Source organism: Elgaria multicarinata, chromosome 5 (genome assembly GCF_023053635.1).
Source record: "Elgaria multicarinata webbii isolate HBS135686 ecotype San Diego chromosome 5, rElgMul1.1.pri, whole genome shotgun sequence".
Taxonomy (NCBI): domain Eukaryota; kingdom Metazoa; phylum Chordata; class Lepidosauria; order Squamata; family Anguidae; genus Elgaria; species Elgaria multicarinata.
Window position 1 is genome coordinate 89,030,521 of NC_086175.1, and position 72,089 is coordinate 89,102,609.

At 40.0% G+C, this 72,089-nt stretch overlaps 2 protein-coding genes across 3 annotated transcripts; one reads left to right on the forward strand and one right to left on the reverse strand.

The window, feature by feature from the left end:
* The first annotated feature begins 14,505 nt into the window (after positions 1-14,505).
* Positions 14,506-35,345, forward strand: CHMP2B (charged multivesicular body protein 2B). The gene is made up of 6 exons (XM_063126778.1): positions 14,506-14,656; positions 26,878-26,969; positions 28,543-28,737; positions 31,102-31,204; positions 33,446-33,552; positions 33,703-35,345. Exons 1-6 carry the CDS (start codon positions 14,623-14,625, stop codon positions 33,814-33,816), a joined length of 645 nt encoding a protein of 214 aa, XP_062982848.1. The 5' UTR covers positions 14,506-14,622; the 3' UTR covers positions 33,817-35,345.
* A 3,255-nt stretch (positions 35,346-38,600) lies between these two features.
* Positions 38,601-59,472, reverse strand: POU1F1 (POU class 1 homeobox 1). Of its 2 annotated transcripts, none has more exons than XM_063126777.1 (6): positions 59,331-59,472; positions 51,542-51,607; positions 43,839-44,081; positions 42,527-42,691; positions 40,850-40,910; positions 38,601-38,814 (listed from the first exon to the last, which is right to left on the reverse strand). In XM_063126777.1, exons 1-6 carry the CDS (start codon positions 59,470-59,472, stop codon positions 38,601-38,603), a joined length of 891 nt encoding a protein of 296 aa, XP_062982847.1. The 2 variants fall into 2 exon arrangements, with proteins under 2 accessions (XP_062982847.1, XP_062982846.1); XM_063126776.1 differs by having other exon boundaries at positions 51,542-51,691.
* Positions 59,473-72,089: the final 12,617 nt, after the last annotated feature.

A 72,089-nucleotide genomic window follows, 5' to 3' on the forward strand; every position in this document is an offset into this window, starting at 1 on the left:
TAAATAAATGTAGCATGCATAAGTCCACCTATCCACTTATTTGAATATGTAATGTGGATTCAACCCACTGTTGCTCCAACTGTAATTCAGTGTTGAAGTTTAAAACATGTGAAGTCAAACAGAGAACAAAGGAATAGCAGCTTTAATTTTTTAAGAATCGTAGCCTTTTCATGATACTACAAAAAACGAACTACACTCAAGGGCCTACTGACTAACAGTGTTGCAAGGCATGAGCAATAGATTTTCCATAAACGATTTGATTCTGCCTACATGGCCTTGTAGTGATAAAAGAAAATGAAGAGTGGGGAGGAGGAAAAGCTATTTTTTATAACACTTTAGGGTCCAATCCAGCACAAAATATGTCTGTCTTACCAGCTGCATATGCCATGGGAGCTGATATTTCGTGACTTCTGTGGCTTTACATCAAATTTTCAGGATAGACATGGAACATGTTATTCTCAGACTAGCTCTTCAGTCAGCCTTTTTGTACCTCAATAGGCTGTAAAACTGACAGACATCGACTTACTTGGGAGAACAGATATTACTTCCTATGGAATTCCCAGCCTCTGGAGCTCAGACAGGCGCCAATTTTGTATTCCTTTTGGCGTCTCCTGAAAATGTTGTTGTTCTGGGAAGCCTTCCCTTGATGACCAGACATGGTTCACTTTGCTATCTATTATAATGTGTTTTTATTCTGTTTTTATTTTATGTTGTATACCGCTCTAAAATTTTGAGTGGGGAATGGTAAATAAATAAATAAATAAAATAAAGTTCAGATATAATAAGAAAAAATTCTTTTGCTAAATTTTAAATATTAAGGCAGTTAGTAATTCTAATTCTGTAAAGTTCAAGTATCAGATTTCCAATTAGTACAGGCTTCAACTTTATTCAAATGAATAAACATTTTTATAACCATTTGATTAACTAGTTGTGGGTCTTTGACTATGCACAGTTATTTGGAAGGAAGGTCCAGTGTTTAGGATCTGGGTGGTAATTTTACTTTCCTGTAAGCCTTACATTCAGTTTCACAAACTCCACAAGAGTTTAATTACAATTTAATATGAATGTTCAGACTTCTGAAAGGTTAGTGGTAATTAAACAGTTAGGTCTTAAATAATTGTGTTATAAAGGGCAATGTATTATTTTATTTTGGCTTGGAAGTCATTTAGGAAGTTCAAATGATGAAGGACAAAGCAGGTTAAAAATATTTAGCCTTAACAGAGTTATGTAATTTAATAAAAATCACCCACCTAAAGAAAATGTGTAACATGAGATTAATAACAGTACATAAACATATGTAATGTATATTAAATATGCCAGCACATACAAATGAAGGATGATACACATATAGGAGGGGAAAAACACCAATATGTTTGAAAGGAATTATCCTTTGTTGAAGTGTAAGGTTGGAATTGTAGATCATTTGCCAACACTCTACAAAGAAAATATTCATTCAAATAGCATCAACTATAAAATACAAGATCCTCTAACTATCAAGGGTAATAACTTTTGCATAATATTGCTGGGAATTCCTCCAATGCCCAAACCATTTTTAGTTTGCAGGCCTTTATAATTTATTTGACATGGTTGGAAAGAATCTGCTGTATGAAAAAAATCTGTATTTTTATCCCCCATTATCTCTGCACATAAAAAGTCAAGGAGCTTCAGGCTAGAATTAACACAAGATTGGCTATTATGAGAGTAAGAGCATTTAGCAGCAATCCCAGTTGACTGTGCAGTTCGTAATAATAAATACCCTCATCTAATCTATCTATCTCATTTTTTAAACTCTATGCCTTAAGGAAATCTTTACGCTCAAGATAAAACACCATACACACTTGCTTTCGGAGGTGATACCCCCGATATCTGTCCTACCTTGGGCAAAGTCATTTAAGATATAGAGTTTGCAAGTTAAATGGCTTCACAATATAAGCTGTAGTTTTATGAACAGCCTTAAGAAACACATTTACCTACTGTACTTGGTTGATGAAGCTAGACTTTGCATGACAGCCCCAAAGTACCTCACCCTGGTGGGCACCATTTATTTCAGTGGAGCTTGCAGCAGCATAGTACAGTGAGACTTAGGAAAATCTCACTCAGACTAATAGTGGTGCCTTTAAAAATGTGCCTTTTAGTACCAAAGAAAGTTGCACTTAGCTTAAAGGTTACAGCAACTACACTTTTCATAGCTCACTGTTTCACTTTGCCATAAATATTAAATGAGACATATATTAAAGTTTTTTTGTGCATGATGGACTAAGGTGCTTTATAAAGTACATAAAAATAAACAATTTATCTCCCCAGTTACATTTGTCTTCTTCAGTACATATTCTGTCATTGTAGAAAACCAGGAAAGAGCACACTTGATATACTTTATTTTCCCCCTAGCTAATTACTCCAGAATAAAGTTTGTACTGCATAGCACTCTAGACAAAATGCCCACCTCTCCCAAGGTTTAATTTGTAACTGAGAAATATTTTATATATGCCCTATCTTTCTGACTTTACATATAATATATTCTAGGAAGACTTTACAAATAATATATTCTAGGAAGACCTGTAGAAAGCAATTTCTCTGCCCTCCATGGCTTTTAAAGATTAAAAAAATATAACTACATGGGAAAGAGCTCTATCACATCTTTTCAGTCTCTGTGATAGAATTCAATTGTATATTTCTTTGGCATGTGTATGTTTTGTTTCAAGTTATCAGTCACAGTATAAGATTACCCAGGAGTGCCATGCAGCATTGCAAATAAAAAAAAGATGTCAAGGAACACTTCTAGCAGTTACTGGAGCCAAGGCGGACATCCCACAACCAAGACAGATAGTCTCCTTCATATTATCTAGACTGTCAAGAAGAAATGTTTTGTGGACTAAATTGTGTATTGTTTTTTTTAAAGTATTGTTTCTAACATGCCTTCCACAATTTTGTACCTTGTGTACTTTAATCCTAGTGCTAGTGAGTAAATGTTCCTCTAAGGCCCAACCTAGACATCACATGAATTACACAAATGCAATTAAAGTGCAGGTTTTGTTACGGATATGGCATGAACAGCCTCCCAACCATTGGGGGTAGGAATGGGGAAGGGAAATTTAACTCTTTCTCTCTTGGCCGCAATCCCCTCAAAAACTGCCTGTTCACATATACTGTTTACATTTCAAGGAAAGCCTATATTAGCACCAATCTAAGAACATAAGTGGATCAGACCAAGGGTCCATCTAGTCCAGCACTCTGTTCACAGTGGCTAACAAGCCATCAGCCAGGGATGAACAAGCAGGACATGGTGGAACACCACCCTTCCACCCATGTTCCCCAGCAACTGGTGCACACAGGCTTCTGCCTCAAATACTGGAGATAGCACGCAACCATCAGGGCTAGTAGCCATTGATAGCCTTCTCCTCCAGGAATTTATTCAACCCCCTTTTATGTGTGGATTATTACAATTTATTGTAAGGAAGCTTGAAAATCGTTTGACCCAAAGGCAAGATATATATCTTCTAAAAGGTATGGGAGGTTGTTTGAAAGGCTGAAAGCAGGATCCCTGTTATATCTCAGTTAAACTCACCTGACAAAATACAATGAAGTGATACACTGGTTCTAATATTTTGGATGTCAAAGAACTGTCTAACCTATTGTCAAAATGGTTCTTCTTCAGTTAGTCTCATAGTTCTTCTGTTAGTCCTTCTGTTCTTTGTCAGTTCATGTTCCACAACTACATTTAATTTATTTTATTGCATTTATATACCGCCCCATAGCTGAAGCACTCTAGGCAGTTTACAAAAGTTAAGAACAGTAAACATTAAAAACAAATATACAAAGTTTAAAAACATAAAAACAACAGCTATACTGGGTCCATTAAAAAAAACAATGTTTGCAGCAACAATGTTTTGCTTACAATTATAGTGCATAGTAGCTCATTATTTTGGGGTTCCTCCAAGAGGGAGCTCCAGAAGATGCTGAACTGACAATTTCAGAAGTCCTCCTGGGAGGTAAACAGTAAATATAGGCTTCCTCAATCTGGAGACATAGGGCCAAACTAAATACTCATCTGCTTGCTTGTGACATCCAATAATGTGATGCCTCTTTTGCAATGAATAACATTTGTGTGCGCTTGACTTGAAGTTCAAGCATTTGATTCCCCCCACCTTTTTGGTATTTATTTCTATTTTATTTATTTATTTATTTATTTATTTATTACATTTTTATACCGCCCAATAGCTGAAGCTTTCTGGGCGGTTCACAAAAATTAAAACCATAATAAAACAACCAACAGTTTAAAAACACAAATACAAATACAGTATAAAAAGCACAACCAGGATAAAATCACGCAGCAAAATTTATATAAGATTAAAATACAGAGTTAGAACAGTAAAATTTAAATTTAAGTTAAAATTAAGTGTTAAAATACTGAGAGAATAAAAAGGTCTTCAGCTGGCGACGAAAAGAGTAGTGTAGGCGCCAGGCGGACCTCTCTGGGATGCTCATTCCACAGCAGGGTTGCCACAGCGGAGAAAGTCCTCATCCTAGTAGCCACCTGCCTCACTTCCTTTGGCAGGGGCTCATGGAGGCAGGCCCCTGTAGATGATCTTAAGGTCCAGGCAGGTACATATGGGAGGAGGCGTTCCTTCAAATAACCTGGCCCCAAACTGTTTAGGGCTTTGAATGTCAATACCAGCACTTTGAAACTGGCCCAGACCTGGACTGGCAGCCAATGAAGTTGTAAAAGGACTGGCGTAATGTGATCTCGCCAGCCAGTCCCTGTTAGTAAACGGGCTGCCCTGTTTTGTACCAGCTGAAGTTTCTGGACCATTTTCAAAGGCAGCCCCACGTATAACGCATTGCAGTAATCCAAACAAGAGGTTATCAGAGCATGGATAACTGAAGCTAGATAAGGGCGTAGTTGGTATATCAACCTAAGCTGATAAAAGGTGCTCTTTGCCACTGAGTTCACCTGTGCCTCAAGTGACAGTTCTGGATCCAAGAGCACCCCCAAACTACGGACCCGATCCTTTAGGGAGAGTGCAACCCCATCCAGGACAGGGCAAACATCACCTCGCCTGACAGATGAACCACCCACTAACAGTAATTCCATCTTGTCTGGATTGAGTCTGTTTATTAGCCCTCATCCAGTCCATTACAGTGCCCAGGCACTGGTTCAGAACAGCCACTGCCTCAGCTGGGTTTGATGAAAAGGAAAAGTAGAGCTGGGTATCATCCGCATATTGATGACACCTCAGTCCACATCTCCGGATAACCTCCCCCCGCAGCTTCATGTATATGTTAAACAGCATAGGGGATAAAATAGAGCCCTGTGGAACCCCATGGCTTAGGAGCCATGGCACAGAGCAATAATCCCCCAGCACCACCTTCTGGAATCGGACATACAAGTAGGAGTGGAACCACTGCAATGCAGTACCTCCAACTCCCAGCTCAGACAACCTATCCAGAAGGACACCATGGTCGATGGTAAAGAAAGCCGCTGAGAGATCCAGGAGAACCAACAGGGTCACACTCCCCGTCTCTCTCCCAGCAAAGGTCATCCCACAGGGCGACCAAGGCAGTTTCCGTTCCAAAACCAGGCCTGAAACCCGATTGAAATGGATCTAGATAATCTGTTTCATTCAAAGTTCCTGGAGTTGTCCTGCAACCACCCGCTCAAGCACCTTGCCCAGGAAGGGGATGTTCGCCACCAGCCTATAGTTTTTAACATCTTCCAGGTCCAGGTTTGGCTTTTTCAGGAGTGGTCTAATTACCACCTCTTTTAAAGAGGCCGGCACCACTCCCTCTCTCAAGGAGGCATCTACAACCTCCTGGACCCAGCCGGCTCCATGGATCACATCAACAAAGAATGTTGTACCCAGTTGACCATGTTTTATCTATCAGTGCCCAGTGAAATCACCAATCTTCATATTATGTCTGTGGATCTTGGTTAGTGTTTTTGGCTAGGAACATGCTTTAGTAGTTTTGTTCATTCCTATGAGGGACATTTCAAAAGAGGTGACATGTTTCAATTGTGTTTATTTTCTGATACTGGTCTTTCCTAAATTACTACCTTTGGTTACCTTTTGAGAATGTACAGTTCAAATTTTGTTAGTGTGATTTATTTGTGTTACCATTCTTCAGGGTCCATCTGATGATTCTTCCTTTCCTATACATGCTCAGCAGCCATTGTTAATAGGCATGTGCTCCGCTCCGATTAGAAACGTAGAATCAGAAGCGAATTGGCCTGCTCCGCCTTGCCCAGAGGCGGAGTAGAAGCGGACTGGGGACCCCTAGAAGCACGGTGAAGAGAAGCGCCCATAGGAGAAGCGCTTCTCTTTCCGCGGACCGATCCGATCGCCATTTTGAAAAATTTCACCCATAGGATTGCATTGCGGAAAAGAATAGGGGATAACTGTGTTGTTTTTTAAGCTGTCTTTCTGAAACTTCTTGTGCTTAGAGAGTTGTGGATGGGGGTCATTTTGAGCCTACTCTCAGCTCTCTGCGTGCTGTGGTTTGCTTGCTAGAATTTTTTAAAAAGTCGGGTAAACAAACAGGGACAGCGGGTAAACCGGCATTTTTTATTTTAATTTTTTTTTTTTGAAGCGATGACAGGCACATTCAACTCCCAATCATTTTGAGCCTACTCTCAGCTCTCTGCGTGCTGCGGTTCGCTTGCTAGAAATTTTTAAAAAATAGGGTAAAACCGCGGGGAAAAGGTACCTTTTTCGATTGCTGAGGGGCAGAGTCAACTCCCGGTCATGATCACATGATCCCAAAGTTGGAGGAGGGGATAGGCAAAATGAGTAACTTGGGATTCTGGGAAACTTCTGTTTCTACTCTGAACGGACTTTTCCCAGTGTTTTTTAAAACAGTAGCCCCACCAAATGCACAAACACAACCTGAAGCCAATAATAAGAGATAGAAAAACACAGCACTGCTACCCACCCTAACTTTGGGGAACAACTGAATAGATGTGGTGTAAGGGGATGAGCTCCCCTAGAGCACGTGGACGTGCCCAGTGCACTCTGCTGACCTTGGAGGATCATCAGAATCCTCCAAAGGTAAATCACTGGAGAGAAAGAGAATGCCTCTCATGAGTTGAAGTGAGAGTTTGCTTCTCAAAGACTGGTACCTAGACAGGACCAGTCAAATTGGCAGATGCTTCCCCCTCCCACTGGGCACGTCCACTCCCCCTCTTACTGGTAAAAGACAGATATAGCCTTTTAAAAAAAGTTCTTCTTGTTGTTTGTTCAACAACACTGCTGCTTTTAATTCCCCCCTCCTTTGTTTATTTATTTATTTATTTATTCCATTTTATATGCATTACTGGCTTATCCTTGGCTCACTTCCTTATGCCCCCAGAAATGTCTGCTGCCTGCCTGCCTTCCCTCCCTCCTCCCCTGCCCTCCTCGCAGGGATGTTGTGTGTGTCTGGCTTTGACTCAGGGGAGAAGTCCTTCCTGCGCTCAATTAGACTTTTGGAAGTTCCAAATCCATTTTTCAAGTGTGGAAGAAGATTCATAGGTTTATCTCTACTCCCCAATTCATGGCATCTTGGGATTTCCTTTGAAATGGCCCCATTGAGCTGTCTGCAGGTTTAAGCCCCGCCAAAAATCAGGGGATGATGGGATTGGCTTGAAACTTGTTCCTGAATGTGGATCAAGATGGCGCCTGTGAGGGTGCCGGCTTCAATTTTTTTTATCTGTCCAAATGTCAGAGCAATTCCCATGCTTGAAAACGTCCGATTTTCAATAATCCCCCCCACAATCCGGGGATTATGGGATTGGCTTGATGTGGACACATGGATAAGCTGTCATGGGACCGAATGTCGGGTTTCTGACGTGCAAATTGACGTTGTAGAATGGGACTTGATTTGGGGTGAGTTAAAAGGTTTAAGCCCTGCCAAAAATCAGGGGATGATGGGATTGGCTTGAAACTTGGCGTCCATGTGGACACATGGGTAAGCTGTCATGGGACCAAACATTGGGTTTCTGACGTGCAAATTGATGGAGTTATCGAAAGTGGTGTGAATTGGGATTATGGGAGGTTAGAGCCCCGCCAAAATCAGGGGATGATGGGATTGGCTTGAAACTTGGCATCCATGTGGACACATGGATAAGCTATCATGGTGGCAAGTTTGATGTTTCAAACGTACCAAATTGAGGGAGCTATCGAAAGGGGTGTGAATGGGGTGTCCGATTTTCATAAATTCCTCAAAAATCAGGGGATGATGGGATTGGCTTGAAACTTGGCGCCCATGTGGACACATGGATAAGCTATCATGGCAGCAAGTTTGAGGTTTCTAACGTGCAAATTGACAGAGCTATCAAAAGTGGTGTGAATGGGGTGCCCGATTTTCATAAATTCCCAAAAAATCAGGGGATGATGGGATTGGCTTGAGTCTTGGCATGCGTGTGTATACATCCATGAGGTGTCATGGTGCCAAACTTGAGGTTTCTAACTTTAACAGAAAAAAAGTTGTATACTTTTTTAGCTTTCAATGCAAGCCTATGGGGGGGGGGGGAAACGGAGCTCCGATCCGGATCCAGAGCTCCGCAGTGGAGCGGAGCGGACATAGGCGGAGCGGGGGCAGAGCGAAGTGGCCTGATCCGCAAATTGTGGATCTGGAAGAGAAGCGGAGCGGGGGGTCCGTGCACACCCCTAATTGTTAATAACATAAGGAATTATACCAGAGTGTGTGCATGTTTTAAGTAGCAAATGCAATTGGTGTAGAAGATAACTTACTCTTAATGGGAGAACAGCATATTTACCAGTTTCTTATAGCCACCCGTGTAAATAATAATAATAATAATAATAATAATAATAATAATAATAATAATAATAATGAGACTGGTCTGGATCTAGTAACCTCTGTAATGTTATGCCCTCCATATTTAAGAGACCTTTCATTATCAATAAACTACAAACAAATCAGAAACAGTTACTTTCTAAGTATTCCCTTGCTCTTTCTGATAAAAGTATAGCTTATACATCTATCGCAAATGCAATGCTAGATCATGAAAAGTGACGTAACGAAAGTGAATAAAAACTTATGATGGAAGAATATTTCACTTAAATGTTTTTGCTAACAGTGAGATAACATAATTCTGGCAAACGAAAACTATAGTCCTTCAAAGATTCCTTCAAATGATGTGTTTATCTTTTAAATGCTTTGGAATAAAGATATACAGCTGCAGGGAAACCAACTGTGCAAGGAGATTAATGTCAAGAGATAAAAGAAGGGAAGTAGTTGTCTGCCAATAGGTAATTTGGAAAGTTCATATGTTTGCGAATATGAATACTGAATATGAATAGCCCACACTTTTTAGAAAGCACACACGAATCAATCAAAATTAAGAAGCCACACATCTGGATTGTTTTCCAAAGGCAAGGATTAAATTATATTTCTTTTCAAAGTATTAAAATAATAATACTTAGAATTCGTATATCTAAGGCTGAAATTGCTGGACTCGCTTCTGAAAGGTTTTACTGCAATTTTTATCCTATCCTTCTTTCATGAAATTCCAAGTGAGGTACAATGGTGTTCCCCCCACCACACATCAACTACCCTGCGAGGTAAGTTTGCGTGAAAGATAACCACTAGTCCAAGGTCATTCAACAAGCTTCATGGCTAATAGTGAAATCCTATACATGTTTATTCAGAAGTAAATCCCAGTAATAATATTTGTTATCACAATCATCATCTTGAAAACATTAAAAAAAAAAAATCTGTACTGACCAATAGCTGAAGCTCTCCGGGTGGTTCACAACAATTATAATTTAATCATTTCACTTGAACAACCTAGTATTCAAAATGCTTCACAGTGATGATCTTGTCATAATTCTTACAATATAACATAGGTCAATAGTATCCCAGTATTGCAGATGAGGGCGGGGGAAGGTGGGATGAGGGAGAGTATCAAAGGCCATCTAATAGCAGAGACAAGTTTTGTACCAGGAATATCTTGACTGATTTGTGTTCATCTACTTAGATAATATGCTACAAAAACTATTGCCAATTTTAAAAACCAACATATATTAGGCACTAGATGCAGGAGATGTTTTAGTCTGGAATGTTCTCAGCTGTAAAGAGAAAAGAGGAAAAGGAAAAATAATAAATTACTTATGATAGTGTACGTTTGTAGACAGTTGGCTAGATACTGATGTATTTTCATCTACTGCCAGTGTACTTGACCCAATAGTAGTTCCTCTTTTGCTTCTGTAATAATAAAAAATGTAAAATATCAAATGCCAGTGTGGTGTAATGGTTAGAGTGTTGGATTGGAAGTCAGGAGATCCGGGTTCTAATCCCCACTCAGCCTTGGAAACTCACTGAGTCACATTGTGCCAGTCACAGACTCTCAGCCCAACCTACCTCACAGGGTTTTTGTTGTGAGGATTTTGTTGAAGAGGAGAATTATGTACGCCACCTTGGGTTTCTTGGAGGAAAAAAGGTGGGATATAAATGCAATAAATAATATAATATTATATATATATATATATATATATATATATATATATATATATAAAAGCAGCCAACAGCTCACTCTTGTGCATGTTTACTTGAAAGTAAGTCTCACTCTCTTCATGGGGCTTACTCCCTACTAAGAGTACTTAGGCTTGCACTCTTAGTAAGTGTTTAGAAATGGAAAACTAGATCTAGAAAATAAATGACAAGATTCAATTATCACAACATTGAAGTAATATCACAGCTTGTGATGTTGCCCTATAAAAGCCAGCACATCAGCAAGCATCAGCACTGTGTTATCACCAGGGAAGCTTCTACTGCGCCGTTCAATGTAGTGGGATCTGGTAAAACTATGAAACTGAATGGCAAGGGGGCAGAACTGGAAATGAGAAGCCCATCTATCTTATACTTCAATCTGAAGCTCACCCCATTCTGAAGATTCAGGGTGTAACAAGATGAAAATGCAGATGTAAGTCTATGAGGCATACAAGGTACTTCAGTCACCACATTGCCAGCTACAGTGGAGCACCTCTATGTGCCTTAGATATGATATCGATAAGAGTTTTAACAGTGATGCGCAGGAGGACCTTCCCCACTCGTCTCGTCATTGTAGCTACCTCAGTATATGCCACTTCATCGTGCCTGGTTACAGCTATGCAGATCTCCAAGCTGTAAGAATCAGATTCGGAAATAGGATCGTTGGATTAAAACGTCAGAAGCAAAGGTGGCTAGCTTCAGAGCTGTGGTGTCTTGTTTTGTAGATTCCTCTGAAGACATAACATTACCAAATGAAGAGCTTTCCTCCAGCTATAGACTCTCTGGCTAACTTATCAAGAATGCAGCAAGATATCAGAACGTGAAAAAGACTTAGCCACTGAAGCCTACTTAACAGAGTATCTCTAATTTCCAAGGTAATTATATTATATGCACTAATTAGTATTGATTTCTATTCTGAAGATATTTTGGATAGGCAGCTAGATGCATATTACTAAAAAGATTTGATAAAGAATAATGAAAACTTGCTGTGTGTTTGTGTGTGTATTTTTTTAAAGCAATGCTATATTGCTTCCAGGAAAATTTGATCACATTTCATTACATTTTTGGCATGTGCCTGCGTATGTCAGTGTGTACATCACTGGGGTGTGATTACAAGGTGAAATTACTACGGAAAATATTTTTGCACAAGATTGACAAGGCTATTATAGCACAAAGCACAATTCTCTTTCAGCACAGGTATATCTTGCAATGACAATTACTACTAAACTGTCATACATATTTACATTTAAAAGTGTATTATATAGAAGGCTAAGCCAAAACTACTGTTACTTTTAAAATTTCCTGCTTTTTTGGTTTATATTTGGTGACCCTTTCAAAACATTTATTTATGTTCATCAATACTGTTCATTACAAGGTTGTTTAGTAATATGCAGACATCATGTCTCCTAGCATAACATTGTTTTGTGCACATTGTATAGTGTTTTATTGGCTGTATTGACCCAGGTGGGTCAATTTGCTCAAGATATCATACCTATTGGCTTGTTGTGTAATACATTGATCGTATATGGTTGCACAGTTTTATTGATGGAAGTCAATTGAGGTGGCAGAAGGCAGTAAGCAAGAGCCTCAGTGGCCCTGGCAGCAATGATGGGGGGACAGATCCGTCTTCTCATGCACAATATACCCCCACCCTAACAACTGTCAAGTGCAAAAGGAGACACCCAACAGATTAAAATGAACGTTGATTTAAAAACAACGATGACAACAACAACAGACAACTCATTTGGTGAATAATTGTGCCGATTCAAAAGAGCACATTCAATATGAAACACCAATGTCACGAAAGAATCTGACACAACTTTACTCTTATTTCACTATTCTACTCTCTGGCATTTACGCAGCATCTGTTAACTTTATGAAGCATGTTGCACAGAAGTGTTATGCTGGAAGGTATCTGAAACTCATGGACTTCAGTTCTGGATAATCCGCATATCTAAACATTTCTAACATATTACCACATGAGATCCTTCTCTAAGCAGAATGCAAGAGAGCCTGATTTAGGGTGCAATCCTAGCGACTGCATCCTTGATTATCGTAAACCTCTGAACTTGGAGGCTTACAATCAACCTATGCAGGGTGGGAGGAGTGGTGGAAGTGATCTTAGCCTTACATGTTCCGCTAGATAGGATTTTTTTTTTGCCATCTAGCTGTGGTCCTTCGGAGGGGAGGGGAAGGAAAGGAGGCTGAGGATGCCTCATGAAAACTCATATCCTGACCTCTCCAGTTTCTTCCCCTCTCCATCCACTGGAGTGCCCCCTTTCCCCCTCGCCAAGGTTGCTTTCCCATTGGGGGGGACAGCCGGTGCAATATTTTCCAGGCCAGCTGCGAGGGGGGAAGATCTCCGACTCCTGCTTCGAAGGTTAGAGCACTGTCCCCAACCTTAGAGGTGAATCTCAGATTGCTCCCTGCTTTGTTAATTTATTACATTTCTAATACACTCAATAACCAAAGCTCTTTGGCTGGATTACAGTTAAAAGACTAAAATGCCATAGAAACAATTTAAAATATAAAACATTTAAGAGAACGCATTGCAATGCAAAACAACAAACAGCACAGGAATCAATAAATTAGCCATAAAATATAGAACTAGGTCTATAAAATGCCTAGGAGAAAAGAAAGGTCTTTGCCCGGCTCTGAAAAGATAGCAACATTCGTTCCATAACTGGGCTGCAATGGGTGGGATGGTCAACTTCTGTATGTTTCCAGTTCAATTCTCCATAGGGTCTGAGGTCTGGTGTGCTCACTTTCATAACACTGACATTATCTACCTTCACAATTCTGCAGCATGTGGTCTAAGGTAGCATCTCTCTCTCCTCAGAGGCATGTGCTAAGGGAGGGTATTTACAGATGGTATGTATTCACACATGGCATGCAAAATTCAAAATTATGTCTAACGTTTGTAAAATCATTGACTCAGTTGAATATATTTTTAGCTGTGCCACTACGGACTAGGTAGGGCTGTTTAAAGGGCCATGACCATCCTGCAGGCTCAGTTGGCTATCCTTGGATTGTGGTACCCTAATCAAGCAAGCCCATGCTTGCACTGACCCCTCCCCATCTGTCCACATAAAAATGCAGGTATTCACCCATGGTCCACTGATGATGCAGTCCACATGCATTCCTGAATTAGTCAGCCTTTAGCATAGGGCAATCTTCCCCAACCTTGTGCAGTCCACATGTTTTGGATTACAGCTCTCATTGGCCATGTTGGCTTGGGCTGATGTGAATGACAGGCCAAAAACATCTGGATTGCACCAGGCTTGGAAAGGCTGCACTAGGGCATGCCAACTTGTCAGGAAGGCTTGTAGATTGGAATTAGGTAACCCTGTGAGGTTGCCTCAAAAGTAAAAAAAATCCATCAAATCCCTCATGCCTGGCTGTTTACATTTTTTAAACGTAGCTGATTTATCCCCAAAATGCTGAAATAGATTTTTAAAAGCTTAATTCTCCACTGAAATAACCATTTCCTCCAAAATAAATAAATAAATCACCAGTTCTTAAAAAATACAACACCACCCAGTTTAAACTGGATTTTTGTGTGAACATTTCAACAACTCCTTTTCTTTAGGCTTTGGGACATCGACTATTAATAAACGTTTCTTGGCCTTTTTGTTTTCTACTACCTCCCCTCCAACATGCTGGGGAGAGCGGATTCCCGTTTCTCTCCCCCACCAACGGCATCGCAATTCGTGAGGCTCGAAATCAGCCGCGACAGGCTGGCGGTGGCGGTTACGGGGGAAAGCGCTTGCCTGCGCCAACCTTCCATGCGCTCCCCGTCACGTGTAATCGCATTGCCCACGTGAGCAGCCCCATTCACGTGTAAAACGGAGCCAGCACGCCAGAGCCGCCACGCCAAACTCTGCGCAAGACTGAAGCCGAAGCCTGTTTCTGGGCAGAGAAGTGGCGAAGGCGCGGAGGGACGGCCTCCAGCCCAGCCCCAGCTCCTCCTCTCCGCGTTCCTCCCAACCGGCGGCTGCCTCAGCCTCTCCCGAGCGCGGGAGGCGGGTTTTTCTCTCTCTCTCCGCTGAAGCAGCTTCCTGGTCACCTGAGAAGCAGGAAGGAGCCTGGTGGCCCAATTCAACCCGCCACTGGTCCGCCGCCGCCGCCGCCGCCGCCATGGCCTCGCTTTTTAAGAAGAAAACGGTGGATGGTGAGTGCGGGCAGGTCTTGATCTTGGTCTCCGCCGCTGGAACGGTGGTCACGATAGGGCCCCTTTCTCCGGTCTGGGGGTGACCCTTCTCCCCGCCCCGCCTTAGCCCCTCGCGACGCCGGGTCCCCTTCCTCTCGAGGTCGGTAGGTGCAGCTTCCTTGGCTTCACCCTGCCCGCACCGTCTCAGGTCGACCCTGGCTCTGCCAGGAGCTTTTCAGAGAGGCTGTAGTTGAGGGAGGAACCAGTATTTGCCAGTACTTAAGGGATCCCCGGTACTTCACTGTTTCCCACCCCATTCACGTCTCTGTACTTCGAGCTGAACTGAGGGCTCGCTCTCGTTATGGCGACGGGGGTCCAGCCTAGTTACGTTACTCCTGTTGAGCTGGTCTGTCCTTAGCCGATTCTATCTTCGCTTCCTCCATCGAAATATTCCTTTTCCCCCTATTTGTTTTCCCCACTCATCCGTGTTATAGGCTGTCTTGTCGCTTCCTGGGCTGGGCGGGCTACTTCAGTGCGGCACTAGACTTTTACATATCTCTGAATACAGGCTTGGTCTCTTATCTCTTTAGGTAACTCTGGTTGTTATTTGTGTTAACACAGAGAGAGCGAGAGAGAGAGAGTATGACTCATCCGATAATGTGTGGTAGAATATTATAGGGTAACACACATGCAAACCACCTTAAAGGAACTGGTGCACCAGGTTATTGACTAACTAGGGCTGTGATTCCATGCACATCTACCTGGAAATAAACCCCACTGAACACCGTGGGCTTTACTTCCCAAGTAAGCATGCAAAGGAGTGCACCCTTCAAATGGAAAAGGAATTAGTACAGAGAGTGCTTTGAGCCACTTCTTAAAAGATATGAAAAGGGTTTTAATAGGTGCCTTTTACAGTAATTCTGAGAAATGGTTAAAAATATTTCTCTAAAGAGTCTAAATCCAAGCAATTTCCAAAGTCCTGAAAAAGCAGAGAAACAAGATGCATTGTGTTGCTCAAACAAGCTTTCTTTCCAATCTGGAACTGCCAGGGCACAGTGGTATTGGTGCAGAGTTGGAAAGCTGCTTCCTAGAGAAACAAAAGCTCTTAGTGTTCTGTTCAAAAAATGATGTCCTTTATTAGTATTGCTGCATATTGGTTGATGTAAGTGTCCCTTCATTGTCTCCTAGGGGTTGTTATGTGAGAGGTGTGTGCACACCCTTTAGCCTACTATTGATGTCTAAAGCAGGAAAAAGCAAAAAAAATATAAATGCATATTTTGCTTTAGGGTTGTTTTCCTCAGTTCATAGTAAGTCACCTAAGAGGAATGCTTTGAATTTCATTGCAGCAGGTGGTTTATTTAGAGGCAAAGGGCAAATGTATTGGCTATTGCAACATTCACTTTTGTCTTTTAGCTTCTGTAAGTGGAGTCATTTAATCACAAGATATGTTCTGTGTGATCTTTGTTAAAGTTGAATTTTTGTATGTATCATGGACTACTGTTATCACTTACATCTATTTGTTTTAATGCTAGCTATGTGTTCTATGCATAAGTCAGTATATATACACTTTATTTTGGAATTGGTTATGGAGAAAAGGCAACTTGTTTATTTTGAAAACGTGTATACTGCTTTTCAGCCATAATGGATCTCAAAGCAGCTTGAAATAATAAAATCAGATCTACAAGCAGATAATATTGCTTTCACAATGAGAAATCTGAAACACCAGGTAATATTTGGTATTGTGTGGCTTCTGCATCTGCTCCCCTGAAAAGGTGGTGATGGCAAATGAGGTATTGCAGGAGATAGATTTTTTCAGCATCCTCAGCCCACCAAGTGTTCATATTATCATGACCGGTCTGAACAGATGGTATCAATGACTTTTAGCACTTAATTCCCAGAAGCTGTGACTATTTATTTATTTATTTTGTTTATTTACATTTATATACTGCCCCATAGCCGAAGCTTTCTGGGCAGTTTACAGAAGTTAAAAACAGTGAACATTAAAAACAAGTATGCAAAATTTAAAACCATCAAGAACATAAAAACAACAATATCCTTTAAAAACTATTCTGGGGTTAATTAAAAAAAAACTCAGCATATGTTGTTAACTGATGTATAAAGTCCTCTCCCCAGGCCTCCTGCTGGCATTGCTGCCTCAAAACAGTAATACTCACTAAATGCATTGTACCAAATAGGAATTAAATATTTTCCATATCTTACCTGGGAAAGAGTTTGAGTGAAGGATTTGATGATGCAGCTAGCTTTGTCAGCCTCTTGTCAAGCTGGACTCCTGTAGGGTGAATACAGGCAACCAGCTTACTGTGTGGTAGGGTTTTCTACTCTGTGATTGCTTGGTAATCAATGTTACTACTACAAATGTATATATATTTCTGCCCCTTGTTCACATGTGCAATGAATTTGGATATCAGGTGGTAAGGCTGCCCCTGTCTTTCCAGCACTAAAAGCAAAATATGTATAACAAAAGCAAAACAACAGTGAAAACAAATAAAACTAATCAGAAGAATTGAAGGAGAAATAGAAGAGTTATTTTCCACCTCTCAAAGGCGAATAAAGGGAGGGGGGAATTGTGGTTCTGATAAATAATAATAATAATAATAATAATAATAATAATAATAATAATTGTTGATGTAAAAGCCCTTGTCCTTCCTTCTGCAGTCCTGATACTGTGATAAGCTGGAACGCAGAGCAAGGCCTGAGTTCTACAGTTGGATGGTCATATATTTGAGTAATCTATAGCTGGTGATGTTGAGTGGGGAGTTGTTCCTAAAGAATACCTTGGTTTTCCCCAATCACAATTCTAAGTACTCTATATATTTAAATATTGGTGGTTTTCACAAGATATTTCACAACCTTTTTGTGAGTATTTTATCTTATTTATAACCAAGAAACTGCAGTTTCTAATAACTTTAAAATATCTTGGCACCCTTGAACCATTGCCTCAGTTTAATAATGGGCTAGATGAGGGTGACCAAGCTTAGTTTAAATCCAGAAAAGACAGAGGTGCTCTTGATCAGTAGAAAGCCTGGCTTGGGAACTGGTATTCAGCCTGTTCAAATGGGGTCAAACACTGTGTGAAAGATCAAGTTCATACTTTTGGAGTTCTCCTAGATGCTGTCCCTGGATCTTCACATGGCAGAGGTGGTGAGGAGTGTGATTACAAACTACATCTAGCGCTCCAGCTGTGACCATTCCTGAATCAGTCAGATCTGGCAACAGTGGGCAAACTAGCAGTTCCCAAAGCAATCAGAAATGAGCTGAAATGCTAGTTTCTGAAAGGGTACATATTAGCAGAGCTCACAGAATAAGTTCCGCTGACTAGTCTGGTTCTGGAAATGAGCGTTTCTGGGCTTAAATGAAGAAGTGCTACTTCCCCGTTGCATTAGCAGTGAGTCCCACTTGTACAACAGAACCAGTAGAAGCGAATCAGCCCCATTAGATACTAACCACACCTTGGTTATATCACAGTTAGAGTATTGCAGTGTGGTCTACATGGGGCTACCCTTGAAGAGTATCCAGAAGCTTCAGTAGGGGCAAAATGGTTAGGCTGCTAACCAGTGCAGAGTATCATGACCATCCCATCTCAGTGCTGAAAGATCTGTACTGGTTGCAAGTTGTTTTCTGAGCTCAATTTGAAGTGTTTAACTTTTAAAGCTCAGGTTCTAGTTATCTGAGGGGCCTCCTATCTTGCTATGAACCTGCTCAGTTACTAAGATTAGTTAAGAGAGGTCCTTGCTTACAGAGGCCTGCTTCTCAGGCACACAGCAAAGAGCTTTCTTTGTGTTGCCCCAAGACTCTGGAATATATTCCATTTGTAGCGATGTTTGTTTTCCACTCTCCGCATTCATGAAGGGGTTCATGATATATCTTTTTAATTTCATTTTTTAAAATTATATTTAAGGTGGTTGTTAATGTCTTTGTGCCTTGTTGTTGTTGTTATCTGCCTTGATTGTTTTTTCCCAAAAGGTAATAAATTGTTATAAATAAATAAATAAATAAAACGGTGCGTGTGAAGATTGGGTGTGTATTCCAATACTTGTTTTTTCAATGTGGATGGTTCAATAATGATTCTCAAAGCGCTTCACAATAATAAAATCAGATTTTCATTATTTTAAAGCTTTACATGTTGTGGTTAGTGTGCCTAGATTTATGAACAATGTATTTTAAAGTATGTACTATGGTTATAATAACGATTGAAATTTTGTATGTAAAGTTGTTTCGCTTTTATTTTGTGAGAAGAAGTTCCAGTTTCAAAGAATTGTACATTAAGAATAGCTGCTGTGTTTTTGATAAGTAGTGAAATTACTTTGCAGCACTTTGCAAATGTGTACATCTGACATTTAAGGTGAAATCATTGATGGGAGGGGAGTTCTTCAGGAATAAATCTTATTAAATGATTTTGTGTAGGTAAATTCTGCCCCTGCCTTCCTGGCGCACTGTCAAATCGCTACGATGAAAATTTGGGACTCTAATCCAACATTTCTCAGGATATAGGCATGGAGAAATCTTGCATATTGAGGTGTGTGATGTATAAGGTTTAGAAAGTTGACATTGTCACTGAATTAAGATGTAAATATAAGGGTTAAATCTAGTGTCACACTGATGGGCAACTGTAAGTGAGATGGGACTTTCTTTCTCTCCACTGTATGCGGCCAGAAAATCAGCTCTTGAGGGTTCCCCAGCTCTCATGCAGGGGACTTTAAGGGGGAGGGGAAATCAGTGCTGGAGTTGCTTCCGCCAGAATAATGACACTATTGGATACAACCCATAGTTACAAACTCTCCATGTATATGCTGGAAGAGGAAAACTGTTCTGTACAACCTGTTTCTTCTTAGCATTACCACTTGCAGGGAGCTATTCTGCGAAGAAACCCATGTTACATAGAACTGTGTGCTAATCACAATTAACTTGATGTTTTGTAAGGTCATGTGATATTGAGTGACAAAATTCTTCTGTGGTGACAAAATTCTTCTGTGGAAACAAACTGAGCTATCCTTTGCCATTTTTGCTGAATCATTCATTGGGCCTAAGTTTCTTGTGGCCCTTACCTTTCAGTTAGATTATACTTCATCACTTATTCATCATTTTGCATATAATGAAATAGCAAAATGATATTTATATTGGCCTACATACAAGTATCCTCATTCATGCATGTAGGGATCAATAGTAGCATTGCCCTGCTAGAGGAATATAAACTACTCAACTGTAAAAAAAATTTTTAAAAAAATTAATAGTATGAAGATACTTACAGTATATTAACATTTGCTCACCTAAACACTTATTTCCTAGCCTACACAAAAGATGGTTAAGCGTGCAATCCTATGGTCCATGGAGAGCATCCCAGGGACCATTGGATATTTTGTATTCTCACTATCGGGAGTATAGACACTGCTACAACTTCAGGAGGGTGGTTCTGACATCTGATCTCTCCCTTCATTCCTTTGCTGCCACTGTGGAAAGCACAATTGCAGTTGCTTTCCGAGGTCGCAAAGCCACCTCTGACAACCCTCATAGAGCTCAAAATGGGGGCATTCCAGTGGGTGAGGAGGGGGGGGGGAAGAGACCAGGATCCATGGAATCCTGGCCTTTCCCTACTCCACACTGGTAAGTGAGCTAGACCTGTTCAAAGGCTGGTCCAACTGGGAGTGGAGTTTTTTTGTGAGGAGGGGAAGGAGATGAGATCGGCTACCCCAAAGGTATGTAGGTGTGCCTTTACTGTTGTCTGATCTCCATAATTTGTTCATGTTGCTGCTCTTTTTGATAAGTGTTGTTTTTTATTTTTATTAGGTGAAAATTATTGTGACTTAAAATTTATATTATATAAAAATGGAATACTTATAAAAAATTAAAGACAATAGCATGTACTTCACTTATATTGTTTAAATTTAAGGGAGGGGGGAACAAAGGTACTAAAACGATTGGCACACTAATTAATTTTAGCAACCCCAAAAACTGTGCATGATACGCTGACAGCCACTCATCTATTTCAACAGAGTTCAACTTTCTTCTACTAAGGTTGTTGAGACAGCTTCTATTTTGCCATGGCTTGTTTGTTCCATTTCAAATGAGTTATATACTTAAGAATATAAGAAGTGCCATGCCGGATCAGACCAAGGATTCATCTAGTCCAGCACTCTGCTCACAAAGTGGCCAACCAGCTGTTGACCAGGGACCAACAAAGCAGATTGTAGTGCAACACCACCCTCCCACCCATGTTCCCCAGCAACTGGTGCACGAAGACTTACTGCCTTGAATACTGGAGGTAGCACACAACCATCAGGGCTAGTAGCTACTGATAGCCTTCTCCTGGAATTTATCCAACCTTCTTTTAAAGCTATCCAAATTAGTAGGCATCACTACATGTTGTGGCAGTGAATTCCATAATTTAACTATGCGCTGTGTGAATAAGTACTTTTATTTGTCCTGAATCTCCCACCAATGAGCTTCATGGGATGACCCTGGGTTCTAGTATTTTGAGAGAGGGAGAAAAATGTCTCCCTCTCCACATTCCCCACACCATGCATAATTTTGTACACTTCGATCATGTAGCCTCCTTTTTTCCAAGCTAAACCATCCTAGTTGTTGTAATCTTCCCTCATAGGGGAGATGCTCCAGCCCCTTAATCATTTTTGTTGCCTTTTCCTGGCTAGGGATCATCATCTGAAAAACATAAATACAGCCTTACACAGCTGGCAATCACAGTACCTGATGGAATGCCTCTCCTGGCATAAACTGACTTCTACACTACGCTCTGCATCCAAGGCCCTCCTCCTCCAGGATCCTTTTCCGAGGGAGACTTGGAGGGCGGCAACAAGGAAGAGCACCTTCTCAGTGGTGACCCTCCATTTATGCAATGATCTCCCTGACAAGGCTTGTCTGGCGCCATCATTGTCATCTTTTTGGCACCAGGTTAAACTGCCCTCTTCTCTTGGGTATTTGACAGCATATAAAAAGTCTTTTTGATCAGGTCTTGGATAGGCTTTCGATTATAGTTTAATTTTTTTTTTTTTAGATATATGTTGTTGCGTGTACTATCTGTTTTATGTCGTTACATTAATGGTTTATACTTTATATAATAATGTATTTTAATAGTTTTTAATTTTTGTGATTCACCCAGAGAGCTTTGGCTATGAGGAGATATAGAAATATAATAAATGCCTAATATTGCTTTTGCAATTGGCATACATTTATTTTTACTAGTGAACTTATGAAATTGAAAATATTTCACAGAAAAATTAAGTACAAGAAAATTTTCTGTCCCACATCACTGAGAATAACTATTCATTGGTGACTATTTCTGATTTTTAGTGCTTGGTGAAACTTCTTTGATTTTAGTTTCTGCTCTTAATGCTTTTTTCACTGAATTCAAAATTTACAACATTTATTAGTGATATTATGTTTAAATTCTAATTTCTTCTTAGAATTGTCATGAGATTAATTGGAGAGTACAGTTAAATTTTAAATCTCTCCTTTTAGCTATCGTCCTGCCTTGTCATTAAATAGATTTTAAAAGAACTTAGAATAATCACCCACAGTCAGTCCAGCAGGCTGTATGGATGGGGAGATGAGAGGGGAAAGCAGGGCCATTCCACCTACCCTGCTGGAAGACCTCCTTCAGGAAGCCCTCTCCTCCCTCAGCTGTCACCACCAGCAGTCATTCTAGCAGGCTGAGCTAAAGGAGAGCAGGGCGACTCCACAAGCCCTCCTTCCTTCCCTATTCCTTTAACCTTGTGTGTCATGTCTTTTGAGATTGTAAGCTTGTGGACAGGGACTGCCTTGTTTTAACTGATTATATCTGGAAGGCTTTTTGGCTGAGGAGAGGCATTAAAATACTCCACATAAATGAATATTGTTTAGGTATAGAGCAATCCTGGTGGGCGGAGGGAAGATGTTATATGGTAGGAGATTCGTCACATTCCAAGCCCGCCTGGCTTGCTGTAGCCAGCATAGGAGGTGGTGGTGAGCAGTTTTTGAAACCGCTGGTTCCATTTCCTTTTCTTTGTTTCTTTCTTTCTTCCCCCCTTAGAATCATAGAATCATAGAATAGCAGAGTTGGAAGGGGCCTACAAGGCCATTGAGTCCAACCCCCTGCTCAATGCAGGAATCCACCCTAAAGCATCCCTGACAGATGGTTGTCCAGCTGCCTCTTGAATGCCTCTAGTGTGGGAGAGCCCACAACCTCCCTAGGTAACTGATTCCATTGCCGTACTGCTCTAACAGTCAGGAAGTTTTTCCTGATGTCCAGCTGGAATCTGGCTTCCTTTAACTTGAGCCCGTTATTCCGTGTCCTGCACTTTGGGAGGATCGAGAAGAGATCCTGGCCCTCCTCTGTGTGACAACCTTTTAAGTATTTGAAGAGTGCTATCATGTCTCCCCTCAGTCTTCTCTTCTGCAGGCTAAACGTGCCCAGTTCTTTCAGTCTCTCTTCATAGGGCTTTGTTTCCAGACCGCTGATCATCCTGGCTGCCCTCCTCTGAACACGCTCCAGCTTGTCTGCGTCCTTCTTGAATTGTGGACAACCTTCTTTGTTGATATTTCACTTCCCACTGAAACTAACCCTTACCCGCTTCAAGCCAGCATACTTAAGGGGCCCATACAGGAGCAAGTTGGAAACAAGAGACTTTGGAGCCAAGGTCACCACCAGAACACTCCATTTTGGCCTGTACCGTCAGCAGTACCCCTATAACCCTCACCCCTAAAATCTCTAATTAGCTTTTGTGGGAGGCTAGGATTACTTGGTAGTTAACAAACCTTTGAAGCCAGCATGCTAAACCATATATCACTTAATTTGGTAAATGGAGTTTCTATTGTTTTGAGAGTAGTGCTTACCACACCCTGGAAGTCATTGCTTTTGAGAGCATGTCATTCCATGGAATATTTCTTTCATTTCATTTATTGCATTTCTATATCGCCAATAGCTGAAGCTCTCTGGTCACTTATTACCTTGGTGATAGGGTCAGGATACATTCACAAAACTATCATTCAGTTAACCTGAAGGAATAGTAGTGTGGTAGTGATGTTTTCAATATCAAATTTCATTATATGTCTGCAACTTTAACAAATTTAGGACTTCTAATTTTAAACTCTTGTGATAGGAACTTCTCTTCCCAACCCCAGCATTCTTCATTTTCAGTCCTAATTACTGGTCCCAATTCAAATCAAGCCACATGGATTTTTCTAATGACTTCATAAGTGTCTATGCTAGTTACAGCACATAGTGAATTATACTGTAATTCCTCTGAGAATGGGGTTTTGACTGTGAATGCTGAACTACTTATGGTTATTGCATGAAGACATTTGGGCAATATTTTGATTTTCCTTCAAGATAATTACTCCAACGCCTGCAAAACATCTATCAGAGAGGTTGCATATGTGTTTGTGTGAGAGAGCAAGGGCAGTATACATATCCCTTAACATGCATTAAAAAAAGAAGTGTCAGCAAATTATTGCTATAATAATTTAATTCTGTTATGACTTGGAACTGTAGCAAGAGAGGAGTCTTTCAACAAGGATTAATGTAAGCTTTAAAAATCTGTGGTTGCAGTTCATGCCTTATTCATTTTTGACAGTCTAGATTGTAGGCAGCAGCACACTATCTTTATTGTTAGTTGATTTCTTTAGATTGTGAAACCAAGATGGAAACTTACTTTTGGGAATGTTTCATTTTCAAACGAAATGGGATTTTTAATAGAATAAGACTGGTCTTCTCTGTATAAACTGGAAAAAATGTCTGTCTTCTGAACAACTCCAAATAAATTATTTTGGCTTTATTGTGTGCTACTTCAAAACTGCTTCAGGCATAAAAAAAGTCCACAAACTGTACTACTACTTTTTTTTTTTAAAAAAAAAAGGAATAGATAAATGTAATCTTTGACTGGCAGTCCTATAATTTAAAAAACTGTATTCCATCTAGAAGCCATAGTTCTGTCTCTAGTTCACAGCGATGTCACTTGCTTTTCTTTGAGTAGGAGAGGATAACTGCTGCTGCCAGTCTGCAGTGTGTAATATCTCTGTGGCCTGAAAGGACTTTTAAAAGTAATTGCAAGTATTCTCATCTGATAAGACACAACTGCTCAGTTTGTAGCTAATGAAACAGCCCTGTTATCGAAATGACAATTCCATTCCTGTTTGCCAATAGCATTTCTAAAAAAGCATATTCACATACAAAATAGACCATCGAAACCTTCCATTTTATATATTGCACTCGATCCATATGCATGCATTCTTTGTGTGGAAGAAAACAAGCCAGCCTGAATTATCTGTGAAGTGTTTGCCTGTTATTAGAGAAATGAAGACTGCTTTGTAAATAAGCCCACAGAAGTGATTGCAAAGCTTTTGCAAAAACTTTTGTTAGCCTTTTAAGAAACTAATAACTTGCTAGCCACAGAGGAGCCCCTTCCTGTGTGGCCAGCATGGAAATGCAAGATCCTAATAAACAAACAAAAAATTCTACCAAGTAGGCTGACAGAGGAGGGTTTGAGAGATCCATCCCACCTCTGCCAGCCTGCTCACACACCTGTCTCCCATGGGTACCAGAAAAACCTTTGTTCTAGTGGGACAGTAATTTGTTCATGCTTTGTTGAAATTTCTTCAGCAGAGCATCATGATAGAGAATAAATACTACTTTAAAAGGTAACCTTTTCCCAAAAGGGTTGTGATGGTGAGTGTCCTTTTTGCAGATTGACAGGAAAATCAGAACAAATGAGAGAGCTGGTATTCAGGCATAGAAAGTGGGCCATCTATACTTTGCTGTACCATTTAACTTTGTTGCAGTTGTCCAAGTCACTTGTTTGTTTATGATAAATGTAAACTGAAAATTCTGATTAACTAATGAAAAGATTATAATTCTAAGGATTGACAAAATGCAATGGAAGTTAATCCATACTAAGGAAAGAATTATTTATTGTATTTGTTTACTACAATGGAAAAAGTTATGCTCAAGCAATAACAAGAGTAAAAATAAATAGTAACATAGGTTGGATCCAAAGGTTTTTTTCTGATCCATATGTAATTAAATATAATGAGACATACTAGACATTTAAAGGAAGTCTAGCTGCAGTCTCCTGCATGCTCCACCAAATCTGCTCTGGAGGGTGGGGGGATCCTCAGTTTGCATAATCAGATTTTGTTGAAATTCTGCCAGTCTGGGCCTTGAGAATGAGTCTGAACTTTTTAAATATCCATAGAAAAGAAAATGCTACTAGGTTTCGCTTCTTCTGTCACATAGTATTATAAAGGGGAAAGCTGTACTTGACAGAATTTCTCTTTTTATTTTGGTATTTATGTGTGTCAGAGTTATGTTCATTAATCTTTTTTTTTTCATAAATATAATCCAATCCGGTCTGGCTAGATCCTCTTCAATAAAAGTTTGTGTGTATACTATAATTCTCTTACATGCTACAAGGCTAATAATTTTTTGGTTTTAGGGTGCAATTCTTTGCATGTTCAAAGTGTAAGAGTTCCGATAACTTCAAGCAACTACCAGCCAGCTGGGAGTTGTAGGAATTTTCTCTCTCTAAATATGCATAGGATTGTGGTTTTAGTATCAAAAAACCCAACATGCCAATTTTAAAATTTATTTATTATGTAGACCTGTTAAATGCGCTGGAATGGTATAGATGGCACAGTGAATTTGGGGTTGTAATGTTTTAATTCAAGATACTAGTACAATTTTAAAAAATAAAATGTATGCTTCAATAGAGTACCAAGTCTTGTTCATTATCCCAGTATTTGAAAATATTCCTGTTTTTGAAATTTCTGTAGGAAGGGAAATGCGCCTTAATCTAATAAAATGTGTATGTGTGTTCAGACAACATTTTAGGCATGTGCCTGTCCCTTGAATCACGTGGGGAGCCCCCAATTGCTCCGCCCCACCATGATCGGCGGCACCAAAGCTTTTCCCAAAATGGGATTATTTCCCATGCCGATAGAAGGTTTCTGCTGCTCTTGCCTCGTGAATCCGTAAACCTGGGAAATAATCCATGAAGCCCACTACATGACACAATAATCAACGGTTGTGCTGAGAAACAACTCTGCAAACTTTGGAAAATAACTAACAGTGGCATGGTTTTTGCCCAGCAGATGACACATTTGTCAGCAGGGGACTATTTAAACAATGGCCCACTGTTAGTCCACCGTTCACAAACGTGTTGTCCAAACTGAGCCACAATCTGTTCCACACTTTCCTTATCTGTAGTATTAACTATAAATATTTTGTGTCTCAGATATAATTAAAGAACAAAATAAGGAGCTAAGAGGTACGCAGCGGGCTATAGTAAGAGATCGAACAGCTTTGGAGAGACAGGAAAAGCAGCTGGTAAGTAGATCAAAGAATGTTAGTTTATTACGAGTGTGCACCAACTATAAAATCAGGCTTGGACCTGAATTCAGCAGTTCAGAAAACAGCCCAATTATGCTTGGAACAATATAGAGGCCATCTGCTTTGACTTGGATACTGAACCTGAGTTGAGATTTGGAAATCTGAGGCTTTATGCCTCCAATTGACAATCATGGGATTTTTTTTTTTAAAATGGCTATAACTTTTTGCCTGTCAGAAGTGGATAATACTTTCAGGAATGGTAGCCCACTATGTAGCTTACACCAACCCAGAGTCAAAATAATGGGTACAGTGTGTTTTGTGCTACACACACACACACACACACACACTTGGGATAGTTGCCCCTTCTTGAGGGGATTGAGCCTGCCAAGTTTCAGATAGGTGCAGGGATCTTGGTGAAGGAGCAGCCTTTACATTTTGAGGATATCCAAAACAGGATCTGCTTATCTCCCTATGTTGCATGTGGAGTTTTCTTTTGAAAATGGGAAACAGCATAGAGGTGGCCCTACGTAAGAAACCTGCAAAGTTACAAAAGAATAGGTGCAGTGGTTTATGTAGGAGGGGAGTCATCAAATTTGCAGGTGAGCTAAGTGATTTATTTCCCTTCCCTTTTCCCCACCCTCAAAGCATAGTGAGCCCCTTGTAAAACATTCCCTGTGGTTAGAAGATGAACTTGTCAGTCACCCAACCCCACTCACTCCTCTTCCTTCAGTAGTTTTATACAAAGAAAGCCAAAGACACACTGTTTGCCTTTCCAAAGCCAAATCACAAATGAAGCCTCATGTAGGGCAGTGGTTCGCAACCTTTTGGCACATTTGGGAATTTGGGCACCACCACAAAATGTGACGGATCAGTGAATCGCTGCATTGGCATCTACCTGTCACATCTGTGGAACTTAGGCTGTGTCGTATTCTTCAAAAACAGTTGTTTCATGTCTCTTAGATACTGCAACATCTCTTTAATAAGGGATTGTATAATTTGACTAATTGCTAGCGGTGCAATACAGGTAATGGTTCTTTTAAACACATGTTTGGGGAAAGTAGTTGCTTCTTTTTTGGAAGAGGTTATTGCAAAGATAAATTTTCTACTGGAACAGTCTTTAATCTTCACTGATGTACACGTTCTTTTAAATTATATACTTGTTTCATGGAAATTTACATTTGTTTACATTTCATACTAATCTATGTGTGTATATTTTTTTAAAATGGGGAAAATGCTCCCAAAAGGCTCAACTAGGCTTAGGTTTCAGCCAAAGCCAATGCACATCCTTACAGTTTATCTTTAATTGTAATGTGCACAAAGTAGTTGTGGTAAAAAACAGTTCATCAATCCTCAAAGCACCATTTATTGCCTGTACTCTGTAGCTTTTGATTTTGTGAGCAGTTTCTTCTTATTTTCCTCTAGATTCTTGCTTGTTTTAAATTAATTTATTTCAGGAAAAGATTGATCGTATTGGATGTGCTTCTATGAGTGTTTACTGAATAAATTATTATATTATTACTAAAACAAAAAAGCATATGCAACCTAAAGGAAGCTTTCTTTTAATAAATAGGAATTGGAAATAAAGAAAATGGCTAAGACAGGAAACAAAGAAGCTTGTAAAGTTCTAGCAAAACAGCTTGTGCAACTGAGAAAACAGAAAACTCGAACTTATGCTGTTAGTTCGAAAGTTACATCCATGTCTACTCAGACAAAACTGATGAACTCCCAGATGAAGATGGCAGGAGCAATGTCAACAACAGCAAAGGTAAGCAATTGGGCCTAAATATCTCAAATGCTGCTCATGCGGAACTGTTTTTGACACAAAAAGTACTCTGCAAAAGTTTAACAATAATGCAATAATTTGTTACATGAATCATACATAGGAACATGTCTACAATTTATTGTGGGAATTGTAACTTTTATAAAGTATGCTTGTCTAAAGCAGCTAAACTGATCTTATTTAACTAACCAGTGCATTCTCACAAAGACGTGGCAGTATGTAACCAACTGAAAGGCATTTGTACAACCTTGCAAATAAGCCTCTAAGGAGTGTTTGTCTGCTGCTCTCCATTCTAACCCAATATCTCACTGTCACTTGGTTTTACAGCTGGGTAGGCACGGTGCATTGGGCTGTGTATGCATGGGAATACCTGTGTTCTCTTCTGTCCTTGAAAGGGGTGTAGAATTGGGGGAAGTAGGGTATGGAGGCAGTTATTATAGAATCTGTGATGCTGTTTTGTTTGTGAGTGGGGTGGGGGCATTGAAATAGCAGTGTAGGTCTAGAAGGTCAGGAAATACACTGTACTTGCAGCAGTATTAGGCTTGAATGGCATGAGCCTAGACGATACTGTGTTTTGACCCTTGCTGATCCAGGATCTATTGCTATTCTCATTTCCCCATCTGAGTTGGCAGTTTTATAAATTGCATGTTGGCTTATATTTGGCTCAAAGTCTTGTGCAGCATGTTGTCATGTTTATATTCCATGGCTCCTATGATGCGTTTAGGGCAGAGTGCTTAGCTTCGCAGTAACCCTAACCCTTTGGTCATAGGGTGGGTGAGATAGGGAGAAGCTTGTATGAGTTAACACTGAAGATTCAGGGCTAAACAAGGATATGAAGATAGTTTCCCAGCATCCAAATAAACTAAAGTAAATGGGCTAGTGGGAATTCAGTATATTTGGGTCAGGATCTACATACTTCAACTGCAATATAGGGAGCAACTTTCAACATATGCAAGCACTTGCATTGAGACAGCTTGTCTTAAAAATCAACAACATCATAGCACCATACTCTGCACCAGAAATAGGGTTGCTATTAGATTCTAAGGTCCTGGAGAATACGTGAATCACAGGCTTGTTTTCTAAAACATGGAATTTTTCTTTCTGATTGTCTACTCTGAAGTATGAAAAGTATATGCTTGAAGTACTTTTCATTTAACAAAGTCGGCTCTGACCCACAAAATACATTTTTAAATAAATTAAGAACATAATCGTATACAGTTTACTCAAAAGTAAATCCAAGTGGTGCTTAAGTATACATAGGAATGTGTAGTAGTTAAAAATTACTGTGCTATTTTTTTTTATTCTGCTCAGGACCTAGCCGCTTTTACAGCTGTTCCTATGAACTAAAAGTATTAGTGAATACAATTAGTTTAAAAGCCTGGGAAAATAGAAAAATGTTACCTGGCATTTAAAAGACTAGGCTCCTATTTTATTACTTTGGGAAGGAATTCCATTACCAGGGTTCTACAGCTAAAAATGCCCTCTCCCTGATCATCACCTGTCTTATCTTTGAGAAGTCCCTCCCTAGAAAATATTAACATCTGAGCAATTTGACGTGGGAGTAGGCATTCCCAAAGGTATCTTAGTACCAAGCTATGTAAAGCGTTAAAGTCTGAAACAAGCACATTGCATTAGGCTTGAAAATGTGCTGGTGGTCAGTTGGTCAAATCTGTTCCAGGAGGATGTTCCAGTTAGAATCTTTGCATTTTGAACAAGCTGCATTTTCCATATCATCTACAGGGGCAGCCCTACATAACATGCATTGCAGCAGTCTAAATAGGACGTTACATGGATCACTCTAGTTTTTAGAAACTCATAGTTTTTAGAAATTAGTTGGAGTGGTAAATATATGAAATATATCATGCTAAAATAAAACATTCCATAATCCATTTTTTCATCAATTTTTCCAATTTTTCTGGGGAAAAAATGTCTCCGGGGGAAAAAAATGGGAAAAAACTTCTTTTCCCAATTTTTTTCTGGGTTTTTTCCAGGCCTTCACATCTCTAACTACAACTCCCATCAGATCCAGTTAGCATAACCAGTGGCCAGGCATAGTGAGAGTTACAGTCCAAAACAACTTGAAAGTACCAGGTTTGGGAAGGCTGGACTGGGTTAGACTGACTGCAAAAGGATTAATCGCTACATAATGGTGCATTCCAGAATGCTATCTAGTTCTAGATGTACAGGGGCTATGAGATCATGAATCCCATGTTACACAAGGAAATTATAGTCCTTACAAGTTAGGATTTCCCCCCTCTTGAACACCTTAAAAAGCTGTAAATGATGTTGTGCTGTTTCCAGTATTTTGTCACACTTCCATATTCACAAGACTCTCTTATATATTGCCAGACAATGCAAGCTGTTAATAAAAAGATGGATCCGCAGAAGACATTGCAAACTATGCAAAACTTCCAGAAAGAAAACATGAAAATGGAAATGACTGAAGAAATGAGTGAGTTACTTCCCCCCCAATATGTTTATCGGGTTATCAAGACCACCATGTCAAGTCACTAACATAGTGTATGGGCTTGTGTGCAAACTACTTTTTGATGAAATTATTAAATGGAGGAACATAGGGTTTTTTAGCTTAGTCTTCCTTGTTTACTCTGCTTTTAATGTTCACACCCACGAAATAGCATGTGCTACAGTGGTGTAGGCCAGGTGTAGCAAACGTTTTCGGGAAAGGGTCTCAGGGCCACATTTCCAGTAATGGGTGAAGCTATAGGCACAGGGTAAAAGACACATGTAGTTTGTACCAATTTGGACATTTTCCCACCCAAGTACACAAACCATAGCTCAAGTCTATTCATGTCTACTCTGGAGTAAGCCCCAGTGCAACAGCTTTCAGCCCTGCAAACCACAGATCAGTTCTCTGCATATCTCCTCAGGAGTAAGGCTCTGTGTTGCAACAGTTCTGTACATGGTATTTAAGATAGGGCATTTAAAATTTAAATTCCTTTAAATACCCTCTTATCTCTGATCAGTTATTGGAAATAACAGCAGAAGGAACTTTTGGGCCAGATGGGGAACCCCCAAGTAAGGATGTGCATACAAGCAAATCTTTAGCTCATTGAAATTCTCCAAATTCCATCTCAAAGTTCATTCCATCTTGTGTCCAATCTTTGTTTTTTATGATCTTTTTTGTCTTTTATGCATCTTTGTAATGTATGCATTATTCTCTCATTGATTAAAGTGGGTTTGTGGGTATTTTTCAAAAGTGCACATTTTAATGCGCATTTCTCCAGTGTACACATCCCATTGAGCACTTTTTTGGTCTGCATATCACATTACAACTTTGGAAATGTATGGACTTTAACTGCTGCTTGCATTCAAGTCCATGTTTGGTACAAAAGGAGCTAACTGTAAATCCTGATCAAAACCAAACAAACTAAGTTCTCAAGGGTTCATGATTGTGTCCCTGGCATAGTGAATAGAGAGGAGAGAAAATATTAAATAGGTAATATAGTAGGCATGGGAAAGGGCTATGCAGAACATTCAAGCCTACTCATTCAGGATTCAGAATATATAAGACACCTTATATTACCTAGCCTTTCTCTAACATTGGTACTATGTTTTCAAATGAGATTCCAACTTTTTTTTAAGTTAACCAGTAGGTGCAGAGTTTAAGACCTTATGAAGGACATTACAATTTTGTTGGTATAACTGGAGCACCCAGTTACTGCCTTTAATGTCACAGAGAGTTGTTTCCTGCAAGGTATGCCAGCATCTTGCGTGGGACAAATCTCTCCAGCTGTGCTTTGCCTGATCCTACATCATAGAATAAATATCCACCCATGTGTAAAATAGGTAGTTTTGGATTCACATTGATGATTCCATGAAGGCTGATAATGCAATGGTGAATCTTCACCATCCTAGCCATTGTGTGTTTTCACCACCCCACACCACCCCCTTCTGTGCTATGAAATTGCAGTGTTGCATTGCATCTAGCAGGGGTTCCTACTCCCAGCATGGTGAGGAAAGCATATCTCTTGTACAGTGATGGAGTCTTAGCAGGATGCATAACTCAGTACAACATGCATGGTGGTGATGGCATCATAAGTGGTAATCTGCCAGCAGAGAGATTAAAAGAGCAATAAAAGAGCCCAGTTTGGATGTAATACTAAATCATGGTTTAGCACTGTGGGAATGACCCTTCACAAGTCTCAAGCTTTCATACTTTCACTTCATCTTTTACACATCGAAGCTTTCTGCTTTCATTTTAGAACTAACCACAGTTCTCTGAAATGACGAAACTGTAATATATTCTAGATATGATTAGGTAAAACAAAAATCAATCCATGGTTGATACTCTGGATTGTTGAGTAAGGCTTCTACTGACCATGCAAAACAATTAATATTGTATTAGTTTTATATGTTTTAATCAGTTTTATGTATTTTATAATATTTTTTATATTCTGTGTTGTTCCCTGCCTCGATCTAGAGGGAGAGGCAGATATTTATTTATTTATTTGCAAGCAACCAAGGATTGTGGAGGTTTGCTAACTTCCATGATGTCTAACTGAAATGCTTTGGTTATCACTGCTGGGGACAAATGCCCAAACCCTCTGCAAATGATCTATAAGGCAAGCAAACCACAAAACTACTGTATACTAGGATATACATGTGGTTAATTTAAGACACAGCTTTATTATTACTGGATGAACAAACCTCTGGTTTTCATTTTTCTTTCAAGTCAATGATACCCTGGATGACATTTTCAATGATTCTGATGAAGAACAAGAAAGTCAGGATATTGTGAACCAAGTCCTTGATGAAATTGGAATTGAAATATCTGGAAAGGTATGAAGAAATTATCTTCCCCTATCCTTGCAAAGTAAACTCCCCTTGCCCCTAGATTTCAAACACCCTTTGTAGTAGCTCTTCTTTTGTCTATATCTGCTATCATCACAACTCCTAAATGAAGTTTTTCCTCATTTTTCTTTTTAATAGATGGCCAAGGCTCCTTCAGCTGCTAGAGGCATGCCCTCTGCATCTACATCCCAAAGTGCCACAATTTCAGATGAAGAGATTGAACGACAGCTGAAAGCCCTGGGAGTAGATTAACCTCGTAGTGACATGCAGCCTGCCTTCTGCAATAACTAGTGTCAGCATACACACGAACTTTCAACACAGGTTTCAATAAAAAACCAAATTCCTTGCAAGCCTTGCCTAAGCCATTACTGTTGACAATAAATTCCAGAGGCAGTTGGAAGAACTATAGTTGCAATCAGTTGAGAGACAACAATACAAAGTGTGTGGGGTTGCAGAACTTATATACACTTGACCAAATTGAGATCTATTGTAAGCAGGTCAGCCTGTTCCATATGGTCTAAATTTGGATTGTTTGTGTTAAGCTTTTTCTCCAAAAAGTACCTTGCTTGATGAACACTCCATTTTCCTTTAGGTTTCTAACCTCCCTTAAGTTATTGCAAGTAACTTTCCTTGTTTTCAGTTATTTATCTAATGCAAGTACATTTAAAAAACATTAATTTATAATATGACTTAAATGAAACCTTACTTTTCTTTCAATTGGAAGGTGGCAGTTGTCATCTTCAGGTGAAGGATATATAAACGTTTAGATAGCTTTTTATTAAGCGCCTTTTAAAAAAATTATTCTTGGTTTAACCATGTGCTACAGTGAGACATAGTCCAAGATTTTAGTACAATACTACTATCCTATTAATAGTCGAACCTTTCTGGAAGCAAGGTTGTGGTCTAACAGTATTTTGTGTTAGCACAATTGGTTGTAAGGAAAGTACTGAATAACTTCCATTGTACTGTAACATAGCTAACTTGAAGAGACATCTGTGCCTTTGTGTATATAGTGCTTGGTTTCTTTTAATTAAGTTTTGAATTGTGAAAAATGTAATGTTAAGCCATTATCTCAACTTACATAGCACTGAAAGTTATGTGAACTCAATATCTACTGCTGCTACAAAGTATGTAAATTACTTTAACACCTGAAAAAGTATCTTTTTCCTGAAATAGCTTTTGTACATACTACTATGCAGCATTTTTCTTTGAACAAGTGTTATCTTTGAAAATATACTTTATTGTCCAATGTAGTATGTTTGTTATATGTTACATCCAGTTCTTACTTACAGAAATGATATGTGCTTGCCTATTTGAAATGAATGGATTTACTTGGATTTAAAATTTTGCCTATTATAGTAAAATAGTGGCTATCTTGATGTATTATAGGAAATATAATTCACATTAACTGTGTAGCAATATTACAGCACGATGTGAAGAGGAGTTTCTTCTTTTGAACTGCATTGCGGAGCTGACACTAAACATGTAAATGCAAATGATCAAGAAAATTACTGCTGGTTGTCGATGAAGAATGGGATAAAGAAATTATTGTGACTATATGATATTGCATTAGAATATGGCATCAGCAGCATACAATTATGATTTTTTCTGGTTAAACATAGGGTTTAACCAGAAAACCCTACATTCTTAAGTACATATACAATTGCGGTTTGTAATTAAATAAAATAGACTTTATATGGCACTATTGAATACTTGGGGTAAGTTTTCCTATTACGGATTTTGTAAAAAAATTAAAATCAAATAAAAGCTTTTAGCTCCTACAGTGCCATTTTCATTTGATAGATTTAATTTTGTATCTTACTGAAAAATATCTTTAAAAATTCACTAGTCATTGATGCAGACTGCAATCATATACATACTAGCACCATTGAACTCAATGGGACTTACATCTGAATAGGCATGTATAGGATTGTGCTATAAAAGAGCAGAAGAAAACTAGCTGTGACCTTTTAAAATTAAGGTAAATGCATATATTTATAATATTCTAAATCTCTGCACTCCTGCATTCATATCCTTGATGTTACTCAAGAGTGCAAATCATAAATGGATTCAATGTACAAAATATCAACAAAGAAAAATAGTATAAATTATCAATGAAGTAGTTTGCAGAATTGAATAGCTAAAGTATTACAAATGTTACCTTATTTCAGATGGACTATGGGCTGAAGGGGTACATCTAAGTAAACCAGTGACATGGGGGAATGTCAGTTGGGCTAGCTCTCCAGTTTCAGATTCTTTAATTATGGTGTCACATTTAAGATGTCCATTTCTTTCCTCCCATTTCTCATTTATTACATTCTATATAACAATCTTTACTTGTGAATAGTGTTGTCAATATATTTTAGAATACTGTTCCTGTCCTCTAATATGTACTTGACAAGCAGACATTTAACAGGTAATGTTTTCATCCCCATAGCTTTACTTCCACGCCCGGAAAACCTTGTCTGCTAAAAGTAAAAGTCTGTCAGGCAACTGTTAAAAGAATAGGTGCAATGCCAGGAGGGAAAAAAGAAGCTACTGACAAATAGTATGGTTGTCTTTTAGAGACTATTTATGGCATCGTAAAATGGAAACTAGAACATCAAGTTCTGAAAGTCCTTAAAATATGAAAACTAAAGGTTGGATCCAGACTTAATTATACTTAGAGTAGTCCCAATGAAATTGGTAAATAATAAATAGTGTCCCACTGAAATCAGCAAAATTTAAGCTGGTGACTAACTTATACCCCACTGATTTCAATGGGTCTACTCGAAGTATGACTAAGTTTGGCTCCAACACAAAATCAATCTTACTAGGAAATGGTAAGTATGTATAATACAGCTGTTGTTCTTTCCCAAAATGTATATTCTCAAAGGCTTCCACACAAATAACATAAAGGTAAAATATAGAAATAAGCTACATTGAAAGTTTTAAACTGGTGGATATACTACAAGAAATCTACGTGGCACATTAACATCACACAATTTACCAAATATTACTCACTTTTTCTAACAATTCCTAGTGCTTTTTTAAACCACTGAACAGCATCCAGACAATGCATTTTTGGGGATGTTTTGGCTAACATTATAGTGTTGTTTGCAAAGTGTTTGTTTGAACCGAGCCTTCTGCTTTCTCCTTTGCTTTTGTGACCAGCTCTAAGACAGGGGTTGTATACTTTCCAGCCTGTTAGTAAGGGCCTGTTAAGGGTGTCCATAGTACATGCAATTTTCATGATCCTTTCAGCAGTTTTTGGAATGAGCTGTCTAAATTAATACACTTTGGCTTTCTTGTATAACCAGTCCAGAGGTAATTGCCATGTTTTTTTCCAAGGTATGACTCAAAGTAGGATAAGGAGCATGTCTCACTGGGCCAACTTCCGTTCGGTACAAGCAAGCTTTTAATCCTCACCATGTTTCTCTACCTTTGCATTTTGATTAATGCTTACAGTGAAGAAGCTTATATATGAATTTAAAGAATGTAGATAATGTCTTCTCTATAAGCCTTTCCCATATTAAAATTATTGGCAATATTTTAACCAGCAGGGGCCTTCACTATTCGCTGAAGTGCTGCTCATTAGGCCATAGCTATTTTAAGCAGCTTTTGAGTTAAGGGCCCTGTCAACTTAGAAGAGTGCTCATCAACCTACAGATAATCCTGGCCACAGTGGGAGCTGACGGGTTTTCCCCCCATCCCCCTCACCCCACAAGAAATCTCTTAATTCCTGCAGTCTTTCTTCCCCTCTTCTGAAATCACATTCTTGCAGGGGAAAAGACTTCATGCTGTAACGTATTTAGCTAGTTCAGTTAATGTCTGTGGCACTAACAGAGTATTTAGATTAAAAGACTACAGCAAATAGAAGTCAGCAGAGCTTACCTTTTAAATATCCCTTCTATCTTGGTATCTGTCTAGTGGATTGAAACATGGTATAAAGTAACAGGAGTGTTTGTAGTCTATGGCTATTAAAGTTCAGAGCTTACACTTCAGAATCTATGGATCTTCCAAAATGCAGATTACAAGTGAGAGAACACCTTCCCTTGTTTGCTGAGCAGAGAAGGGATTATTGCAGGTGCCAATATGGGGAGTAGTAAGTTTGGCACTGCATGCAGTCTTGGTGCTCCAGCCTTGCTGCATTGTTTGCTCATGCTGATCATTTAATGCTACTGACAGTTGCACAGTGGTGCCCTTTTACAGACTAGTTCAACATTCTCCCCCATTCCATGAGCTACTCAGCAACAGCCTATTACAACAGTTGTCCCCTTTTCTGTTACAGGCTTCCTGAGCAGTAGTGGTTTTATAGGAGTCTTTTATGGACCAGTGAATTAAAGCATCTCTGCAGCAGTTTTATCACACAAGCGAATTGAACTGAGCCTTTTGTTTGGAATAAGTGGTATCAAAATGTAGCTCTCGGGTCCTTACAGGCTTTTTTCTTTCTCTCTCTTTGTAGGAGAGTGTATGTGTGGTTCCCCCTCCCCACCCTCAGAAGCTTAGCTATGAGGGAATGTTTCCCTTTGGCTGAAAAAGGTTTCCCACCATGTTTTAGAGGTTGTAATGCCCCTTAATTAGCAATAATATAACATGTGCAAGAAATAAAGGTGCTGATGAGTTGATGCAATAAAATATCAATAAGTTCTTTATGGTGGGTATGTTTTGGAAACCTTTTTAAGCTGATTACATGCTTACCTATCCAGGCAGTTTGTACCAGGAACAAGACACCTGTCCACACAACTGATGGTAATACCAAAATGAGCCAAGAAGTCTTCAGAAGAGGAAACACACTTCTAAGTCTATAGGAAGATACCCATTTGTCCATTTTCCACATAACTGGTATTATTTTAATCATTGTGCAAAGAGCTGCCACACAAAGGCACTATATCTCTTGAGGATATGCATAATATTTACAGTGAAACCTGACAAACTTGTAATGGTGGTAAGCATTGCATGCTCAGAGTTTAGGCCTCTTTCTTTTTTGTTAGGGAAAAAGGAGTCTAGTTTCTTAAGGGGGTGTAGTGAAGAAACCCATTTATCTAGAAGAAATTCTACTGGCACTCTTGGTGATCCTTAATAATGGAATTAAAGGTGTTCTGATGTAAACTTGTCTTCACTCTCTTTTCCCTTTGTCTTCGATTGCAGAACCAAACTCTCACCACTTCCTTCTCCAGATTGAGCCCCTCTGCCATCCTCATGATCTCCTGAGATGAAGGCTTGCTTTGCTCTGCAAAATGGTTTTCTAGGGCTTCTTTAGCAGCAATGCTAGAAGAAAAATATAATATTCCAGTCATAATCCTGAAACAGTGATCCCTAGATGCATGGAAACCATGGGCCATTTCAAATGGGATGTATCTCATACAAGAGTATTTCCGTGTCTGAAAAAGCATGGAAATTGCATGTAGTTTTGTCACATGGTTGAGGATACTCCATAAAACAAGTGGCCAAAACGGGTACAGAATAGCAGCCAAAATAACCTGTCACTCATTCCTCACTGTGCTTAAGAGTCTTATTGGGAATTGGGTGGGGGGCAGAAATTACAGAATAGAGGAGAAGCGGAATCCTCCAAATTGGTATTAAAAAAATAGGAAACTTTAATAAAATGGTAAATGGCCCAGCACATTGTGGTGAAAACCACCTTCAGGAAAACACAGACTCTCATTTTCCTAACATCACACAAACATATATGAGAGACAAACATATAATATTGATTTGTTGCACTTGCCATATACAAATAGTATAGTTGTCACCTATTACTGAACCATCATCTCACAGTTCTATATCTTTATAACCCTCAAAGACTCAGCCCTGAATTATACATTCTGTTTCACTGAGAGAATAACACTGCAATCCTATACATATTAATTCTCAGGAAAGTGTGCATGATTATACCCCAAATGTCTCAGTGAAACAGTCTATGCAGCCCTAACAATATCTGCCACTATGTAGCAGTGTTCCTCTTCCTTTGGTCATATGTGTTCAGTAGAGCTACCTACATCAGACTGCAGAATGTGCTAGGATATAAACAAGAAAATCTGGTTGTCCTCAAAGAAAAAGCAATCCAGAATGGATTGAAGCAATCCGTTACGTTATCTCTAGGGCTAAATCAAATGTTTGCTTATTTTAATGCCAAGGGTGAAAGTAATTATTTCAGCGGATCAAATACTTGTCCAAAAGCCTGTAAATTATGTGAATTCTCTACCCTTTCTATTAGCAGCTGTTATTTACCTTCTCAGCCTTTGCTTTGATACAATTGTGGACATTTTTCTCTGTATTGACTTTCCGGGAATGATCGCATGAACAATCCTAGCCAATCAGGGATCACATAGCAAACCTGATGATGTCCCTGAGGGCAGATAAAGCCAACTGAGAGTGAGAGCAATGTCTCCTGAATCAGCATTTCCCTCACCTAATTGAGCAAATACCTTGAGAGCAATAATAAGGGTGATACGTTCATATTTCTGCAAAGATCGCCATCCCTTACAGATTAACCTTAGTTATCAGATGACATTATTGCTTTATTTGTTGTGAAAGTATTCAAATGTGTTGTATATTCCTTTCAAAGGCAAATAGGACTCAAAAACAAGTTTCCCTGCTCATATGTGTAACCATTACTTTTGACCACAAGAGGACAGTGTTATACTTTATGAAAGCAGCACCTTCATAGACGTCTACTTCTGATGAGGTTCTGATATGCCCTATTTCAGATTTGCTCATTTAATGGGATATAGACCAGGTTTGTAGGATCTGCTTCTTATTGTGCTGCTTTTTTTTTTTTACTGGATCCACACAAGATCCACTAACCGGAGGCAAATGTTTACATAGTGGCTCAGTGGGCAGCACACACTTAAAATTAAAATGTACCTCTGATCAGATGCTCAGCCCTAGAATCTGTTTTTATCACCAGACCTGAGCACTCTGCCTCTTCGTACAAAAATCCACTGCTGGTTCCCCATCCTACCCCCACCCCCATGTTTTCTTCATTTCAGCAGCCAGAGAGAGGCTTTTCATTGTTGTTAATGTTAAACAGCTGCAGGGAGGGGGAACACCTTGGAGGTCTACCGCAGGTCAGTCAGAGATCTACACTAGATCTACCTTGTGGCTTACCCCTGATGTAGATACCAGATAAGTATTACTTTGTTATGTATTTGTGAAACTGAGTTTAATAGTCCGGGGTGGGTGGGTCTGGGTGTCACATTTTGCTCTGAAGAACAACAATCCTACAGGTGGAAATACTCGGGGTGCTGTGCATGTGATTCCTGAAAAGCCCAAGCCAGAATCCAGCTGCATTATTGATTACCTAATGGTTGTTCTGCGCTTTCTTTTCCGTTCATTCACTCCAACCTTTTCATTGTATAAAGCTACAGAATGGAACATTTTGAGAGAAAGTTACTTCCAATGGTCAAAGAAAAGATGCACAATATTATCTAGAAACTATTGCTTCCTTGCAATTGTATACTTGGACTGTATTTAATATATGTGTTAAAGAAAGAAATCATGTTACATGCAATCCGTACTTCCATGTAAAATCAAATCTTCAACTTTACTAGAAACACAACTTAAATAGCAAACAATAAATGCAGACAATCTATACTTAAGAAGGAGGATGAATGGAAGTTGAAGCAGTTGAAATAAAAGTATGCATGTATGATGTGAAAAGACAGCTTTTTAGGCTGAAATTCAGGACAGCAGCAGAGAACCAGGACAGGGGAAGGCTTATTCCTAGTGAAGAGTAAAACTGTTTGAATTGGATTATAGGTTCTCCCTAGGAACAACAAATCAGTGTGTGATAGGAGATAATAAAGTCTGCTCACTTACTGACAGATCTATGTGCAGTTCTAAATGCAAAGAGTAGGGGCAATACGACAAGTAACATAATGCCCAGTTGGGGCAGAACAAAAATGAAAAATAAAGAATGCTCCGATTACAGACATATAGTTGAAATGAGGTTCCCAGAAGCCAACTGGCAGATTACTATAGTATTGTGGTAAAATTGTACCTGGAATATACAACATCAGGCTATAGGTAAGGAAATGCATGTTTGAAAACCTCACCCCAAAAGCTACACCTTGATCCTTACACATCTTGCACCTTTCTGTTTTGTTTTCTATAGTCCCATTGAAATGCAACTCCAGTCCAAAAGTGAACACTTTATGAACATGTGGCCCAATGTATGTATTTGAACCCTTATGTTCACCCTGGTTGCCATTATTTGTGCAATCATGGTGGCCATTCTGAGCCACTGCTGTAATGCAGATCTAGTTGGCTAATTGAGGAAATGCTAGTTCTCCTCAGGCCTTGAATACATTGTGAGGCCTTGCATATGCAGTGTTGCTGCTGCATATTGTGTTGCTGGTGCATATCTTTCAGCGTTTCATGTGGAGGGTACTCCTACATCTGAAATAATCCTTTGATTTCTCCTCCTGGGTCCTGAAGCAATGCAATTCAGGAATATTCTTACCACATCACTGTTATTTGCATAGACTGGCATTGTGCCATTTTGACAGTCTAGGCTTGAACCTGCATGGGGATGTAGTGAAGAAGAGATTTAACTCCATTTTCTGATGTTGATGTGAACCTCACCTATGTGTTTAATGATCATGGGAGGTGCAAGCACGGCCACACCTAATGCCCATACATGCCTCCCCCCCCCCCACTGCAATACTAATGCACTCACTGATCCAGGCCCAGAGTGGTCACATCTTGCGCATTAGTATGAACAGGTGTGCACATAAAGGGCTTCATATTAACGCCAGATGCACTGCCTTTGGAGCGGGGGGTTGCCAGCAGTTACATTGGCATTGGTGGGGGGCATAGCTAGAGAGATTAATCCTGCTTCCCATTCACCAAATATATCAAGGAGTTGATTGCATAGGACTTGCATTTTTGAAAATATTATTCACTGTTCCAATTCTTATTTTTAAATGCACATAACCAAAAACTCTCCATTAAAAAAGAACCATAAATTCTATTATACCTCCTACTTGTTCTGCTTCCTCCAGCCATTTTGTTAGTATTGATTTTAGTTTGCAAGCATTCTTGAAGCTCAGCTGCAAGTTTTCAAACCGGCAAATAGTCGTTTGGCTGAATTCAGAGCCATGCACAGCAGCCAGAGCTTCTCCAACATTAGTTTGTGTATAACCTGCCAACAGAAAACAAATCTACATGTTCAAACCAAGAATGCTGAGGCCGTGTGTGTGTGTGTGTGTGTGTGTGTGTGTGTGTGTGTGTGTGTGTGTGTGTATATATAAAAGGGAGGGAGGGGGATATGCTGCCCCTTGTTTCTGTACAAATCTACGATTTTAAAACTCTTCCAGGAGTTTCCTTTCATCTAATAATATGAGTCTGATTTTCATTTCACACCAGTAAGACAAAGAGAAATTGCTTCAATTGCACCTGATGAAGCTTATGTCATCATAAATCTGTTAATTTTTAAGATGCTGCGGGACTATTTGATGTTTTACTGCAATAGACTAACATGGTTACCATTCTGGAAAATGCTAAAAAGTGAAATTGAGACTTGATATCATGCCCTGTAGGCTTGAAATAAGTTTTTAAAAATGCAGTTCCTATGACTCAGAAACACTTGTTCATATTTAGATTTCTTATATATGACCCTCTTATCAGTGGTGCAACTAGGGCTGAACCTTGCAGCTTAGTGCCCCCCCCACCCCATAATGACCACCCATTTTATGACTTTTACTTTAAATATTTATTATCCTTTTCTAAACCAAAATTGTGCTTATTCTCAAGTAAATGTGTTTGACATCATGGCAGCAGAAATAATCACAATTTTATTCCTGTAGACACGATGGTGCTGTGACCTTGGTGAGTTTAAACAGTACATGCTCAGGGTATTTCTTTTTAATGAGGGTTGGCACACAGGTTTTATTTTATTTATTTATTTATTTTTGCTGTAACATCAGGAATGGAGAAGCAGTTGTGAAGCATGGAATGGGATCTGTAGGGAAGAGAAAAGCAATGTAAGTTGTGTGCTTCGTGAATCACAACTGAAGACATAAACATAGCTTTCCAAGGGGAGCGGTGGGGGGCATAAGACCTCTACGTCCAGCGTCTAACTACACCATTACACACAATGTTTATATAGTCATGTCAGGCTTATAAGCTCAATTACTAGGTACAAATTCATGAAACTCTCCATACATTATTAAAAAGGCCAATCTGGAAGGTCAACCTACTGAAAATTGGCTTTATTTCTTTGTTATTCTACAATCAGTGTACATGGTGCTTTAATGTAACCAACATCTTTGTTTAAACAATTATCATACCCAGCTTAATTCTTCTCAGCTTGAATTCATTGGCAAACTTTTCCAGCTCCCTGATTTCTGGAGAATCCATGTCTATTGGCTCTTCAATTGACTTGTTCTTCTTGCGGAATTCCTGCTTAAAGTCAGTGGTAGGGTCATCTCCAAGAATAGATGGGTGCATGGGAGTAAAACTGTGACCCAAAGCACATGAACTGGCACTCAGAGCATGGTCAGGGAACTTATAAAGACAAGGGGTAAGGCCGCCTGTCGGAAACAACACACACAGACACCAAAGTATTATCATTCCTAGCCATTGCACAGTTCAGCATCTGTTTCTAAATCACATAACCATTAGCAGAATACATAACCTGCCATATAAAGACCACTCTCTGTACAATCGGAGGATGCAGTAGAGTGATGACTTGGTCACTATGCTCAGTTATTCTGTTTTCCAACAATATTACATATTTCCAAATCAAAACCTTTTTAAGGAAACAAAATGAAATCTGGCATTGCCTTAGTTCTATTCAGATTATGTCATGAATTTGCATGAATTGCTTAGATGGAGCTTACATTTTAGCAGTTCCTACAACTTCAAACATTTTTGCTATGTAGAGCCAAGGATATATATGCAAAATCCATAGCTTTAGCTACTGGACCAGTATTTGTTTTCATATGATTAAACTTGAGAAGTTTGACAGACTGAACGTCTGCTGAAAATAATAGCTCATGTAACCCTACGTAAAACAGTGCAGGCTTACAGAGGTCCTAGCTTTAGAGATTTAGATCACTTCCCTAACTCATATGTATGATTAAAATATCCTTGTATTTTATGAGCAACACTGAAAATATTTCAGCCAGAGGAAAATTAGCAATAAGCTCAACTTCATCTTATTGGATTCTTTTGTTTATGTTATTAAAATTGTGGTTCTTCCATACATATATGACCTACAACCTGTTCTGAACAACATATAACAATGCTGGGAGAGAGAGAAAAAACCAAGGGCAAACAAATGGTAAGATTCTCATCACTATTTTATTCTGATTTCAATGGGAATTTAAATTAAATAAACCGTGAAAGATCACACAGGAAAATTATTTCGCAGTGTCTAGAATGGTATTTTTAAGCCTTCTATTTCTAGTCTCAGTTCACAGATGCATGATCCAAACAATGTTATTTTAAAGTCCTATTGATTTCAGTGGCAGAAATTTAACACATGCTTAGCTTATCTATAGAATCCAATAAAACTTAACTGTGCTTAACTGGCTGTGATTGTGCTCAAGGTAGGCTGCACCTAAAAGAAGGGTGTCAAACCTCTTTCACCCCACAAGCCGAATTCAATTTCAGAGAAGCTGTCAGGGGCCACATTCCTGTGCTGGACAGGGCTGAAAGTAAAGGGGGTGAGGCCAAAATAAAAATAAATAAATAAATAGCAGTATGGGTTAGCGTAAAGCTAAAGTGACATTTCAACATTTTAGAATGAGGGAATGTGCAAGAACCTGGGGAAACCTGGAGTGCCAAATTGGGACCCCAAGTAGGCCGGATTTGGCCAGCAGGCCTGAGGTTTAACACCTCTGACCAAAAAGGTGGTTCCACTTGTATTCCAGCTCACTAGCCCAAAATAGCTGTTCATGAGACATCTACTCACGTGAGCAGCTTAACACTGAAAGAGAAAACTCAACAAAGAGCACAGTATCTCTTCTGTGAAGATGGAAATCCCAACTTTAGAATTTCCTGTTCCTAGAAGGAAATGACTAATCTGGCATGAGTTTCCTCTTCTGATGTTACACGCTCTGGTGAACAGACATCTTGTGTGAAAACTTACTTATGCAAGGAAGCTGTTGGGAATATCTTTGGAACTGGCTCTCGGTGATACTGAAATCAAGCACATAATTACTGAATGCCTGGGCTGGCCCAAGACTTTTTGCTGCCCGAGGCAATGCATAGTACCAAAGCTGGTCAAGTTATTTGTGAACTGCCCTGAGAGCTTTGGCTATTGGGCAGTATAGAAATGCAATAAATAAATAAATAAGCTTTTCTTCTTCTTCTAGTAAGGTGGAGAATCAAAGCGTATTCCTTCTCACACTTTTGTTTACAACGGTTTTATTGTATAGCCAGAAATTAGCCCTAATTTAAATATTCATGGATGGTTCTCTGTGCTGACATCAAATGTAGGCCTAAACTAGCCCTGCTTTTATTTTTGTCAGGAATGAAGATGGGCCACCATGTCCTGAATATAAGTGACTACAGATGCACATATATACCATATTTGTTTCCTGAACACAGCCTCATACAGTTATTTAATGCATATTTTGTATAAGATGAATCTGTTAATTTGGGTTTCTCTAATTTTTCCACTCATGTGGTTTGGTCCTTTTTGAACTATGAAAATTTCCCTAGTCTTGTATTTGGTTCAACACCATCTTCAGATTTTTTTAAAAAAACTAATTCACGTGAAAATTCATAAGCATTTTTGTGCACAGTTCTCCAAACGCATGCACTTTTATATGCATATTTGTCTAATATGCACATTTTTTGCAGGCAATTTTCCTAACAATGCATTTTTTAGCATTATTTTCCTTTGGTATATTCATTTGATACACGCTTATCATACATGCTGTTTCACTGGACAACTGCATTGCAAAATTCGGGGAGGTGCGAATTTTGCTTTGCATAGTGGTTCAAAGTGTGAGATTAGGTAAACTTGAATTAAACAGTGAACTTAATGTATTCCTCCTTCATCCCTAACAAGAGGGCACAAAAACTAAATGAGCCTGGCCCAACAGGAAGTATGGTCAACCACAGAACTTATTTATTTAAAGTTTTATCAAATTGGAAAACCAAAATGACACCAAAAGGATGGACTTGCCTTGTAAAGTGCCAACTCCATTCACAACGTTGGGATGGGACATGCTACAGGTTTGCAAAATACGGCTTTGGGAAAGACTTGCTGCTAGCATGTCTGGAGCTGCAGGCTTGATGCCTATTAGAGAAGGTTTGTGGTGGAGAGATTGGGAAATTGCAAGAATAGGTGAAGAATTCCACTACAGTCCCAGCCTGCAGTGGAAATATACCAAAAAAACACCCCGCAATTCTTTAAACCCTGCATTTCTACCATACCAAATGAGTGTATATTTATAAATGAGGAGGAGAAATCCATCTAGTATCTCAAAAATATCTAAATAAAAAGGCTCTTCACTATGTTTGATTTGGGGTGACTGCTAGCAATGGCTACCAGCCAACTGAATGATAAACATACATGCATTCTCGACCATGGTTACCTCCCACTCAGCAACAAGAGAAACTAAATCCTGTCATCCCTGCCTGTTCCCGGGATCCCCTGTGTGTCATTTAGATGCACAGGGGTGACCCCGGGATGATCCTGGGATAAACCTTAGGCCTACCTAAGGTTTATCCCAGGTAGTGGCGCAGAGTGGTAAGCGGCAGTTACTGCAGCCGAAACACTCCCCACGGCCTGAGTTCAATCCCAGCGGAAGCTGGTTCTCAGGCAGCCGGCTCAGGTCGACTCAACCTTCAATCCTTCCGAGGTCAGTAAAATGAGTACCCAGCTAGCTGGGGGAAAGGTAACCACGACTGGGGAAGGCAATGGCAAACCACCCCGCTATAAAGTCTGCCAAGAAAATGCCAGCGAAAGCAATGCAATGACTCAAGTGCTTGCACGAGAGGTTCCTTTCCTTTCCTTTCCTAGCTAAGGCCTAAGTCTGCAATGATCCATGTTCAAATCTGCACTCAGCCATGAAGCCCACTAGGTGAGCTCTCTTTCTCCTAGCTTCACCTCCCTCATAGTGTTGTTGTGAAGATAAAATGGGAGGTGGGAATTGCTCCTTGAAAGAAAGATGGGATATGAATATATGCCATTTTTATGCATATCTTTGAAACCATAATGGCTGAACATATGGTTTTTAAATCTTGAATGACCAGATACAAAAGAAGGCAGGGCTCCTGCAGCTTTAACTGTTGTGGTGAAGAGGGAATTTCACCAGGTGCTACATGCATGTGAATGACACCTGCTGAAATTCCCTTCTCTATACAGGAACTCTGTCCTCTTTTTCATATGGTCACCCTAGCCAGTTTGGATGTCATGGCAACCCAGAGTTGTTGTCGTTTTTCAAAACAACCTGGATTGTTTGGGAATGAGCAAGTGTCTTTACCTGATTGCTCCTGCTACAAGCAGCAGTGGCTAAACAATGTTTATCACTGCATACAATACTCTGATTCGCCAGGGGAACAGACAACCCAAAGTTGGAATCCACGGTTTAACTCTGGGGGCCTTGCTAGACCTGTTGCCATCTTCTAGACGTAAGACATGACAGGGCAAGGGGAAGCCCCGTCGTGTCCGCCATTTTTTTCCTTAAAGGGCCATGTGCACCGCCAAAAGGTAGGTGTTTTTTTAAAAAATAAATAAATAAAGCCCCCCCCCCGCTCCCCCTGCCCCTGCTTCCCCCCCACCTGCTCGCTCGTCCTCCCCCCATCCGTCAGGCCTGTCCCCGTCCCCGATCTTCTCCCCCCCCCTTGCCAGGCCCGATGCCCACGCTTCCCCCCACCCACCCCCCTTGCCAGGCTCGATGCCCACTGTTCTTCCCTCGGCCCCTGCTTGCCATCCCCGATGCCCGCTGTTCTTCCCCCCTTGCCATCCCTGATCCCCACTGTTCTTCTCCCCCTTGCCATCCCCGATGCCCACTGTTCTTCCCCTCCTTGCCATCCTCAATGCTCGCTCTTATCCCCCCTCTCTCCTGCCGGGTCCGGCCTTCCCCCGCGGCCCCTATCTCCCCCCCCCGGGATTCCCCCCCTGGCCCGATGGGCACAGCGCTCCTATGAGCGCTGTGCCCAGTCCGTGGCTTCTCCCAGCTACTCACGAGTAAGCGAGCAGCCACAAAAAGCCACGGACCCTGCTAGACGTTCTGCAGCCCCGGCCTCAGGCCGGGGCTGCAGAAAAACCAGGCCTTAAGCAAATCTGCTTATGCCAGGTTAAGGCAGGTTTTAGCGCGGCCTGACCCCGGATTCCCCTGTGCGTCATCTGGATGCACAGGAGGGAAACCAGGCCTCACACCGCGCTAACGCCTGGTCTAGCAACGGCCTGGGTTGCCACACTGGGTTGTCTCTCCCCTGACAAGACAGAGTTCTTGGTTTACGCCCGATGCTAAACAACCCAGGCATAGAGCATGAAACAGTTCTTTTGTTGTTCACAATTTCAGTACAAGTATGCTCACTCAATGACAGCAACCAAGGGTTTATAAGAAATGCCCAGGTTGTTATGACATTGCAAAATGAGCCTATGGGCCTTTCTACACCTCCCAGCATTCTGGGAGGGAGGGGGAGGCTCTTGCAATATCCTGATCACAAGAGCCTCCCCCAGCATGCACACAAGGCATGCAATGTCCTGGGAGGAAGCAGGGACATTGCACCCGCCATTTTTTAAAAAAGGGAGATGAGCACACTTGTAAGTTGTTTATTATTATTTTAAAAAAACCCGCTCATGCTCCCCCACCCCACTCCCGATAGGCACGGAGCGCCCGAAGAGCTCCATGCCCCATGCCTGTTTACCACCTCCTCACGCTTACTCGTGAAGAGGCGGGACGAAGCAGGGGCAGGTAGCCACACACCTCCCATGGTCCCAAGATGATCCTGAGACCACTGGAATAATTGGGTTTTCCCAGGGTTTATTTATCCCTGGGAAAACCTGTGCTCTTCCCCCTGCCCCTGGGAGTCCCTGTGTATCATTTGGATGCACAGGGACTTGGCCATGACCAGCCTGGACTATCGGGCTGGTGTAGAAATGGCTATGATTTACTCCAGACTAGAGTGATTAATCAAAAACGCCTTGAAAGGCTCCACAAATGCCTGCACAGAGTTCTAATCACGGCCACATAAAAATACCTGGCTAAAATGTCTGCCCCCATCCCTTTCCCTCCCTTGCACCTTTTTTTCCTTAAAGAAGCATTAACAAACTAAGGGTGCAACCCAGGCATGTTTAGACAGAAAAAAAGCCTAAAACTCCCAGCATGACTCAGCCAGCCATAGGCACGTTGGGAGTTGTCAGCCTTTTTTTCTGTTTAAACATGCCTAGGATTACATCTTAACAGTCAAATTGCAACATTAATATTAAGTTTAAGCACTTTTCATGTGCTGCTGGCCTGTCCAACAGCAATCATGGATACAGAAGTCAGTGGCCCTCACCACTAACCCCACCCCTAATATCACATCCCTCCACCCAGGAATTCAGAGTGAATGGCTGCAAAGAAGCATCTACATATGATTGCACGGACGTGCCCTTTGGTGGATGCCTGCACTGAACCTGGGGACAGAAAAGGAATGAGAACAGCAGGGCCGGTTGCCAGGCTTTTTTGCACCCTAGGGAAGGTGAGCTGCTTTCACACACACACCACACCGTACCCCCCACCACCCCAAGTTGGCGGAGACAGGCGGGGATGAGTCCACGTTACCTATCCCTTGCCCGAAGTCCTCCTGGCTTGGCAGGATGCTGCGGTGGGGTGGGAGGGTGGGCAGCTCCACGTTCTGACTTCCGCCACCCCCAGAAATCAGAACGTGGAGCCATCCGTTCACGCCCCACCCCACCCCAGCATCCTGGCTTGGCTTTGGCTGGGAGTGCCCAGCCGAAACCAAGCTGGGAAGCTGGGGGAGGGCAGTCAGACGGCTCCACGTTCTGATGTCTGGCGCACGCCGGAAGTCAGAAGGTGGAGCTGCCCGCCCCCGCCCCCAAGTGTCCCGAGTTGGCTTCGGCTGCTGGGCAGGCACCCAGCTGAAGCCAAGCCAGGGACGCTATGGGGGGTGGGGCGGAAGGCTTCAGAACGGCGCGCCTGGAAACTGCCCTCACTTGGCCAGAGCAGTTCTGGAAGTGGGAGGGCGACTTCTGGGTATGCCGTTCGGCCCCCACTTACCTTGGCGCTGTAGGCGGCAGCCTAACTGGCCTCTATGGAAGCGCCGGCCCTGGAGACCAGTGAGGAATGGCAGGTTGGCTGTTGTCCTGCTTTCTTTCTATCCATGATTTCCCTAAACACTAATATTGTGTGGGAAATTCTTGAGACACCTACACACTATGTGGGTATGCTAGCAAGGGGATGCCAACGTTTTTGGGGCAGTGGGTACATTTGGAATGTTGAGAGTGTGTTGTGAGGAATCTCACAAAATGGCTTGTTCATCCATTAAATGGTAGAGGTGGGTGACTTTGCTTCAAAACACAAGGCCACTCATTTTGACCCACATTTTTCTGCTCCAACACTCATTTGACAGAAAGCATACTGTCAAGGCTGAGAGAGGTGGGATGCAGAGAGGCCTTCTTGGAAATAAAGATGGTGTTGGAGGTTGATATTTTGCTTTGCAGCATGCCAGATCCCCAGTTATTCATTCAAAAAACTTTTAAAATAAAATAAAAATCAGGAGGGGAAGGGAACCAGGTGAGCACCAAGAGAAGTGTCTGTGGATGCCCTGTGGACACCATGTTGGAGACCCCAGTACTACCAATAGGAATGAAAAATAATTTCAGCCACCACCATTATGGAACTTTTAGGTTCAAGTGCCTGATGCTAATTTGTATAATAGATTCTGGCAATGGCCCCAGGTAAGCCACAGCTGAAATTAACTACCTGACAGAATAGACTTTCACTGCCGATCCATGTCCAAAGTAAAATAGTTAAAGATTCATTTTGCTAAGGGCACACATGTTTTATGAAAGGATTCTTACCTGCCATCACCCCATATGCAGCCTGCTGGTTTCCATAATGACAGGAAGGGACGGAATAATGCAGACCTGATAGAGCATTTCCCAAAGTTGCCATGGAGAAGCATGTGCGGGAACATTTAAGAGTTGGGATCAAAGACAAAACAGACGAGACTGGTAAGAAAATGTATAAGGATTCAAGATGCATCCTTTCATTTAAAATATATTGCATTATGTTTACATTTTGGATCTGTCTTGAATCTGCATTCTATCCACAGGAAAACATGTTAATTTGATCCATACATGTGGTGAACCAATCATGTGATTTTATGACCATGCACTGTGATTTCAACACAACCCAGATTTACTGTGCCTGGAGAAAGCTGCTGAAATTAGGTTGGGTGAAAATAGGCTACATCTGAACTGGGCAGATGGTGAAGCAAGCAAAGGAGCATTTTAGCACATGTTGAACAATGAATGCATCTATTTATCACACACTCTCACATGCCAGTATGGTCAATGAACTGGCTCCCTCATGAGTCCTACAATAAAAAGAAGGGGGGAAGGGGGGAAGGGGAGCACCAAAATAGGACAGAATGCAAAAGAGAGAGTGTTCTCAAAGTTGCCAATGGCAAAGAATATTATTGAACCCGCATGTTTTGGAACAAAATGCTCCTTCATCAGGGGCAATTTTACAAACCCAAATTCTGGCAACTGCCTTTGTAAGCTACCTTTCTTACACCATCAGAACCACACAGCCGTGATCAGGGTTGCCTCTGATGAAGGAACTCTTCATTCCAGAACACATGGTGATATATAAATAAATAATAATAATAATTAAAAACGACAACAACTATTGGAAATTTTGAAAACACATTTGGTTTTCTCATTCTGTCCTATAATAAAAACCACTATCTTTTCTAGACAGTAACTCACTTTATTATTAAAACATACCACATAACATTTTCAAACCATGATCAACATTCTTGTTCCAATCAAATATGCACCATACAATAGTTCCGTGCAGAAGGGCAAAGATCAATACTATAATATGATATTATTATTATTATTATTATTATTATTATTATTATTATTATAACACTTAATATGATATTTAGTGTGATATATAACACAATGTTTGAACTGTCTGTGTTGAATTGCTGGCTGAGTGAAAGATTTTCATACTCCTGTTTTTACTTAATTGTATTTTATATTTGAAATTGTGTTGTTTTAATTATTTGTTTATGATCCACTTTTAGAGCACTTCTTGCAGGATAGAAATCAACCAGATCATTAAACGTGCAGTCCTGTACATGTTTAGACAGAAAAAGTCCCACAACTGGCTGGGTAATGCTGGGAGCTGTGGGACTTTTTTTCTGTCTACACATGCATATGATTGCACCTTGAGTTCACAAAGGCGCACATGAAGGAGGGATCTGGTCCTACCCACAGCCTAAATGTCTTTAATAACTTGTCACAGAAGATGATATGTGCACCCCTTCATGCTCCTATGTGCAATCTGTATCCTGCAAAAATGGTATTGGCCCCAGTATACATGGGGCCATGAACAATGAATTCATTGGGAACAGACACCTTGAGTGTGTCCCTGATCTTCCGCCTCCAAGCATTCATGTGTATACATGATGTCTGTTTGCCCAGACTTCTGGGTTAGTCATATATACTATGTCCTGTGTTGTATCCCATTTTACACAGAAAGAAGCCCCTAACATTACTGCATTTATTTTACTCTTAACCAAAGCTGCCCATTAAAAACCATCCATGCAAATTTAAACAAAGACATGTACAGATCACAGGCCGATTCTTCCAAAGTCCGAACTACCAAACAAAACTTGGATCCACAGTCTGCTAACATTGTGAACTATTCACAAGATGTGGGTGTAGTTGGTTATGGGGGTGGCCAGGGGAATTCACTGGTTAAAAATAAATTACTCTGTCCTATGCCATCTTTGATTTTCAGCCTTGGATCATGTTTAAAGTATTAAACCAGAAATAAATTATATTCCTGGAAAGATTCTATTTCACATCAAATTAGAACCACAGCACAATGCTCCGCTTGCTTCTTCGTTTCTTTTGAATTCATAAATTGGTTTTCTGCCATGTAACTGCAAAAGTTTTAACTTAATGATCTTTGAAATAGTTGGATATAGTGTGGTGTGATATGCTATACTTTCAGAGTCATCTACTTTAATACCTGTCTTGATACTCTTCTAAAATTAAAACGTAGAACTCTAGAATCATACAAGAACTGAAAAGAGACTGTGTTTGAATTGCCTGCAAGAGAAAGAGTTACTTTTTCTTAGCACAATGACTTTCATGCCTTACTGATGTAATTCACTTGGGAGAAACAGGATGAGGATGTGTGGAAGGAACTCATAATACAAGCCTTTGACAATGTGATTTCATTGGGTCGGATCTATTCTCACATAGGGACAAAAAATTCCAACTTTTTGTACACAAATTTAGCAGTCATAGGATAAGGGCAAAAGTCTATTATGAACTGAAAACTGATTAAAGAACAAAAAGCAGAGAGTAGGAATAAACTCCTGCACTGGAGGGATGTAAACCGTGGGGTCCCAACAAAGATCTGTATTGGCACCGATGCTTTTCAACTTGTTCATAAATTATCTGGAATTAGGAGCGAACAGTGATGGGGCATGTTTGCTGATAATACCAAATTATTTAGGGTGGTTAAAAAGAAGACTTTAAGACCTCCAAAAAGACCTCTTCAAACAGGGAGAATGGGAATCAAAATGGCAAATGCAGGTCAATGTAAGCAAATGTTAAGTGATGCAGATCAAAGCAAAACAAACACACAAAAAACCCGGCTTCATGTATATGCTGATGGGATCTGAGTTAGCAGTGACTGACCAAGTAAGAGAGCTTGGGTTTGTGGTCACAGCTTCATGAAAAGGTCAACCCAGGCCAGATCTACACAAAGCAGATTATAGCACTATGAAAGTGGAATGAAAGCAATATATAAGAGACAGGAGCCACACTACTGCTTTATTGAAGTGCACTGACAACTTTTGGGGCCCAATGACACATATTTATTTATTTATTAAACTTATATACCACCCCCATAGCCAGAGCTCTCTGGGCAGTTTACAGAAATTCTAAAATTGAGATAAAAACGAGTGTACAAAATTTAAAATCCTAAAACACAGAACATACGCACATAAAGCATTAAAACCATTAAAAAACTAAACATGTGGGTGATTAAGATGTGCTGCCATATGCCTGGGCAAAGAGGAACGTCTTAACTTGGCACCGGAAAGATAGCAGCGTTGGTGCCAGGCGAGCCTCATCAGGGAGATTGTTCCTTAGTCTGGGGGCCACCACCGAAAAGGCCCTGTCCCTCATTGCCACACTCTGAGACTCTGTTGGAGTAGGCACCCGGAGGAGGACCTTATATGTTGAACGTAGTAACTGGGTATAATCATGTCGGGAGAGGCGTTTGATCAGGTATTGTGGTCCCAAGCTGTGTGTAAGTGTTTATAGGTCAAAACCAGCACCTTGAATTGGGCTCGGAAACATACAGGCAGCCAGTGCAAGCGGACCAGAGCAGGTGTTATATGGTCGAACCTTCTGGTTCCCGAAATCAATCTGGCCGCTGTATTTTGCACAAGCTGCAGCTTCTGAACCGTCTTCAAAGGCAGCCCTGCGTAGAGTGCATTGCAGTAATCTAACTTGGAGGTTACCAGAGCATGGACAACTGAAGCCAGGTTATCCCTGTCCAGATAGGGGCGTAGCTGGGCCACCAACCGGAGTTTGTAAAAGGCACTCCGTGCCACAGAGGTCACCTGAGCCTCAAGTGACAATGATGGATCTAAAAGAATCCCCAAGCTATGAACCTGCTCCTTCAGGGTGAGTGCAATCCCATCCAGAACCGGTAGAACACCCCCCATCCTATCAGCGGAATCACCTACTAACAGCATCTCAGTCTTGTCTGGATTGAGTCTCAGTTTATTAGCCCTCATCCAGTCCATTGTCGCAGCCAGGCACCGGTTCAACACATCCACAGCCTCTCCTGCTGAATATGAAAGATGAAGATGAAAAGGAGAAATAGAGCTGTGTGTCATCAGCATACTGGTGACAGCACACTCCAAAGCTCCGGATGACCGCCCCCAGCGGCTTCATGTAAATGTTAAGCAACATGGGGGACAAAACCGACCCCTGCAGGACCCCACACTTGAGAGTCCACGGAGCCAAGTAATGTTCCCCAAGCACCATCTTCTGTATCCGACCTGCCAAATAGGAGCAGAACCACTGCAAAGCAGTACCTCCCACTCCCAGCTCAGCGAGTTGTCCCAGAAGGATACCATGGTCAATGGTATCGAAAGCCGATGAGAGGTCGAGGAGAATCAATAGAGTCACACTCCCTCTCCTGTCTTTCTCCCGACGTAGGTCATCATACAGGGCAACCAAGTCTGTTTCTGTGCCAAAACCAGGCCTGAAGCCCGACTGAAATGGATCCAGATAATCAGTCTCATCCAAGAGAGTCTGTAACTGGCCTGCAACCACCCGCTCAAGGACCTTGCCCAGGAATGGAACATTTGCCACCAGCCTATAGTTATTAAGATTTTCCTGGTCCAGAGAAGGTTTCTTTAGGAGTGGTCTCACCACCGCCTCTTTCAGGCAGCCCGGAACCACTTCCTCTCGTAAAGAGGCATTAATCACTTCCCTGGCCCAGCCGGCTGTTCCATCCCTAGTCCCTACTAGCTTTTATTAACCAAGAGGGGCAAGGATCTAGTACAGAGGTGGTCGCGTGAACCAGTCCAAGCACCTTGTCCACGTCCTCAAGCTGTACCAACTGAAACTCATCCAAGAAAAAAGGACAAGCCTGTGCTCTGATACCTCACTAGATTCAACTGCTATAACACTGGAGTCTAAGTCCTGACGGATGTCAAAGATTTTGTCCTGGAAGTGCCTGGCAAATTCATTACAGCGGTCCTCAGAGAGTTCTACAATGTCCTTGGGGCCTGTATCTAATAGCCCTGTATGAAAGCTGTATCCTGCTTTCATACAGCTTTCATATTGATTTCATAGTGCTATATCCTGCTTGGTGTAGATCTAGCCCCAGTGTGCTGCTGCTGTGAAGAAGGCAAATTCCATATTGGGCATAATTAGGAAAGGAATTGAAAATAAAACTGCCAAGATCATACTACCTTTATACAAATCTATGGTGAGACTACGTTTGGAATACTGTGTTCAGTTCTGGTCATCACACCTAAAAAAGGATATTGCACAGTTGGAAAAGGTTCAGAATAGGACAACCAAAATGGTCAAGAGACGAGCAACTCTCCTGAGGAACGGTTTAACTTAGAGAGAAGTCAAGTGAGGAGAGAGATTATAGCAGTGTACAAAATTATGTATTGAGTGAAGAAAGTGGATAGGGAGACATTTTTCTTACTCTCTAAAAAGTAGGACACCAATTTGCATAACAATTTGCAAGAATGCAAATGTATATGTGAAAATTTAGAAATAATAACTATGATTTAAATTTTTAAAAATAGAATACATTTCACCATAGCTGTGTAGACTCACTAGGGCAGGATCTACACTACTGCTTACAACGGTTTATAATGGTTATGACAACTGTTCAGGCCCAGGACACATTACAAATACCATCTTCATACAGTTTTTAAAGTGTTATATCCTGCTTGGTGTAGATCGGCCCCAGGTGACCTGTGTACCTGTCCACTCTTCTCCCCAGGTGCTAACAGTTGATGGGCCACTTCAAGACCCCATCTCTCCTTTCTTATGGTACCGTTGTCTTGAAACCAGATTTGGACTGGATAGCCCATCAAATAGAGGGCACCTTGAAATAAAGGACTGTCCTTTGCCAGCTCTCCAAAATAGAGGATTGCCCTATATAAAGCAGGACTTCTGGCCACCCTAGGGATAAGAGGCAGTAAATCTATATACACCAGTTGTTGGGAAACATGGGCAGGAGAAGGCTATTGCACTCGTTTCCTGTTTGTGGGTTCCTGGTCAACAGCTGGACTAGATGGACCCTTGGCCTGATCCAGCATGACTTTTCTTACGTTCTTATGGATAGGGACTTTTGGTTGCATCCCACATCTGTTGAATTCTCCTGAAGAGGCTTATTTCCCTCCTTACCTATTGGTTGGTGAAGACCATCTTGTTTCAATGCACATCCAGTATGGGTTAATTTCCTGCCCGCCCCCAATCCCTCCAATTCGTTTGATTTTTAGGTTGCTGTTTGAGTTTTATTGCTGCTTCTATTCATGGATTCCCCCCTGCATCTTAAATATTTTATTATTTATGCTGTAAATACATTTTATTGTATTTTCTTCATTATTAGTTCTTTGAGGTCTCCTTATTTTGCTTGATCGGCAGCTTTTTAATGTTTAATATAAATAAAATGTAATGACCATTGTATTCATATGCTGCAAAATAAATTGTTTCACTTAAAACTTTAGTAGTATATGCAAAAAATTCTTTGTCCTGAACTTGAGTACAAATGTCCCATACGTGACAATGGAATGCTCCTGAGTATGTTTTCTTATACTAACAAACTTCAGAAAGACAACCTCCTGAAAGCCTTTGGGGTGACTTAGGTTCATTCAATTGGGCTAGTGGAAGCAGACTGCCCACCTGCTAATCCCCATAGTAGCCCCTCCAGCTCCCCTCCAAATGCTACACAGAAGGTCAGGGGTTCCCAAAAATTGGATGGAGACACCTTCTGTGAGTGGAACCTTTTTTTTCAATAGAAGACAGTTCCTGGATGCAATCTGTGTCATTTTTAGAATATTATTTTAGAATATTTAGAATATTATCTTTAAAATATATTTAGAATAAAATATATACAATATTTGGAATAAAAATATACACTATTTAGAACATTATAATATTTTAGCATATTATATTAACATTATTTAGAATGTTAAAAGAGAACATTCTATATCAGAACATTATACACTCGCAGGATGGCTGTCCACATGGAGAGAGGGTTAGAACTCTCACATGGGTTAGGGTGTGGAGGATGTGAAGGGGGGCTGAAGGGTGTACAGTAAGGCACTTTTGAAACAATGAACATAAATGAGATTAATATTGTGGTCTGTTTTCTGTGAATAGAATTCATTACCATCCATTTGCAAAACAGAAACACCAATGAAATACATTTAATTTAAGGGTGCAAAACAGTTCATGTCACTTAGAATATGTTGATGCTCTTGATCAACTAAATATAAAACTATCTAAGGTTATCATACTGCAAAGTGCCACTGAAATCAACAGCACTTACTTCTGAGTAAATTAATTTGGGACTGGAGTGCTATGAGATGTATAAACATTGCATGCCTACAAGTTATTGAAGGCTTTATCCATGTAAAACTTCAATTTGTTTATCTCTCAGAGGGAGTTTTAGATAGGTAGGAAATAAGACACCAGATTCAAGTTGAAATAAACTACCTTCATTGAATCATTAGATTAAATTATTCAAAAATATTGGTATAGAATTCAATTGATTTGATGATATTTTTCATATTCATTTCCCAAATTAGCCAATATGATTTAGCTTTTAATGGAAAGACAATGTGACAATCAAAAAGCACCCTAAACTACTTAATGGTAGAGAGAGTTACAAAGCTGATGTGCTGGTTGTTTTACTTTTTCTTGAATCATTTGGTTAGTTAGATCATACTCTAAGTAGCTCTGTGTAAGAAAAGCCCCCCCCCTCATAAAACACTTACATAACAGATGAAAGATGCCAAGGCAGTAAAAACTAACATTGACAAGAGTAACAGTGTTATTATTTTTAAAAAGGTACCTGTAGACACCACGTTAGTGGCATGATTGGAGACGGGTAAACATTCTGCAGCACTATGATGCATTATCAGAGGCAGAGTGGGAGACGAGTCAGAATTCAAAGGGATGAAGGTGTCAGCTGAAGGAAAGACTTGACAGCTCATTCCCACCAAAAGGGGAAAAAAAGAAAGAAAAGAGGAATGAAGAGATGCCTTGCTGTGCTTTCCTCCCAAGGCTATCCTATGCAGTTCAGATTCAATTGGCAACCCTTCACTTGCATATATACATAACATGGGTTATGATGCACAGGGAGGTCGTGTGCAGGTATTTATACCACTTGGAGATCCTTTGATCCATGTTAATGTGCTTTGCCCAGCCGTGTTGCCAGATCACTTTGGAACCTCCTCCCTTTCCACCAAAATGCAACAGGCACCCAATTAATGAGGGGGAAACCAGAGACCCAATTTTGCAGAATCTTTCAAGCAGGCTTTTGTGAAGGAACAATATTGGATAAGGCTGGAGCGGGAAGGGAGTTCTTTTACCCCAATTTCTGTTCACATAATAGTTGAGGAAAGCTCATCAATGTTATCCATCTGTATAAACACCTGTCTAAAGAGAAAAAGGGAAAGAAAAGCTCACAGGGTGCCTACCCCCACCTTCACCAAGGCTGAAAAACTAAAATCTCTGAAGATCTGTCTGTATGAAATATATACGTATATGAAACCCCAAAGTGATAAAGCCATCATCTTGTGAAATAATTTCATGCTAGTTAGATGTGATGATTAAAGCATTCCAGACACATACTTACCACCCACAAAGTGGATTTAAGTATCCAATAGTCAGCAATAGATGCTGAATAGCATGGGTGGTCAAACGACAAATGGTACTGGAATTAAGAAGAAGGGCTTTTCACATTTGCTTTAGTTTAATAGATGACCAAATGTGGTACAATCTGGCTTTTGTAAAGTATGGTAGCTGTTCTGAATCCTGTGTTTTTCATTACTTGTATTGCATTTTACTCTTTCAACCATTTATAATCTGGCCAGAGATCATTTGTTAGTAGGCGGGTTAAAAATACAGTCATTCAATATGATATTGCCTTTAGAAGCACAAGGCAAGGAGCAGACAAGAATAATCATTGCTGCCCTTTCAATTGGGCACAGGACTTGCAAGCAAGAAGCCTCATATGATGTCTGCCTGTTTCAGCTTGCCATTTCTGCTGAGATCAGATGAATTTGATTGCAAATCCAAAAAATCTAGAGAAAGCACTTATTATGATACTATGGGCTTTCTCCTATTTGGAATTCAAAATATGCCAATAAATTTTGTCAATGTGGAAGAACTGCATCAGGTTGGAAATGAACAGAGCCAGGGCTGCAGAAAGAAGGGCTGGGGTGGTGGAGAGATTACTGTTGTGCAAGAACATGGGAGGGCAATGCTCAGAAAGACTGTCACATAGCAAAAGATCACAGCCCTCTGAAGAGGAGCATGGATACAAATAGTCTACTGGGTCCAGAAGATCTTGTTCGCAGCCATGGACAAAGCAGTAGCAAAGTAGTTATCAAGTATCACTTGAATACTATCCAATTACTCTGGGAGAAAGCATATGTGAAGATCCCTTACTTTATTATATGTATTAAGAATACTGGAATTAATACTTTACATCACTGGGACAAACAACATGATTCCCCTAACAGTCTGTATCATATAGATAGGCACATCAAATGTAGCAAAGAAAACAGATAAAGAGAAAGGATTAAGAGATTTTATGGGAAGACACTTTCCCATGGACTAAATACAGTGTAGATTGCTTTTAAAAACATATAGAAGGCATGTTAGCTCCTGTTGCCAAGCTCTGGTTCATTGAGTTTGGACAAAAACCAGGCATAATTACATTATGGTTGACAATAGTCTTAAAGCCTGATTGAAGAAAAAACAGGCCTACTTGGTAAAGGATAAAAATGTAAGATAATTTGTTTTCCTAGGACACCTGCCCTCACACTAGCTTGCTGAAAAAACACCTTTGAATGTATATCACAAGCGGCGTATCATGTGATCAGGAAAAGGGTGTTCCCACGGTTCTCAAAACACAATTAAACGGTGTGTCAGATGAAATATTAGTTCCCCTTAATTCTTTGTGTTTGATATAAAACAACCTGCCAAACTAGCTCAATTTCCCCCCAAATTTTAACAACAATCACCTCTTCTTCTAAACTTCTTGATCTTACATATTCTCTAGAAAGCTAGTAATAGTGTGCTATAGGGATGTGAGTTTCAGCAAAGCTCACTGAGATTTTCTGAATTCCTTCTCAAAGCTCATTCTGACTGATGTCCATTAAAAATAGATGGTATGCTGAAAAATGGATATACCATATTCTTGTAGAGAGGTTTAGCCAAATATATATAATAAGAGCAATCCAATTCATACACATACATGTAGGACTACTACTTAATTAAGTAGGACCACTACTTAATATCATTGTGTTAAATGTGCTACTTTTCAATATAGCATCAACTTGTTAATACTTAATATTCCTCCGTTCCAGGTAGGCTTCCTCCTCTTTCTATTTTCTTTCCAACTAATTTGCCATAGAAGCCACAGTTCTGAACACTATGGATTGTATCCAAACTTAGTCCTACTTAAAGTAGACCCATTGAATGTGTCTATTCTAAGTAGAACTAACATTGGATACAACCCTATGAGATGATTCGCATGACACAGTAGCCCATTTACAATGTGTGAAGAGCATGTGCGGCTGCCATTTTGAACATTCAACCCTGGTTGCCATGTCATGTGAATCCAGCAAGAGGATTATGCGAAGGTTAGACAACCCATGGTCTTTTTTTGGGTTATGTGAGGTTGTTTAACCGTTAAATAATCCATGCTTGCCGGGTTCACATTACACAACATCCACCAAACAAAGGATGCATATTTAACCTGGTGACCATGGATGCTGCAGCTCATCTGAACCCATCTATATCTCAGCCTATGGCTGCATGGATCTGACACAACCCATTGACCATTAACAAAGAAAGTACAAATGGCAGCAACAAGTCTCCATACAATTGTCCTTGATTACCATTAATTCCACTTGACTTATTTCAGTGGGTTTATACAATAGAAAATCATGAGATATTATTCAGTGTGAATAGCATTTGGAAAAATATTGCATAATTTAAAATATTTTTTAGTAAGATGGCTAGTAATGAGCAGAGAATCAAAGTGCTTTAATGTTTATAACAGTCAATGGTTAGATATTGCTTTCTCTTTCCAACAACAGTACAAAGTAAAGGTCAACATGTTTTTTTGGGGGTGGAAAGAATAAGATCAAGATCTAATGGAGATTATCACATGAGCATCCTGTAAATCCTATTGTTCATCTATATTCATACTTGAACTTTGGTTAACAGAATGCATTAATGAATATTAAGGTACAAAGAGGAAAACATCATCTGTTCAGCATGGTTAGCCGTTTAGAGTTTCATTACAAAACAAAACATCTTGCAAGCAAAATGATTTCATCAGCATATTCAAGCCCCAAACCAGCTGAGTTTGAAGGTCATTCAAATGCCTTTAAGAAAGAAAGTTATGATTTTAATCCAGCATTATTTTGCTTTTGTTTTTCATTTTGTAGGAATTAAAAAAACCTACAAAAAGAAAAGAAATCCAAAAAATTATGGTAATAATTTTACAGCTTTACAAATTATGGCAATTTTAAAACTTCAATTTGAAAGAATGAGAAGAATTACTGTTGCATATTCTAACCATGTATGTTGTCTTTCATTCAGGGATCTTGTGCTACTTCATGTAAGCATCATCTCCCCTTTTTCCACCAGAGGTAGAAAAAGTTGTACCAGAGTCAAATGATCTTCAAACTTATTGGGCTCAGAATCCACCTTTCATGCTGATGCAATGTGTGACCCAGTTTATATTATTTATCTCATATGTCCATCTTTCTTCTTTTCTCAGTAGGATGACCAGAAACAAGGCACAGCAGATCTCACAAAGTCCTGAGGTGTGCAGAATTAATTTCAGCAGGTTTGTTTTGTTACGCAGGGGTGAAAAAAACTATAGCTGTTGAAGTCACTTCTTCTACACAACTGTTAGAGCTACTCATTGACATGGAGATTCTGTTAATCTCCATCTATCTTTTAAAAAGCAGAACAATAGCAACAACATCAAAGAAAATGGATGTAGTGTGACTCACCTAAGGTTGGGGTATGGCTCACCAGTGGAAGACCAATGACCTCAAATGTCAGAGACTGAATCGGCACTAATGTCCAGATCCAAAGTTCCACAGAGTTCTGGTGCCCATGATACTCCATATAAGGGTTGGATGATGATGATGATGATGATAATGATGATGATGATGATGATGATGATGATATTTATATCCTGCCCTTTCTCCTCTTTAAGGAACCGAAGGTGGTGTACAAAATCCTCCTCCTCTCTATTTTATCCTCACAACAGCAACCCTATGATGTAGGTTGGGCTGAGAATATCTGACTGGCCCAAAGTCACCCAGTGAGATTTTATAGCTGAGTGGGGACTCAGATCTCCCAACTCCCAGTCCAACACTCTAGCCACTACACCACATTAGCTTCAAAGGTTCCTTCTTCTAACGGAAGGAGCATCCTCTGACAGATGGAACCTTCTCCCATAGAAGTACTCCTTGCACTGATAGAATCTTTGGATAATTGTATAACTGTTTAATGATATAACTTCCACTACTAAATCTGTCATTACTGGTGTAACCATTTGCACTTCTAAAATAATAAATAATTAGTCCTACTAATGTGATTTAAATAGTGCTGGATCTTCCAACAATAACCATTTCTCTTCTCAATTTACCTTGCTTGGCAGGGAATAACAAATTATATTTTTTATTATTTATTTTCATGTCATTTTAGAGTAGTACCACTTTATCTGCGCAGACTGGACTCTTTCAGTAAAGGAAATGTAAGCGTAAACGGGATTTCAATGGTAACTATAATATTGAAAGCTGTAGTGTCACAATTGCGAAGACTCCAATAAAACAACATTTCATAATATCTGAACTGACTCTTGCAAATCTTGCTAAGGTCTAATTTCAATGGTTAACATTCTTGAATCAAAAATCTGGGATTTCCACATTAGGATAACACTTTGATGAGGATGTGTTCAATTTATACTATTTTATTAATAAGTATGATCATTGCACTTCATGCTGACAGTACGATATCTGAACCCAAGATCACTGAATATAAGACTGGTTACTTCTCAACCACTTCAAAATTAAAATTAAAATTTTGTTTATTGAGTAAGGAGGGTTAAAGTACAAAGAAAAAAAGAGCAATTAACATAGAGTTCTGAGAATTCTGCCCTAAATATACTTTAGGACAAATATCAACATGTTAACATGTTTTACGCTGCAATCCTAGGGATATTTACTTGGATGTAAGTCCTCACCCCACAGAAATAAGGTGGACTGGCTTCACATGAAACAAGCTGAGCAGTGCAATCCTCTAATAGTCTAACATCAACTAAATCTCATTGAGCGTACGTGTTCAACTCCCAAGTAAGTGTACCTAAGGTCATCACCCACACTGGGTAACCAATAAGAGTGGTTAAAATGTATAACCATTCACATTAGGTGAATGAAAATGTGAGGTGAATACAGGCAGGCACACACACACACACACACACACACACACACACTCAACTAGGATTGAAAATATGGCAGAGTGAAGTGTGGATTAGCTTCAGGGACCAGATGAGTTCAATTTCTATAATATAATGAATCTTTTCAGAAGTTGTTAGATATAGGCTAGTAAACTGATAAGCTTGAGAGGGAAGAGAGACGGAAAACAACCTGAGGAGGAGAAAAACAAGCTGGTTCCAAAATCTTAGGTTATAATTCTTCCAAATTTGTCACTGTGACTATTATTTAATATAGTTTATTCTCATCCAGGAGCCAAACATGGAAACCTATTACCTTCCATTTATTTTCCAAATGAGACATATATATTTCTGCTGTGACACAGGCCCTTTGTACACGTAAGGGTTATCCCAGGCAAATGGAAGGATCGTCCCTGCCTGCTCCCGCAATCTCCTGTGTGTCATTTGGATGCACAGGGATGATCCTGGGACAATGCTGGGGGGAAAGGCAGGTGTAGAAACAGCCGCTGTTGTAAGACTTGCAAGCTACCAACACTATGAGCTTTGAAACGGAATGTATAGTGTCATAGAATTCTAATTATTATATAATTTTCATGAAACTTTATGGTTCTCCAAGGTTTACTTCAATGGATGATTGTAAAGCACCTTGAATAATTCATTTTCACAGCTTCCATGGAAATCAGGTATTAGACTTATGATTGCTAACCTTAACAAAGTACTAGCATGGTTGAGTACACAGGGATTCAAACCCACACTTTTAAGACCAAAGCATTCAAAGCCCTGGGCCCGGTGTGTGTGTGTGTGTGTGAATCTATTACATTTTCTCCCACATTCACAATTTTGGAATCTTAAGTTCTTTCTGTCCTGAAAATGGAAAACTTTGGGAATTTTGGTAAATTCCTATCAAAACTGAACAGGAACAAAATTCTCACCCATGATATAAATAATAGTTAACTAATAATTAACTGTTCTCTATCAGAAGACAAGTAGTAAGGCAAACATGCAGCCTAGGTGAAGAGACCACATATACAGTTGAGGTCAAGAGGTAAGCACGTTATCTGGAAAGACCCGGCTTGCTTAGTCAACAGACAATACACAATGGGTTTCTGCTAAGGGCAGTGGCTGCAATGTTAGACCATAGCAACTGTGGAAATTTACCCAAGCATGCACACTGTATAACCAAATATGTAACTTGTTTGCCACACAGTATAAAAGTCCTGGACGAGAAGCATTCAGGGCTGCAGCTCCTGAATTTGAGGCAGGCAGTCTTTTTGCTACGGAAATAAAGCCAAGGCTTTGATCTTACCCCGTGTCTATTTGTTATTTGGTTCCGGTGGCTAGACACGTTCCTAGACAGAGAGCTCAATTTGAGGGTTCTTACCACACCCATCCCTAATTGGTATACATGCTTCACCCCATCCTCCAATTCCAAACATTTTAAACAAACAAACTTGCATCTCTGAAGAACCAAAGAATAAATCCCTTCATTATGAACAGTTTTCCAGAAACTGGGTATGTAAATGGATTTCCACATTCACTGAGGAAACGTACACTAAATTTAATGGTACCCTTTTAATATGACCAGCCTCATGTGGTTAACGAGAGCCATTATTATTGTGCTAAATGACCCTCAGATAGACCATCGATAGAGGAAAAACAATTCTGCTTCATGAATTAAGTCCCTACTGTGAGATTCTATTAAGCTGCTAGTGAATGTTTTATAAGTTAGCTAAGACCAGTGAGCCTTCCATTTGCTGAAAGGACCCTAAAGATAAGTTACTAAGAAACGTATGACAAAAGACACATATGCTGTCGGTAATGCCTGTTACACCCTTTTGCCTTTATATGACAAAAACAGTACCTGGATGGAAGCGATCTGCAAAGCCAGTCCTTAATCTTGTCCTTAATCCAGCATTCAACCCTCTCCTCTTCTCCTCATATCTGCTGAACATCCCCATTTGTTCTTCCTTTCAAAAATGGTTGACAACAACAGGCCCTTTGTGCAGAGGACACCATGCACTCTCTTGCTCCATGCATTTCACAGCTTTTGAGTGGTTAACAAACTTTATATAGAGAATAAATAAATTTATAGAATGAATATTTCATATTTTGAAGAGGAGAACTGATTGATATTACTTAGTGTCTCCACCTGTCAGAGAATTGTTATTAGGGCTTTAGTTTTAATAGTCATTCCCATATGATAATCATTAGGAGCCCTAAACTATTTTACCACCTTACTTTCACTATGTTTTTTTAAAAAATGGAGATGGGAGGTTTAGAGAACTCGAAAAATGTTTTGTTGGATAAAACTGGTAAAGAACTTTATGTTCTCTACTCATCACGGAATCTCAACCCACCCAAGCATGTTTAGTTTCCTTGGTTTGAAAAAGGCTTCAAACAGTCCTTACCTCAAGTCTTTGGATTTTATAAAATCAAATTTTCTCCCCCAGAATATCAAACAATCTCAGATGTCCATCTCAGTTTGAGTTACCACCTTTTTTCTCTTTTGACACTGATCCTGTAACTTTATCAGCAGCATAGCATGCTGAAATTATAACATCAAGATGCAATGAATGAAATAGTTAGTAATGGAGAAAACTTCACCTGTTGAATTTCTGCCTGCCATGCCATAGTTAAAGATAACTTTATTTTTCTTGCAGAAAAAATGTGGCAAACCTAGTCTCAGGGAAAATTGAAAGGATTAGATAATAGATCTATAGACAATCGAATAGCCACCCCCACCCCACCCCCCGTAGTTACAGCTCTGTTCAAGCAAGAAAGACAAAGTACTGCAAAAGCAAAATAAATCCATTTAAAAAGTGTCAAGAGGTAAACTAGTAAGTAATTATTCTGGGTGATAATGAAATGTATCTATATACATCACACACACACACACACACCAGAGAATCTTGAATAATGAGCCTTCATGAATTAAAGTGAGAAAATAAAAGCCAAAAGGAAACCTAATTTATCTCTCAATTATTTTTCTTCTGGTTGTTGACCAATAAAAGTGCAATAAAAACTGCTAAAATGAGATCTTCCTGTGGTTTACAGAAGTGGTTGACAGCATTCATTGTGAGCTCAATATATTTTATCACATTTTGGTTCTTTTGCATTTCACAGATAGACATAAAAATGAATTATACACTGGAAAAAATGAAAGTATATATGCAAAATTAGATTATGGATAAAGAGACACATACTCACACACACATTTCTGCCATTTTCACAGCCTGCATTTCTGGTTTTGAACAATTTATGTCTATTTTCGATTTCAATACCTGGATTCATGTCTCCAGAGAAAGATGTGATTTTTGTGAGTCTTACAGAAGCAATTCACATTGGCCATCAAGAGAGACATAGCAAGGTGGGCTTTCAAGGTCAATTCAAATTTGGCATGGCACATCCATTTGTTGATGTTTTTCAGTGAACACTACAAAAGGTGAGGGGGAGACATATCTCAATAAAGTCAAGGAGACATGAGCTGGATTAGTGCATGGAAATTGTGGTTGATCATAGCTCCATGATCTATGTCCATTGCATGAATTTATTGTTGGCTGGTATTTATTGTTGTCCTAGGAATTTGTTGGAAAGTCAAGATATAAATTTCCTTAATCAGACAAGGTTTTCCCTTAATCCCCTCTCAACACATCCACTTTCTTCAGTGCATGAGCCTATAAAGGCCTTCTGTAATGGACACCTGAGGTGTATACAATATTAGTCCTGCTTAGAGTACACCCATTGAAATGAATGGACCTGAGTTAGATTACTATTGGCTACAACTCAATGAGTTAAACAGCGGACATTGTCCTGCTAGCCAATGATATGGAAACCTTCAGAACATCACAATATTTGGTCATTCGGTGTTGTTTTTCTGTGACATACCTTTCTCAATTTGCACTGTTGTTAAAGGGATTTCCTGCTGTGAAGGAGAGCAGATAGACTGTGCTGGGTAGAGGACAAATGGGTGATAAAGTTGGGAAATGGTAGTTTTAGCTTGGTATCACTATGTACAAAATTCTAAATAACAAAGAGCCTTGGCCGGACCACCTGGAAGGGGGAGGAAAGACAGATAGGAAGGCCTCAAAACCAGGAAGCCGCTTCTTATCTGCATTAAGGACATCAGTCATCTCAGAGACCAAGGGAGGTGTTAAACAAAGGTAATAGGCTGAAGCTAAGGAAGGAGGGAGGGGGAGGCAGAGATGAAACAGGAGAAAAAGTATATAGTTCGGGACCTGCCCCAAACTCCTGGTCTTGTCTTTGCCAAAGGATGTTGTTAGAAAATCCCTGTATTAGCAAAAGTATCTCAAGTTAGCCATTTCTTTCTTTGTACTCAGCTGATAATCAGTTTGTACTCTGTACCCTGCTTGCCCAAATAAAACTTTGTAACGTTTTAGTATGTAACAGGAATTTGGTGCTGAAGTTAAGCACGTAGGCACGTTTTCTGTTGAAGCTGCAAATGTCAAAGATACGGGACTGGCGCAAGCTAGTTGCTTAACCAGTAAATCAGTAACCACAAGTTTGGGGGTTCAGCAAAATATTCTGTATAAAAGTTCTGTGAAATTGTCTGTACGTTGTCAGCTCTCCTCTTGGCAGAAGCCAGAGGGCTGTCCTTATTCAGCTGAATAATAAACCTGAGCTCTTGTTTGTACCCTGCCTCAACCTCTGGTTCCCTTCTTAGAGAGAAATTGGGGACCCTTCCAAGGGGACGAATCCTGAGCGTCCAGTTTATGCAACAATGTGGAGGGGTGGGGTGGGGGGTGGGCAAGGCCCTGCTTAAGAGTAAGTAGTTGCAGCTAAGGTTTTATTGTTTTATCTGTTTCTGGGTTTTTATGCAATGCATGCTTCAAGTTACTATTAGTTATTCTTCCCATGTATTTACCCTATGCTTAGTCTTAATAAAGTCTTCTACCTCACAATTGTTGAGTCCTTTTTGTCTTGGGCTTGGGTCCGTGCTAAATCCGATGGTGACAGGTCATGGAAAGGCTTGTTCAACCTTTACCCCCATCACCTACCATACATAATCTGGATTAAATTATTTCAAATTTTGAGCCACAAAAACTACCCTACTTCTTGACTCAGAACAACATCTTTCAAATTAGTAGGACCCAGCATGAGGTTTTGACAGGACTTTGAAACATCATTTTGGGAAAGCAAAATGGGTTAGATCCACAGAAGAATGAGCAGAGCAAGCAGCACAGTTGTGCTGATTTGCCGACTTTTGCACAAGTGCCAGTGATAGACTGCACAGGAAAGTATCTACAGTAGCATCACAGTATGAAAAGAGGTTGCAAAACTCCATGGCTGTTATAGTTCCTCACTGGAAAGTAAGTCCTAATGGCTAGAACACAAGCTGTTCCACATTGGAGCCCAAAGCTAGCCATTCCCTATGGAGGCTTGAGAATCTCTGATGCCCATTCTTGCATTTGGATGCTGCAAGCCCTTTCCATTGAACCCAATCATACAGCTTGCTTTGCACTGTAGAGCTGCATGTACCCCACCAGTAAGGGGTTGCTTTGTGCACAGTTTATAAACTATAAATGCTTAGAGATTGATCCAGAGGGAAGGAAATTGCAAACAGTCTTGTAGAAATGGTTGAACACAGGCTCATACAAATGAAATTATTATTATTATTATTATTATTATTATTATTATTATTAATAATAATAATAATAATAATAATAATAATAATTTAAATAGCACCATCAATGTACATGGTGCTGTACAGAGTAAAACAGTAAATAGCAAAGACCCTGCCGCATAGGCTTACATTCTAATAAAATCATAATGAAACAATAAGGAGGGGAAGAGAATGCAAACAGGCACAGGGTAGGGTAAACAGGCACTGGGTAGGGTAAAACTAACAGTATAAAGTCAGAACAAAATCAAGTTTTAAAAACTTTAGGAAAAAATTACTTTCACATTAAGCAAAGTATAAATGTCAGTCATTTAGACAAAATTGGTAGAACTTAAAGGAACATTTAACAATGTTACATTTAAAGCTTTAAAAAAAAACACTTTTAGTATAGGGTGACCATACTAGAGTGACCAGATACAAAAACGGGCAGGGTTCCTGCAGCTTTGTGAGGAAGAGGGAATTTCACCAGGTGCTGCTTGCATACAAATGACACCTGCTGAAATTCCCTTTTCTACACAATGGTTAAAGATACAGGAGCCCTGTCCTCCTTTTCATATGGTCACCCTAATCTAGTAGCCTATTAAACAACAGGTATTCTGTATTATTTGAGGAGCTTTTGCTCCGGTAAAGTCAATGGAGGTTGGTGGCTCCAATTTCAGTTGGGCTCCAATTTCAGTGAAACTATGAATCCATTCTGGTTTTCACTCAGAACCAAGTAGAATTCTAAAGGATCTAGCCAAGGTGCTGGATCCTAACCCCAAAATGGTTTTATCTTCTTGGATAGTTCCTTTAGAATTGTGGCTGATTCTGACTGAAACCCAGAATGGACTCACAGTCCCACTGAAATCACACCCACCAGCCTCCACTGGATAAAGCATATTTTCCTCCTCTGCTAACGCCCATCATCCTGTGGCAGATAGTATCAACTACCCTGTGTTTTTTAGGGAGCCATTAAGGAAGTGCCTCCTATTAGGAAATCAGAAATTTTGTCTTCCTCTAATCTAGGAACTCACAAAAGTCAAATACCAACATATATCTGCTTTTTCCTGCAGCTAGCCACTTGTTCCCCACTCCAACGTCAAATAAAGCCATCTTGTGGATAACCTATGTACTACGAATTATCACTGTAAGGGCTGACCTAGTAGTACAGATGGACACATAAGTCTGTTTCTAATCCAGGTCAGTTTCACATATCTTATTTCATAACTCAGTTCCATCCTGTTTCTGCATTAATGTGTAATTTTGTAAAAAAAAATGCACACAAATTTGTAAATATATATATATATTTAAATGTAAAGTTTTCAACATATTTTCTCACAATATGCAGTTGATTTGTATCTAACGGTACATTTTCCTAAACATATTTCTAAAATGCATATGTTAATGTATTCTGGTGCATCTTTTGATATGAGAATAGCACTGCAAAACTTGGAGGGGTGTGAAATTTGAAGGATAATTACATTCTGAATTGCACATTAGTCTGG

What these genes read in the sequence shown, in the direction of transcription:
- POU1F1 (XM_063126776.1), bottom strand. Translation starts at nt 59,472, where the DNA reads ATGAGCTGTCAAGTCTTTCCTTCAGCTGACACCTTCATCCCTTTGAAT. An exon ending in TGCATATGGGGTGATGGCAG is followed by an intron (nt 44,082 to 51,541) that starts GTAAGAATCCTT and finishes TGTTTCCGACAG; the next exon opens with GCGGCCTTACCCCTTGTCTT. An exon ending in AAGCGCAGAACAACCATTAG is followed by an intron (nt 38,815 to 40,849) that starts GTAATCAATAAT and finishes TTTTTCTTCTAG; the next exon opens with CATTGCTGCTAAAGAAGCCC.
- CHMP2B (XM_063126778.1), top strand. Translation starts at nt 14,623, where the DNA reads ATGGCCTCGCTTTTTAAGAAGAAAACGGTGGATG. An exon ending in TAAGAAGAAAACGGTGGATG is followed by an intron (nt 14,657 to 26,877) that starts GTGAGTGCGGGC and finishes TTTGTGTCTCAG; the next exon opens with ATATAATTAAAGAACAAAAT. An exon ending in AGAGACAGGAAAAGCAGCTG is followed by an intron (nt 26,970 to 28,542) that starts GTAAGTAGATCA and finishes TTTAATAAATAG; the next exon opens with GAATTGGAAATAAAGAAAAT.